The following is a 72,089-nucleotide window of genomic DNA, read 5'->3' on the forward strand; positions in this document are numbered from 1 at the left end:
TTGAATTCGTTTCTCGCTCATTCGAATCACATTTTGCCCAACTCAGATTGAGGGAGAAACCTTTCAAAGAAAATACAGTCTTAATATAAAAATGTATATTAAAAATATATCTTCCTTTCTCGAGGAAGATAAAAAATACGAACAAATCACATTTTATTTTTCACTCTAATTACGCTTCCAAAATAAATATAAGAAAATAAAATGAAATAACATCAGAATATACATATTACAATATTCTTCAAAAATCCGTTAATCGCAGTTTTTTTTTTTTTTGCTGGAAGCACACAGATGATTTCCATTTCAGTTTACTAACCGTATATACTCCAACAAAACGTCGCAAATAGGCTTCCGTCAAAGAAAAACTATTTTGATACCTCTATCAATTTCCATCTTCCGAAACTTCACTCATTTTCTCTCTAATAAGCACCACTTTTATGTTACTACATAGTGAAAATTGTTTTGAAAAGTTTAGTACTAAGTCCGTTTCTTAAAAAAGAAGGATGACGCGGCATTTCAATTGAAACCCAATTTGAAGTTAAAGACCCCATCATCCTTTTTTCAAAACTACTATTTCAGCCATCCATCAATAATTTAAAGTGTTAAATCCTAAATTACTATACTGATTCCTAATCTGTGGAAGCTAGACTCATTTTAACGAGGTACCTCAGGTTGTTTATTATTTAAACAAAAATTTTTTTTTTTTAAATATATTTTTTTAACTAGTGAAATGGATTATTCTAAAAACTTTATCAATTCATAGTGATAATAAATGTTACAACGTCGATGTTGACTCAATGAAAATTAAGCTTGAGTAGCTCTCGAAGAACTTCTTGTTATCTGGTTAGTTTCACATCTGCATACTTATTTTGAGAAAAATAATTATAACGTATAAAATGCCCCTATTTTTACAGAAGTTATCAAAAATTCACAAAACCGAGGAAAATAATTTGAACTGGTTTTTGATCTTGATCGGGAAAATTCATTTCTGCAATCAATTCCAATCCAACACTCAAATGCTACTTCCCACCTTGGAGACTGCTCAGTCTGCCTGATCCTGTGAGTATTTATTGATCAGTAATGTATCGATTTAAAACAGACATCATTGACGTTAACTCGAGCATCAATGCAATGAGCGAAGAACCAATTTGGGTATTAAATTTGATGATTTTATTTAATATTTGTAACCTGGGGGTATTGCCGGGTGCATCGATGCGATTTTGAATTTCCTAATGCTTCGTTGGGGCTTAAGTGGGAATCAAGGGATGCATTCATGCAGTTCGTTAATACCGGTTTATAGATTTATGGAACGATATTATCCTCTTAGTAAATGTACAGCTTATGTTTGCTATAGCAGAAAAGAGCGGTAGATTAAGCATCATTTCTCGATAAATATGGTTGGATGGAAGTTGAATGAAAACTGCAATATTTGAAATCTCTCTCTCTTTCTCAGGTACAGATACAAGGGAGGAGCGATCACCCCCATCCTTTTAGAGGCTCTTCATTAACAATTTTTCGAAAATGAAGTTCAGAAAACGCATTTTTAGACGATCTTCGATGGTGTTAGCGAAAGGAGGGATTAGGACTTTCCCCAGAGCTCTAAAAACGTTTCGGAATTGGAAGTCCTAAAATCGCAATTGTAAGCTATTTTTAATAACGCTGGGGGAAAAAATGGACTTCGAAACTCTCTACCGGAGTTTTTTCGAAATTGAAGCTTCAAAATCACAGCATAAAATTATCTTTGAATGTTAGGGGAAGAGGCGTGCAGCGGTCTTCCTTCGAAGATTTTTAAAAACTTTTTCCGGGAGGGGAGAGAGAGGGGGAAAAGAGTGCATTTTTTGGAAAAATACATTGTGTTTTTAAATCCTGGGGACGGTCCTTTGACTCCCCCCCCCCGATCCCCCAATTGACGAGCATGATTCCGTCGTTTTAATTCTCTCCTAATTCATTTCTATCTTCCACTCTGGGATCAACCACCTTGCTCATTTATATTTCTCACTTTATTTTTATATTTCAACTGTTACAGTTTTTATTCATTAAATTCCATTTATTTAACGGACTTGGGATTTAACATTGCATATTTTTATTCTTGTTGCAACTGCAACATTTCTGATCAAATTCACTTCTTTACAAATAACCCTTGATATGAAAATCCTTCCGTCGCTATGCTAATAAATAACAATACAATGAACTAGTATGTTGTGGCCATCACAAAACTTTCTTCTATATCTTTCTCATGAATCCTGATCACTCCCCATGCTTGACGAGAAAGCAATTTTCGCTGCAAAAATAAAATTATGCACACAAAAACTTGACGACCGTCCCAATTTCCGAATGGGGTAGTTTCCAAAATTTTAAAAGTAATTTTTTCTGAAAGAGCATGCTTAAAAACATAGGATCTGACCATTTTTTAAATAATTTGTTTAAGTTTAATATTTTTTAAAAATAACTTAAATCGGTGCGCTTTCATTGTTTACATTTCTTGCCGATGATATCACAAATGATGAAATAACATTATGTGTTGCCATTCACAGAGCAAAACATTTAATTCGCATCTTTACTCAGGTGTATTGGCAACGATACGGTTGATAGCAAGCGTAGAACGCAATTTTCATTCATTTCTTGATTATCATAACGTGGAAGCGCGGTACAAAGATGCGCTAAAGTGCATCGTTTGTGACGTCATCAAGATCACGCCTTGTTTGAAAAATCGGACATTTTAAAAAATTAATTAAAAAATAACTGTTGGGAAAATAAAAGAATTTTCTGGGTCCATTTCATTTTTTTTGCTTATTATATCAATTTCAGTGACTAAAAGTACTACTTTTGACTGAAGGAAGCAACCCCATTATCGCAAAAGCAAAGCAAAGAGCGAAAATTGAAAGTAATTTTAAAGTCCTTGCTTGAATTATTTACAAATATATTTAATAAACTGTTGCATTAATAAATCTATTTTTACTCGCACAAAAAGGAAAAAAAAAATCATCACATTTTGGAGTGATTGGTGCCAAAATTGAATCAACGCCTATTTACATATAGGTGCACATTTATTCCAAATTTCTTCCAGAACGAAGCATTACTTCTTGAGATGTAGTACACGCAATGAAAAATAAAGAACGTTCGATTGCACCACCCCCTTCTCAGTTATTAACGTCAAAATAGAATCATCTCTTGTACTCTCTAAGGACTACTTATCGATGCATTTTTTTTTTTTTTTTGATTCCGTTCATTATTTCTTGTGATATAGCAGTCACAAGTGACGACAAAAAATGTTCTGTAGCTCAGCGCTCGTTTGAGCTATTGACACCAAAATTAAATCAACACCTGCCCATGTTAAGGGCATTATATGGACTAAATTTTGTTTGATTCCGGAAGTTACTTCCTGGGGAATAGCAGGCACGCATAACTCAAGAAACATTCCATTGCTCCACCCCCCTTGCAGGAATTCGTACCAAAACCCAATGAGCACAAGTTCACATAGGGGCACATATGTGTACCGAATTTCGTTTGATTTCATTCGGTAGTTTTTGCTGTAGAGCGGCCACAAAAAACTAATCACACACACACACATACACACACACACACACGGATACGGACACACGCACACACAGACATTGCTATTATACAGCAAGGCAAATTGCACCGGCCCTGGTTTTTAGCCTCTGGTAAATGTAAACGAAAGAAAAAAAAAAGCATTAAAGATGGCTTTATGGATCTTTTATTTTTACGATGCTTTGAACAGAAAAAAAGGTCAGAAAAAATAAATAACAGATTAATACTGAAAAATTAAATCAGGAAAGTAGGGTTTTGAGATCGGGAAAATGTGTGTATGTCGGTCTATCTGTCCCATACCCCCCCCCCCTTTTTTTTGTTTGAAAGATTTCAATTAGGACACACATTCAAATATTTCTTTTTTATTTGAACAACTTTTCGTTCAATTTTCTTTCAAATTTGGCATCCCCTAAATTGTGGTACAATGGGCCCGGGCTCCAAATCACTATGCCTCAACTTGGCACTGATTTCATCTTTTTTTTTTTGGGGGGGGGGGGTATCAGACAATACTTTTTGTTCAAACATAAAATATCGAGATCGAAAAAATTCGAGCATAAATATCGATGGAAAAACATGAATCCTGTTACGCGGCTGGTTTAAACAATGAAGTTTAAAAAGCATTGCCATCGATAACGCATCTTTAATGTAATGCTACATCAGCGGTTCCCAAACTTTTTAGGCCACGGAATCCTTAGAGCTTTGCTTTTACCTCAAGGAACCCCATCATTGTTTATTAATTAAAGAGAAAATGTTAACCATCCGGGAGTCATATGATAATGATGAAAAATCATTCAAATGCTTTCTTCTACATAGAAGAAACTATTAATCAGGTGAAAATTTTCGTATTTTAGCAGATTAACTGTCTGTCTATTTGTGTTCGCATGCATTTGACCGATTTATTGGGAGCGTTGTAATTCAAACAAAAACTAAAGTACGAGGGAACCATAGCTAAAACGTATCTGAAGTACCCATTGGCTTTGACTATTTCCAATAGACTCCCGACTCACCCCAGTTAATTTTGTGATGATAGCTTTAAAATGAGGTTTCTGGAGGAAGAGCTAACCAATATTCCATCCATTTCTCTAACATGTACAAAAAGAGCTTAAAATTGAACTTTTACAGCATCAATGGCAAAATATTTCCAGGAAGGGGAGATTCCAAGCACCCTCACTGTCCCTTTAATGTCAGCAAACATTACCTAAAAATGTATTTTTAGGCTCGACAGCAGAGGAGCTAGAAGAGCCACCCTCGGAACATTAAATTTTGAAACATTTTCGAGGGAGATTCCTAAATCTATCCCCCTGACCTCGTCTCTAAAGATAGCTTAAAATTGAGTTTTTAAAACTTCATTTTAAGAAAATTTCTGGGGAGTTTGCTCAAAAAGTTTAGATGACCCCCCCCCAAATGATCGACTAGATCCGCCACTGTCAGCACCAACCCAAAATTTATTGAGTGAAATAAAATCAAACGAGTTTTCAAATGCAGATGATATGTGAAGTTCACTTAATGATTCATACTCTTTTATGAACAGTGTCAATTGGTAGACGGATTTTGTGCCGTCGATTCAAAATCGTTATGAGTGAACGGGAAGTATTCCACAAAGGTACCAAAAAATAGTTGCAATGCATTTTTTTCAATAGAGATATCTTTCTTGAACAACTTCACTTTAAGAGAGTTCATATTCTTCTTTGACGTAAGCGCACGTTCTGAGTTTTGTATTTTCTTTGGAAGAGAATACAAAATCTTAGCTTTCTTTTTGCTGTGTTAATTTGTCTCTTTCAACAAAAGAGCTTATTTTCTTCTTGAATGAAAATAAATTCATCAGTTAATTTGGTTCAGCTTACCAAAAATGTAATCAACAGATAGGCTGATTATGTCAACGGACGTCATGCAAAACATTGAAAATTGCTAAAGATATTATTGTCTTTTTCTCCAGCTGAAAAATTTTCAGTTCATCTGTAAGTTCAAACTCGAAATTTAAGTTTCAGGATATGGCATGACTTATAATTTCGACTACCATAAAAATAGCTTTCCAATCACGTGTGATTGACCATGTCAACTTGCGCGAGCTGCGAAAACGTCATCGGCATTCGCTGTGATGCAAAGTTCAGGTTTCAAATCTCTACTTAATGCTTTTGGTACATTTTTGGCTGTGGGATTATGTATCCCCATCTCCCCTATCGTATGGAAAATTAGTGATTTGTGATAATTACTCATTTCCAAGGGCGCCCATATGCAAAATTGTAAGGGGGGGGGGGGCTCAGATATTTTCCCCATGGGTTAGGAGGGTATTTTCCCCATGGAAACCGATTTCAGGACAGATTAGAGTCATTAAAATATTTCATTTTTTATAACTTATTCATTAACCTCTTAACTGCGTAGCCCGAGCTGAGCTCGGGGTGAGGTTTATGTGCCTTTAACTGTGTAGCCCGAGCCCCTTGAGTAGGGGCAGTGGACTTTCCTGCAGTACTCGAAGCAACTAACCGCGGATGTCTTAAGATAAATTCCGAAAAAGGAGCAACCGCGAGTAGGTGGAGAGTCAGTTGTCGATCTAATTTATTTCCGCTCACTGGACAGGCGCACGTGTTCGAGAGCTATGAGTAAGTTCATCCTAACGCTGCTTGAAATGGATGTGTACTCAGAAATTGTGTATTTTTAGATTGAAATTAGGTACTAAAAATGAATATTCTCGCAAAATGCTGAAAATGAAGTTTTTATTATAATTAATTTTTAAATACAAAGAGATCTGAATAAGAAATCTTAGGCTGAAATAAATATAAAAGTATAACTAGCGTGCTAGCATAAAATCGTTATTAATCTGTTCAAATATAAATAACCTGTCAATTACACTTTTTTAAAAATATCATAAATTTAATCTCTCTTATAAAATGAAAGTTCATGGCACTAGCGTCCCTAGGAATACTAAGTGACACTATTGTCCGATGGAATATGAACTTAAGATACATGACATAACCCACATTATTAGATTATTTTTTATTATTAATTCTTTTCGATTTTTTGCGTTAAATCCGGAATTGAGAGGAAAATTTTCTTGTCACACAACACGGTTCCGTAAAATTAAATTTTTAATATTTGCAAAAAAAGATCATATTTACAAGCGGTTTAAAATAATGAAATAAAAGCACCATTTTGGTTTTAAAAAAATGCAAAGTCCCCCCCCCCCCTCCAAAAAAAAATGCTGACATCTGTTTTGGAGTTACAAGCCCGTTTTTCAAAGCAAAAAGGTACGAGCTTATTGGTATAAAATGCATACTTTTCCATTAAATAAATTATTTTTTATGAAGTATGTAGTACCATCACGAAACTCTTATGCTTTATCAACTCTTGAAGAGGAAGTATGAAAGGTTTTTAGAGCAAATTCAATGTGTTCAGAGTACTCCCCTAAACATTCGAGGTAATCTACAATACTTATCACTTAAAATTAATCCTGAACTTGGACTGATATTTGCAATTCAAGTCTTCTGAAATATATTTATTTGCGAACTGTTACGACAAACCCCTCTCAAGATAAAATTCTAACTTGTTATACGGATATCTGTTTTGCGCTTTTCTTTTGTCTACAGAATGCCTTTCCGTCAAACTCTTAATAAATTTCCTAGTATGAAATAAATAAATATCTGAACTAAAAAGTAAATGGGGGAAAAAATCAACAACTTTGGAAACAGCACTAGTTTACCAGAAACTCCAGTCACATGTTTCGGGAAAGGGGGGGGGGCAAGGAAGACCTTTTTCATAGCAAAAAATTTTTAACTTAGGTATGGACTTTATTGGATGTTCTGATTACCTTATAACATCCAAAGCTCACATCTTCTTATATTACAAGTTTCTCATTGCAATCCTCCTCTTCACTGCAATACCCTTCTATCTGCACTTTTTTTTTTCTTTTTGCAAATTAGTGCTGTTTAAAACGATGTTAAACTTATTAATCACCAAGTGCTTCAAGTTTTTATTTAAAAATAGAAAAATTTTACGTATTGCACCTTTTATGCAAATGTTTTCAGAGGAAAATATTAATTATTTTAAAATGAAATTGCGAAACGCTTCTCATTCACCTGGTAAAGCTCGAAATGAAAAAACATCAGAGAAACATGATGCATTATTATATATGCAGGGTGTCTCAGTTAAATGTTTCAGAGCTCCTAGGAGGGGTGGGATGCATCCTGACGACTTGAAATTATATCGCATTGCGGGATTGGAAATTCTTTCTCTACCCGAGAAATTCGACATATGCCAGAAGTATTGTGCGACTTTTGCTGGCAAAAAAAGAGCACTAAATTTAGATTTAAAATAAATATCTAGTACGTTTTTCTCAAATTTTGAGTTGTGTCACTTTCCATGCAAGAGTGCGAGAGATAAAGATATAATTAAAGAGAACATAAGCAGCTGGTGCACAAAAAAATTGGAGATACATGAGCGGAGGGGAGTAGGTAGGCGGTGCCTGTACAGGTGACTTTTTCTAAAATTTAATTTTAACGTCATTATTGATTAACAGACCTTTTCTCAAAATGTCCGGGGCACGACCTCAAATATTGGGACTAATGGTCATATAGTACTTCTTTCAATTCGATGCTACATTTTTTAATTTTTATAAAATAATAGGAATCTTTTCTTTTGAAAGAAAAGGGGGCAGTTGTCCCCCATACTAGTCGATTATAAATATATGTAAACAGAGAGAGAATCTAGTTGGACGTTTTTATTTTATTACAAAGCGTCAGCTGAATCTAAACTTGTGTGGCGTTTTAGTTTGTGTAAACTAAAAGTAGTGCAAAAAAATCGTGGCATAACGTGAATCAATTAAATGTATCAATCTGCAATGATGTTGTTTAGGGGAACGAAGAGGAAGGGATGCTGCCCCCCGAAATATTTAAATTTCTATGGTAAAAATAATGCAAATTGTTACGTAAAATCGTTCAAAACCACCTTTACTTATGCTGTTGCTTTTTGTGGTCCCAAACCCCAAGTTGAGGCTAATAGTTTTCCTTCTAATCAATATGTTTTTCCTGTTTTTCCTTTTTTTTAAAAAATAAGATTTAAGAAGTAGCAGTTATCACATCGCGTCACTTTTACTATTATAGAGTGACAAGGTAGAAAATACAACACGTGTGTGTGAGCTGTTTGCACCCCAAAAAGATATCTATTCAGAAAGGCTTAGAATGCGATGCGAATAAAAGACTTCAGACACTCCCAAGAGAGATAGATGAATACGGAAACAGGTTCGCTGTCGTATCGGTGCATTCCATTAGCCCTCCTTTCTTTGCCACAAACACAATTGTGGAATGTGAAGTTTTATAATAGCAAGATTCACTAACAGCTGGTGAATTTGAATAGAAAATCTTAAGTCAAAAAAAATGTCAATAAATAAATAAATAAATAAAATAATAAGTTTAATCAATGATAAAAAAAATCATTAAATAATACAGTAAAATTTCATTGCAGCGAATACCTATGCAAAGAAATTTTCATTTCAACGAAATAAATATTCAATCCCATTTTTATTTCTAGTATACATTCAATACAAGATGACTGGTTTTCGAAGAAATTGATCAGAGAATATTCTTACTTTTCATTCTGAAGCTGAAAAAGTAAAATATAGTTCTGCTATAGGAAAAAATATTTAAAATCAGTGAAACATAGTAAAAGACTCTAGGTTTCACGAACAGACATTATGTTTATGAGACCTAAGGAATAGTATTTCTTCCTCGTCAAAAGTATCATCACTTCACCAGTAAAAACTCGACCTGTCTCTTCACCTCAAAACATCTTTAATGTAAAGTAAATTTCAAGTAAAGTTTATTTTAATATTTTTAGTGAAAGGTAAATGAGGTAATCCTGTATTGCGTTTTTTTTTCTGTTTTTTTTTTTTTTTCAATGTGTTTCAAATCAATATGTGCTGAAAAATTCTTTTTCTTTTTTTTTCCTTTAACACATTTAGTTCTCTTCCGGTAATACTTTCCATAAAATTAAAAAAAAATCTGTTCGGAGTATCCGAAGATTCAGACATACAAGGTTCTACTGCATATAGTAAACAATCTAGAATGTAAAATAAGAAATAACAACGTCAAAAAGCACGATTGCAGACTACTGCAGACACGTGTTTCGGCGTTATAAGGAACGCCTTTTTCAACGCAAAAGAAATGAGCTTATGGAGGAAAAGACATCCGAAAGCTCTTTTTTTTTGCATTGAAAAAGGCGTTTCCTTGTAACGCCGAAGCACGTGTCTGGAGTAATCTGTAATTTGTGCTTTTTTGACGTTGTGTCACTTCTTATTTTACTTTTTGACACAAAGGTATTTATTTAACTAATCTTGGATGTATTCAAAACGAAGCAATATTCCTACAATTCACGATATATTTTCAATAAATATGAACAAGAAAATTAAATGATGCTTTGATTATACACATAAATTGGATCGATATTAGGAGAAGAATACTTCTTATACGCTCTTTTCGTTATTCCCCTCCACCTTTTATTCTCATCCAAACAATTTAGTTTTTATCATGATCAAATTTTCACCGTCACTTGGGACGTTTAGCCATGAATATGAAAAATTAAGAAACAAGAACAAATTTTAATAGTTTGAAAGAAGAAAGGATAAAAATACAAAAATGTATGCTTTCCCCTCTTACTTACATATACACGTATAATATATATGCATTAGTTTAAACATATACTAACACAACCCAGATCTTTTTCGAGTACTAATTCTAATCACAGAAACTAGATTCTAATGCTCGTTCAAGCACGAATTCCCAAGTTGATGCTTCTACAATAGTTCAGGTTTTCTTTTGAAAGGGGGTTAATTCTTTGCTCTTGCTTTTCATGGGTGCAATGTCTGACTGATAAGGTGTATACTGGCTGCGCATGCGCACTTCACAGTAGCTACATTGTTGTATCTACAACGAGAAGGCCTTCATTCTTTGTTGAACATTCCATGCATTTAGAACATTTTTTTCTTAGCGAATACTTATATGCTTCATAATGTCAGACAAAGATTATTCGAGCAACGACAGCTCTGATTATAGTATTTATTCTAATGACCAAGAATCTTCTGATGAAAAAAAACAAGGCAGATGACAATTTAGCCAAATACACCCCCCCCCCCATCTCCGCCGAAGGAATACGTACTCCCACGACCCGATAACGATACTTGAGTCGCTAGTCACCATCTTTATTTGGGGGCCCTCTCCTCCCCTGCTTACATTGTTTATAAGTTTAGAACAGCGATTCTCTCTTGGTGGTTGGGTGGACCGGTACCAGTCCGAAGGAAAAGATTGCCGGTCCTCAGGGGTTTTTGCTCGTCCTCGATTTAAAATCTATATAAATAAAACATTCAATACATACGTATGTGTGTGTGTATGGCGCCCTATATAAATCCACAGTTTATGTCGGATATCGAACAGTTTGGCAGGGAGGTACTTGAGCACCCAAGAAAAAACGTAAAGGGGTTTTCGAACGCGAAAAAAAAAAAAAAAAAACCGTTTGAATTCTAATAATAAGATCCAAAAATTGCGTTTTTCCATAATATGAGGGCAAAAAATTGCTCACAAAAATTAGAATAAAATATCCACGGAAACCACTGATTTTTCTGCATCATTTGTTCCAATGTCCCAAGGTGATTAGAACGTGAGTTACAACTGTTTTTAACTAATTTCAATCTTAAAATGTAGGTAAGCCTTCAATTTAAAATTCGTTGCTGCTTACGGTCATTGTTGAAAAATGATTTTATAAAAATTAGTAGCGTGACGAAAATCATTGAGAAGATAGATCTGTTGCCGTTCTTTTTTTTTTTTTCTCTAATAGGAACAAAAAAGTTCTACCTTTTGTTTTGAGGCTTTTTCAATAATTGGGGGATTTAAAAATTTTCTATTTTGGTAACTTTTTCTCGCTTCGTCAGGAAATTTTGCAGATTTTTAATATTATTTAGCCTGATAGTTTGACATAACTTTTATTTTCGAGGTAGACCGATTGAAGCCCGGGTGACGCAGCTATGAAATAAACAAATTAAAAATTCTTTATTCAAAAACAAATGAAGAAATAAATGTAAAAGTCTAATAATATCGTATGTAGCGGTTTTTGCATGAATTTGGTGATTAATTTTCAAAATTGTCTGATTTTTCTCAAATGCTCACTTATTTATGGATAGTTGTTACAACAATTAGCTATCTACAACCTTTGCTATAAAATGTTTTGCAACAAATCTCTAATAGGTAGTAAAAAAAAAAAATTCGACTGCCCACTAACTTTTTCCACAACAATCCGCAAGTCAAAAATTTCCCTTTTTTTGGAGGAAAAAAAAAACAAAAAATAAAAAGAAAAGGAGAAAAAAAAAGGGGGGGGGGGATTCTCCCCCCCCTTAGATTAAATTTTTATTTTATTAAATTTTTAGCAGAATTTTCAGGTTCTGCAAGTCATTTTCTTTTTTTTATATAAAAAAATAATAATAAATAAGGCAAGAAAAAAAAACTGACCGGTCCGGGAGTTCTTTTAACAAGATGTTGCCGGCCCGCGGGTCAAAAAAGGTTGAAAGAAAAATCAATTTAGTGCTTAGGTATTATAGCAGTCACTGACGTAATCAGAATTACCATCTGGGAACTGGGCCGTAGCCTACGGCTACTGCTTTTGAAATGCTCCCAAGTGACTAAGATTTTGATTTAGCCAATGGCTAAATCCAGTGGCGCACATGGCAACCCCGCGGTGCGGGGGGGGGGGGGGCAAGGAGTATGAGGGCGTACGTTCAGAAAAATAAGCACTATGTTGAAATTCAAATCTTGCGGGGGGCGGGGGAGAGCATCAAAATCTATCTACCCCCTCTCCCCATATTTTAGTCGGATCCTGCATTTGATTTTGATTTCAGTTACAGTTGAGGTAAACCTAACCTGACAGCGTCGTGATGTTATCATTAGGATCTGCTCAGCCTTCAAAATGCTGCCAGGTTAGGTTTGCCCCATCTACAGTTACATTTTGTAAGCAAACTCTTCTTCAATTGTAAGTTTGTAGACGTCGGTTCCGAATGACAATATAACACATACGAAGCATTCAAGTTTATCGTTTAAAAAAAATACAATTGCTATTGAATTTTTTTCCAGCTTGAAATTAATAATATAGAACAGGATAAATTATAATTGTTTCATTTTGAATTTCATTGCTAGAAAACTTTGGTTTTAAGTTGGTTGGAACCATGGAAACACTAGCACACCCAAGTAAATGGGTGTGACTCAAGCCATACGTGATGAAAGTTAATGCCCCAGCTTTTGACTACCATATTAAAATTTATGCAGCAAAACTACAAACCGTTAGTTTGTAAAAAAATAACATTGCTTATCATAGTATAATCATGTAGCAAATACTAAGCTTCGCAGTTTTAATAAGCAATCTAATTATCCATAAAATATAAAGAACTTCATGTTAAAGTTTGTGGTAAGGGAAAGTTATTTCAACTTCCATCAATTTTTGTTTCTTTTTTAAAATCTTATTTTTTTAATTTTTAAATTAAATTGATTTAATTGCGCAGTTTTAAAAGTTTAACAGCAAATTTTAATAACTAAACTAGTTGACTAGCATTTACAAAATATATATTATGTTTGAACATAAGTAAATATGTCGGAATTTCGTAGTAAAATGCTTAGAGGTCCTTTTGAAGCTAGGAGAATTTCAAAATGGTTTCTAGAACAAACCTAAGAAAAGAGAAAGCCAAAATGAATACATTCCAGCTGTCATCGTCAACCTACCCCCTGCACCTCAGGGACAGCGTTCCCTCCCACTCTTTAGAAACCATCGCGAGGTGGATCCCTATAATGGCTAGATTGATCAAGCAGAAGCTCCTTTGTAAAACGAAAGGAGTAGCAACCCAGGAGGTCCCGGAACCAAAGGCATTGCTGGGAAGTGAACATTTCTCTTCCAAATGTTTACGCAGAAAATGACCTTTTTTGGCGAAGAAGTTCTCACAGTAAAGAGGTTAATGGCTGGAGAATAAATATTTTTACATTCTTGCAAAGAAAAAAATACTAACTAAATAGAAAAAATACTAAATACCAAACTAAATACCAAATAGAAAAAAATACTAATCTAACTTCAAGGGGGGGGGGGCTCAAGCCCCCCCCCCTTGCCCCCTATATGGGACCCCTTGCTCATATTTTCAAAAAACTTTCTCAATAGTTGTGACTGATGGAGACATTTGCAAAAATTAACTACTTCTGAAGCTTCATCAAGAACTTTCTTTAAATCGTATGGTATTTCATTTTTTTTTTAATACTGGCATAACGATGATACAATGACGCTTACTAGTTCAATTTAGAGCTGCATTTTTTACCCCTGAAAAATTTTCTTTTTTTCTGAAATTACTGTGGAAAATAATAAATTTATTCATCTTGTGGCTGAACCCTTCTCCTCCTTCGGCGGAACCCAAAGGTTCCGCGGAACACACTTTGGGAATCGCTGTTCTATATGCAACGTGCAGTAACAAGGATGACAGTTCACTAAAAAAGCAAGTAAGTAAAAAAAATATATTAAACGTTTAACTGTCTCTAAGATTTTGACTTCTTACCAACAACTATGATGAGCTAAGATTTTTAAAAACGGCGTTTTTATGTTTTTACTTGGAAATGTATAAATCATGAACAAAACGTTGTTTGAAAAAAAAAAAAAAAAAAAAAAATGCATTTCAAATGCGCACATTTTTTGTTCAAAAGTCTTTTCTTTTTTTGGAAAATTCTATACGCATGATTTAAAATAATGATTCTTTTTCCAATTGATCATGATGCAAGAAAGGGATAGCTCCATTTTTTTCAAACAAAAGCACTACAATGCAAAACAAATTATTTCCTATATGCATGGGGGTTCCCACCAAAAAGAGAGGGGGAGGGGGGGCTGGGAGCATGGCGCAGTCTGCGAATTTTTTTTTGTTTTTGTTTTGGGGGAGTTCCCATTCTGAAGGACTCTGTAGTAGTATGGGTAAGGGGGGGGGGAGGGAGGGCTGAGAGCCATTGATTGCTCTTGGGGGGATTGGGGATGGGCACACCTGCCTTTGGTCCTTAGGGGTATATATTAGGGTTATTCATTAAAATGTCAATGAAACTGGTTTCATAGAGACAAATTTCAACATCAAAAAAAAAAAAATATTGACAAGAAGTTTTTCAAACATTCTTTTTCTTGCGGTTTCTGCTGAAATTTTTAAAATGGAACAGCTGGTGCGTCATTGAGTTCTTGAATCTCGAAGCTTTTATTTTTTTGAAATCTTACAGTAAATTAGTAGCAGTTCAACGAGGGAGTAGAAAACTCCGATGAGGAAAACTTAAGTCGTGCTGCCATCTATTAGTCTTGTTGGCGTTAAAATATAAAGAGGTAATAAATAAACTGATAAATTTTTTACTTAACATTTTCGCTCATTACAAAACTTTGAGCAATTTTTGAATCCTTCTACTTTCTGAAATAATTTTATACATTTGTTTAAATTTATTTTTTTGGTCTCTCTCTTTTCGTAAGAACATATCATGTTTGGGAGTTCAAAATTAACGTAAATTCCTAATTGTTAGTCAAACAAAAACTACGTTTGGTAGGATTAAAAAAAAAAAAAGTTTGTCAATTCAGAAAACACCGTATATATTGAAATAGATAATAAAATATGCATTTTAGAAAAAGCGCCATTGACAAGCATTAAATTTTTTTAAAAAACCTGTAGAGTAAGTAAGTTTTTGTTTTTAAGATGAAATATTTTATCACTAATGAATTTGCGACTCTTACAAAGCTCATTCACATGAACAATAATGATAATAAAAAGCAACATTAGTACTATGTTGTAATATTGTGAAAGTCATTACAACATTTTATCCATCGTTTTTTAGAATTGATTAGAAAAACCCACAAAATTCAATCTACAAATTAAGTTGCATTCTGTCTTAAAATAAATTCTTGATAATTGCTTCGTTTAGCATATTATCATTCATAAGTCATACTCCCAAACATATTGTATGAATAGCAGTTATGTCGAATATATTGATAAATTTTCATTTTGTTCATAAAAATTGTGATCACTGAACAGAATACTTTTCATACATCAAATACACATGCAGCATTTTGCTTATACGGGGTGCTCACCCCCCTAAATATCGCGAAGCCCCTACCTAAAGCTAAAGCCCCACTAAAAATGAGAAAAATACCTTTCAACCCCCCTAAAAATTTAAATGGCGCAGTCTGCGCCATGACCCCTCCTAGGTGCGCACCCCTGGACTTATAATTTCATTAGTTTTCAAATAGTTTGAAGAAATGAGTTTAAATTAAAAATATATTTCTGAGATATGCAACTCCCACATGGTCTAGTGGTTAGGATACCTGGCTCTCACCCAGGAGGCCCGGGTTCGATTCCCGGTGTGGGAAGTCCCTTTTATTTCACTTGACTCGAATTTCGTTTAAAGAAACTGCAGTAAAATGAGATACAAAATCTGATAATAATTTATTAATTTGACGGGAAGTCCCTTTTATTTCACTTGACTCGAATTTCGTTTAAAGAAACTGCAGTAAAATGAGATACAAAAATCGTAATGTGTGATCTGATATTAATTTATTAATTTGTTGTTTTGACTAGGTAGAGTAGTAAGGACACAAGTTAACAGTTTCGAGAAACCTGTGCCTGCTGCGTAAAATGTGAAAAACTGGAAATTTTTTGGACTTATTAACCGACTTCAAAAAGGAGGCGGTTATCAGTTCATACCGTCTGTATGTTTTTTTTTTTTTTTTTTTTTGTTTGTCCACTCACAGCGTCTCACCTAGTGAACCGATTTTGATGATTCTTTTTTTAATGGATAGGGGATGGCTCAACTTAGGTCCCATTACTTTGCTTGACCATATTTGTCCTTTAAAAAAAAGTTATGGGTAAAAAACAACAAATTTCATGCAATTTCCCTATTAAATGATTAAACATAAAACCCATTGTTATAAAAGTTTGGTGCCACACGACAGTAACTTTAATAGTAATTGTAGTGATAATTTTGAATGAAAACTTCTCTGAAGCAAGCATCAAATTTTGCCCTGAAGCAATTTGAAGCAAGCATCAAATTGCTTCAGGGAAATATTTCGATAATCGGGAATCTGGCGCTGTCGTCTCATTTTTGGCATAAATAATTTGATTTTGATAATCCTGCTGATTTATAGTAAGCCTATGTGAATCATCGAAATCTTCCCTTCTTCAGTGCTATTGCGCCATAGTGGGGGTAAACCTAACCTGGAAGCGAGGTGATGCAGTGATTAGTATCTGCTTAGCCTTTACAATGCTACCATTTGGTTTGCCTCAACTACACAGTAGTATTTTTATCGTTATCATCTACGCCAATAACAGATGATCAGGGATAAGTAAGAAAATACAGGATTGCATAACAAGCAACTTGTATGCTGTGAAATGGAAACTAGTTAGGGAAAAAGTAATACTTAAATGGTTATAACTAAATTAACTTCACATGAATTCCAGAGAGGAACAAAGATAAGTTTTTAGTGCCAATCACCTAAAGTTTAACGCGAGTTTATAGTTTTTTTTTTTTTACTATAGAGCATTTTTATGAAAAAAAATAAGGCGAAGTTTGTGATGGTAACTTCTTACTATTTCTGAAATGCCTACATTTACACTAAAAAGAATGAAATAAAAAAAATTTTGAAAAAAAAAAAAAAATAGAACCGACTTCAAAATTGCTCTAAAAAGTGAAAAATAATTTTATTCTTTAAACACCATCGATAATACTTTTAAACATAATTTTTGAAGTTGGCGCAAAAACGATAGATAAAATCATTCACAGCCGTAACTCAACTATAATTATAAATTTAACCACGCCCAGTTTCTTCACTATCTCATACATTATGCATTGATGACAGCATATTTGAATATAAATCTTTCATTCGTAAATTTGGATGCTTTTCTGAAAAAAATATGAACGAAGCATGGTTACACTGGATTTTACGTTTTGTTTCGCGCCAACTTCAAAAATTATGTTTAAGAGCATTATCGATGGTGTTTAAAGAATAAAATTATTTTTCACTTTTTAGAGCAATTTTGAAGTCAGTTTTATTTTTTTTTTCATTTTTTTTTTCCAATTCTCACTAAAATCTTTTAAACTATGAAATTTTTGGCATCAAGAATTGCAAGAAGTTGCAACCTATTAAATGTTCATATTTTGGCTATTGCATATTTGTTAATTGACCCTCAAAACTAAAAAATTCACCATCGCCGAATTTTAAAACACCGTGGTTGATTTTTAATGAATTTTTAAAAATCCACGCGCAAAAGTGCGCTTTTCTGAAACGTCACAAGCCTACGTCACAGGGCGCGAATAGGCAACCTTCCGCCGAAGATCCCTTGTTTTCGCTAGGGACATTTTGAGCGCGCTGATATTTTTATTTTTTAGAAATTCAATAATCCTTTTGAACACACTATGGAGGCCGGATTCGTTAAAGCACAATCTAATTAATCTTCCTCAAATAATATCAATGGTGATATTCGAATATTTCCGAGAGGATGAGAGGTTTAATGTTCCAGAAACGCGAGGAGATAAGCCTTTTACGTTTCATCTTCGAAGTCGAATGCACGTTCTTCGATTTCTCCCATGACATGGGAACCGGTTCGCTAGCGTTTCTCTCCTATCGGACGTCACTTCCTATGCCATCTGACGTCACAGGCGCTTGAACTTTAAAAATTAATTTAAAAAAAACTGCTTATCGTATCGCAAAAATTTTTTCACCTATGATGTTCATACATGTTACTCTATCATATAAAAATAAAATTGAAAAATCGAAAACTTCCCTATTTAGGCTCTTTTGACGCATTGTATGGCAAACAGTTTTTGAGATATCGTACTTCAAAAATTTTCCGAAAAATATAAATCTTATGTTTTGATATATTTTAGGCTAAATTTCAGGCTAATTAAAAACAAACTTACAAAAGAAAAATACGTTAAAGATGATATAAGTAAATTGCATTGGTTTTCATCTAAACCAAACCGAAGTCAATGATCATTTCTTTCGCACTCGTTAAAAACTAAAAATCCGAAAAGTTGATTTTTGAAGAAATGAGACAAAACATTTCTCACGACCAGATTGAGGACACGAAAGAAGAAGGCAAGGTCATTCCATAGAAATGTCAACCTCGGCTTCAGATTTTTTTTTTTTTTTCATAAAGCCCTAATTGTGAACTATAATTTCATTCAGCAATATAATGCAGCTGGATTTATAAACTTGAACGTAAGACGTTCAAGTTTATAAATCCAGTAACAATTTGCAAAACTTCAACTTATTTTTTTTTCTTCCGGCTCTAAGCGTGCAAGATTGTAGAAAAAACTTTGCATACGCAAAGTAAAAAAAAAAAAAATTAGTTTTCTTACGTAATTTTTTACGTAAAATTTTTTGCAAATTTTTAAAAGAACTGTGTTTATTGTAAAAGATCAGATGTTGGTCCAATAAAATTGATTGTTCTTTTACATATATTATAAGTATTTCATTAAGTTTGATTATTTCACTCAACATATTTGCACTACCGTTAGTCACGGAAATGTACTATTTTCTGTTTAAAAACTAAACCAGATAATTGTACCAGTCAACACTCCTTACTTTCTTACATCTGTATCATATGTACTTAACAAGTGTAAAATATTTATTTTAGATACAGTAGATATAAAATAATTAGCGTGACTAACGTAGCATTTGACCTGCGACTAACATAACAGTTAGTAGTGACTAACGTAACATTTTAAAAATGACTGCTATTATTTAAAACTTGTATAATTTAATGTAAATTTTCATTAGCAATTTTGAATGAATAGACATTCTAAATTGGTTAAAAATATGAGGGTGAAAAATATCTCTAGTTATGTTACAATGTAGACCTGCTGTCAACGTAAAAAAGGCTTTTTAAAAGGTCTTCTTTAAAAAGAAATACTTCCAATTCAAAGAAGAATTATTATTATTTTTTTTTTGAAAAGAAGGGTGGGTAAAGCAAAATGAGTACTCTGCTTAATATGCATTCAACACAAGAATCCAAGCTAAAGAATTAATAAAATGGAAAAACAATCTTAACTAAGGAGAACGTTTACATATATTTAAAAAAATATATCTCCTCTAATTATTAAAATAAAGTAATGGCGGCTCGTTAGAAAACATTTGAAGATGTTATATGATACAGTGAACCTACATGCTGTTGTAACATATTACAGAAAATGCATGAATGATAACTTAGAAATTTACCTTAAGGAATTACTTTATCATTCATCTGTAAGTTTATGAATTTTCAATCCTTTTTTTTTTAAATAAATTTTAAATGTCATTGTTTTTAATTCCCCCAGTCCCAGATTCCAATTTAAAAGGAAAATACAGGGTGACAAGAAATAACTTATACGCACATAATACACAATAACTTTAATGCTAATGAAAATATTACGACTAAATTTTTGTGACACGTTTAAAGTTCTGTATTAATCTTAGAGGTATCTAGTTTGAAAATTTGAAAATATATTAGACGAAATAATGTGTTCATATTTATTTTGAAGTTTGGTCGTGATATTTTCATTAGAATTAAAGTTATGCTGCATTATGTGTGTCTAAGTTATGTCTTGTCCCCCTGTAAGTACACAAAAATATTTCCGTTTTTTAAAAGTACGTGAATGGACTTAGATAAGTATTTCACATTATAAATACCAATATCAAATCCCTAGTTCATTTTGGAAAACAACCTCAAAAGGGTACTTGAAATTGCTTTTCTAAGTACATTTTACTTCAATTAAAATTAGGCATACCGATGCTTACTAGTGCCAACTTAGGATTGTTTGCAGGAAAAAACGAAGAGGGTTGTTGATAGGTGTCAGTTAACCTTTATAGGGGCGAGGGGAGTGGAAAGCGATGGCCAAAAAGGTTGGGAACCACTGTTTTGAAAACATTGATATTTAAAAACGTCGATGTTTTCTGGTAGCTGCATTAGTACCATCGACGGTTTTTTGCAGTCAATGTCGCATCTCTAGTTCATAAGTCAACAACTATAAATACAAATGTGGCGACCAGCAACAGGCCAAGCTAGGCTGGTTCTAGTAAGTTTATTAGTCCCCAATGAAGATCAATGACCCTCTTAAAGCTATCCAACCCCTTGCTCATTACCGCGGCTTTCGGTAAGTTGTTTCAAGTGCCCACTACCCTACTCAAGTAGCAATTTTTGCTAATTTCCAGGTTAGCTTGAGACTTGAATAGTTTGAAACATTGACCCCTCGTCCTGCTTTCCGTGCAAAAATTTAACCCATTAGCGGCTTTTATTATGATAAATTTAACCAACTGAATCATGTCCCCTCTGACTCTCCTTGGCTCCAGGCTACAGATATTAAGCTTATTAAGTCTAGTATCATAATCTAAATCTGAAAATCCCTTTATTAGTCTAGTAACCATTTTTTGAACACTTTCCAACACAGAAATATCTTTAATGAGATAAGGAGACCAAAACTGAACAGCATACTCCAAATGAGGACTAAACTCCTATATGAAGGCAGAATAACCTTGTAGCTTTGGAAACAACTTGAAGCCAACATAATGAACAAGATAAGAATGCAATAAAATACATTCAAATTCTCTTTCTCTTTTATTACGAAACTCAAAACGTTTGTTGCATCAATGTACAGCGTTTACAGATCCAAAAATTTCCGTCTGAGAGTATTTTACGTTCAGGGCTTTACCGTGAACGTCACTGCCATGCCGAATCTCATGTGGTCGTCCACGTGACAGTGCAGGATCCACGTTCCAGGGTTGTCGTTCACCATTTCGACCGCTTCGAAGTATCCGGGAAAGAGATCGACGACGTCTCCTCGACGGACTGTGTCCGATCGAATGAGGAAGGTTTGTCCGTGGAAGTGCGCGGTGTGTAGATCTTCTTCGCTGCCCATTCCCAAGAGGTACCAGGCCGTCTTCGTGCCGTTCCGAGCAACCAGACCTTCCAGAGTACCGTAGATGCGACCGTTCACGGCTGCAGGAAAGAAAAAGGAGAATTGTTTGCTGAGGAATAATAATATTGCATCTCAACATTGGTACAATATTGTACTCCAATATTTCTGAAATGTTACAGCTCGGAATATGGATTTGGGAAAACCACAAAAATATTGTTATAAGAACCATATTCCTAAAAATAAATAAAATAAGTTTATGCTGAAAATATAAATGATAAAAAGCCATAATAAAAAAGCATTAAAGTTGCTAATAATGGCGTGTGCTGTTTCGGGGTTACAAAGAACCCCCCCCTTTTTTAACGTGAAAAGATGTGTGCTGATGGATCAAAAGAAAAAGGGGTTACAAGGAACACCCTTTTTAATGCAAAAAATATGAAATTATAGGTGAAAAGAAAAATCTTTTATCGAATGTTTTGTAATTCTTAATGTCATTTATTTTTATTATGAAAGAAGAGTTCCTTGAAGAACCTCGTCCCTAGAAATGCGTATATGGTATTATTTATTGGCTTTTGCGTTTTATTACTTTTGTGTTGTTGTTGCACATATCCCTTGGTCTAGATTAACTAAACCTTGTCAAAAATACCGTGTTGCAAAATTAAATTAAATACCTTATCCCCTTTACTCAATAGTTACCCAAAGATGCACCAATACAATACTAGATACAAGAAGGAGATTCGATGGCTGAATAGCGGCACACAGCGCAAGTTTTCACATTTCCATCAAAAGTTAAACTCCTTACGAGATCAGTCCTAAGTCTGGATAGAGTGAACTGTATTAGTCTTGGACCGGTGCACTGCAAGTACAGCCAAAAGCATTCGACGGCATACCAGGCATGTTCGGAGCGGGGTTTATCTTAGCCAAAAATAGGGAGTAGACCTCGGTTCGGTAAAAGGGTAAGTGGGGAGTTCACAAACCTTCTCTGCAAGCAGGTCAGCAACTTCATTTCCGTAAACCCCAACATTCGAAAGAATCCACTGTAAACATTTCGTATTGCTCTGTGTTAATGCAGCTAATATAAGAATGATATCTCGCCCCAACTTACCAAGGATATTAGACCAATTAATGTTGTTTTTTTAAAAATCCTTTTAACAATAAACATCATTTCTATTATTAACTAAAAGTGGTAGAAGTGTTACAATTGTAAGTAAGGCAGACCGACCAGTGAATGAACACTTCATTATTTTTTTGAAAAATTTAAGATTTAAAACATTTTTCCTCGATGAATTGGCAGTAGTAACTTATTTCTAAGCACTTCCAGAAAGAAAACTGCTAAGAAATGCTTTGTTTGTCCACTGGTTGGGGTGTTTATTGACTGTTTCACTTTTTTTCCATTTCAATTCACCAAAAAGCCTGACTGATTCCGAACGAAAAAGTTCTCAAAAATGTTTAGAAATAATTACATATGAGGCAGTGAGAACCAAAAGGATGTAAGTGGGCATTTTCAAGTTTTGAATAAAACGCTTTTAAAGATAACGTCCTAGATAGGCTTTCATTGAAACGTTTTCCTAAATCATGTTGGATAACAGAACCTACCACGGATACTAGTTCTACAGCTTGCCTCAAGACAGAGGAGAGGTTCACCTACCATTTGTACTGGTTATCTCCAAATTTTCAATTTTTCCACTTACATCCCTTTGCTTCTCAGTGCCTCATATGTCATCTAAAATGTTTTGATCATTATGTCTCAAATGCTACAATTTTTAACGATGCTATGAATTTCTGAAAATATTTATACGCTAGTCGGCATACCCTGAAATGATTTATACTTTTTTTTTTTCAAATTAGACATTAATATGTGTTAAAAGTTTAATGTCGCAATTCTTATTACAAATATTTTTACGAATATTAACGTTGTTTTAAAGTTATTTCTTGCTTTATCATACTTTTCAACATATAAGGTGAGCACACCAGTAGTAGCCACTTCAAGGTTTTTATTTGAAAAAACAGGATTCCAGGTTTCAGTAGTGCATCAAAAGTGCAGATGGTATTACCTCCTGCATGTTTGAATCCATTGGGGAACATGGAATCCTATTTTTTTTCAAATATAAACCTTGAAGTGTATAATATGAACCTACTGAAGCAATATTAAGCACTGGCTACTACTGGTGTGTTTACCTTCGTTATTGAAAAACATATTAGTGTCGTTATTACAGTCTAAGGATGACTTTTAGGATGACTGCAAGGACAATTTTAGAGTTTGAGCTTGTAGGGAATGAAAAACACATTTCTTCGAATATCTCAATAACTTATTTTTGTAGATACTTCTCACTCATAAAACTGATTTTTATCAAAGATTTTCTTCTTGCCTACATTTAGAACTCATTAGGTAGAGCTGCTTGGTAATCTTTTAATTATTATTATTATAATTTTACTTTCATGTTATTTAAAATGCAAATTTCGTTCGTATGGAAGTTTTCTTACACTAGAAAAATGGTAAATATTGCATAAATGCAATGAGATAAATGCTCTTACCGTGCATTCTGTTGCTCGATCTGAAGTCATTATTGGTTGGATCAACTGTGTTTGGTTGTCTTGTATATCGAAATATGTTTTCCTGAATGTACCAACTTTCATTTTCATCCATAATAGTGTACAAGACCACGAACTCGTGTTGCACATCAGTTCTTCGTCCTAAAAATCAAAATAATGAGTTTCATCGTTGATACTAGGTATCGGTAATAAGTTTTGTTATAATTAACTAAGATCTTTCCCTTGAGGAAAGCGTTCATGGAAGACTGGCAAGGGTCTTTTGATACCCTCGCCCTTTGTAACTTACATCCGTTCGTTTCTATATTATCTACCAGTAAGTACAGCATGAAATTTTATTATTTTATGGAAATATTAGTAAAATGGACTTAAATACGTTATTCGGACAAAGAATTTGAAATTAATAGATCCACAGCTTTTTTGTTTCCTTTTTTAGAAAAAGTAACATTCGTAAGTCATTCAAATCATTGCCATAAGAAGCATGTTTTTAAGTGCAATCCAGACATCTTTGATGATGCGGGCTAAGGGGATTGAGCACCAGTATAAGGTTTTCTCAATAGAATTTCGGCTATAGAAAACGTATGGTTATTTTTTCGTTTCAGAGTTCTACGCAATTATTTAACCATATCCATATTTTGAATAAAATTAAGTACAAACTTCGATGATTAAAAAAAATAAATGAATAAATAAAAGTTTTTAATTCTTACTCCAGCTAATATTATAAATGCGAAAGTGACTTCGTTCGTTTGTTTATTTGTTAGTTACTCCATAAATACTCGTTATTTCACATATTTATTTTTCTGGTCATAAACTTAACAAAAACTACATGCTAGTTTTAGCAAGGAGAAACTATCACAAACGAAAAGACTAACTTGCTTACCATCATCTGCTAGAATTCCTTTTTTGCAAATTACAAGAGGTCCAATCAATCCAGCATTCGTATCTTTGACTGGATCTACTGCTGAATAATAAGCCCAGGGTGTGCAGTTAAACCCATTGGGTCCAGGTCCAGATGTTTCTGGAACCAGCCACTCATAAACCATTTCATCACCAGGGTACACAGGGTCCTCATCAGATCCAAAGTGGCGATGATTCTTGTCCTGGTGATGCAAGATTCCATGAGGATGGAAAGAGTATGGTCTGGAGGCCATGTTTCTGAAAGTTACTCTCAGAAGGTCACCAACTTCAGCCTTGATCATGGGGCCCATTACAGCTAGATGCTTGGATTCTGGAGTTTCGCATTTTCTCGTTGTGAAGGTCGAATCTGTAAACTCTCTGAACAAAGCTTTCTTGTAGCGAGTACCAATACGATCATTCCCTCTTTCCACAAAAGGTTTGCTTTCTCTTATAAAAATAAATACATTTTAAAATTCGTAGGAAACATCAGTTGAGCATAAACTCAAAAAAGAGCAAAATAATTTGGTAAATATCACAATTAAAGCAAATATAACAACACTATTTTGTTGAATATACAACTGTGCCCGTCTAAATGGAACTCGTACTTAACGAATTTATTTTTATAGCATTATAGCCGCAATATCCCATATTTTTAGTTGCAAAAGTATAGTTCATAAAAAATGAGACACAATTTAGTTTTTTTTTGTCAATGCTACGAAGTGTCGCTACATTAAAACCAAGTTTCAGTATAGAAAGTTCTGGAAAAACGAAACAAGAAGGTAACTTTGTTTGAATTCTGCTATTGAGACTTGGAATCTTGTTCACCACCGTTTCACGATTCTTATCAAAAGTCGAAATGGATATGCACTGGGGGTTCTTAAAACTTCAAATATCGATGAACTTTGGAAAGAGATCATCTTGTTCTTTACGACTAATTTGTTAAAGAAGTAATTCTTCATCCATCAAAAATTTTTTTATGAGTGTTTATTACATTTTTAATGAATCTTTGACGGAAAAGATTCTTTAAGTGCTTATCTTAAATAATCATAAACATGGTCGTTAAAAGAAGGGTTTAAACATATTAGAGTTTTCATTTTGTGATAAATTATCCCATTTGAATTCAAGCACAAATTGTAAATTTAACAGTTTTAAATAATGACTTTGACAAACATATACATCATTACTTGAAATGGAACTGATGTGATATACCCCACCCTTGGCGACTTTTTCCTGTTGGCGCCAAGAAAGCGTCGCCAAGAAAACGATGTATGACGACATACGTCATACATCGTTCTTAGCGATGCTTTTTTAGCGCCAACAGGAAAAAATCAGATAAAAAAACTTGATCAAAGCACTTCAGAACACAATATATATAAAAACAACATAAAAGCACAACAAAAAATATCACGAATATATGCTTCAAAAATGAACAGGGCCGGGTTTTTTTGTAAACATATTAAAATACAATGAAATAAATTATTGTATTAATTACAAGTCGAAATTAATGCATTAATTTTTTTTCATCATTTCTCCGGGATACGAGCCCTCGGTCTCATAGTACTTTCGTAATGAGACCTCGGCTCGCCGGCCCTGCCTCGGTCTCATTACGAAAGTACTATGAGACCTCGGGCTCGCCAGGACCTCGCTTCGCTCGGTCCGTTATCCCTCCGACTGTTAATATACATTACAGTCGGAGTATGGTCACAATTATGTATATTTATGTATATTATGCATATTCATGTGTATGTACACCCAAGGTTGGCTCCTTCCGTTCAGTGTACAATAATGAGTTTTAAGTGTGAAATATGCACCATTATTGTGCAGATTTATTAATAAAATTCAGCATTTTTAAGAGTACAACCGAAAGAACTTTCAATTGTTAACTTAAAATTCAGTACCTAAAGGAGGCACGTTAATGTCTAAATAATTCGTGGCATCGATAAGGATTAACTTTTAGAACAAAATAACCAAACTATTTTTGTAAAATTAATTAACATACAGTAAAAATAAAGTTAAAAGCTACAAGAACCCCTCAAGGATTTGTAAAAAACAAAGAATTTCCGAAGTAAGAATTTTTATGTGAATTCTAAAATAAAGAACTTACCTTTTTATGGTATAAATCCTCACACTCAGTCCAAAACAAAACATCATCTGACAATGGCGCGTTATAGATACACACCACGTTGGAGTTAACTTTTAATTAACCTTCAAGTTTGAAGAAACTGGCATTTTCTAATGTTTTTACTTCAAAACACAACTACTGAATCTAAACTAACACAAAATAAGCATTCCTGTAAGGTATATTGCACAAAACAACACGTATCTCTCCTGCGTAAAACCAAGAACCCAAGTAAACAAGTTCGGACAAGTTTGCCTTCGTGTTGCCAACCACAGGTTAGTTTCACCTGGGATGCCATGCTTAAAAATTTATCGCCTCATTGGCGAGAAAAATATTTCAATTTTGTGCAAAAAATCGGATATCGCCAAATGGGGGGGGGGGGGGGTATATCACATCTGTACCCTTGAAATTTATTTTAAGACTTCAAAAAATGCAGTTGAACTTACTCGCTGTCCATCAAACTTCCCCCTAGAACCAAATGACGATCTGTGGGTGCATAGTTCCATTCCTCGTCTACAGCAGCAACAAAATACTCTCGAACTTTACCTCCCCTGACAGGAACTATCTTCTCTTTTGGACTGAGATAGCCCTGCTTTTCTTTACTGACAGTCGGAAGTTGATTTACATCCACCCTATTCGATATAGGTTCATAATATTCAACTTTACTAGTGATTTCGTTCGTGTTTTCCTGTGTGTGTCGTTTCTGTCGAATATTACTACATTCTTCCACTCTGTATAATGCTCTCATGCCTCCTGTCAGGTGACTGTTGGTTCGGCATTCTATAATCCAGTCTCCTATAATACAGAATAAATGTGTAAAATCAAAGCGAAAGAACGTACATGAATAGATTGACTGGAAATTGACAAAAAAATATAGTATATATGAAAAGGTTGCGTCAAAAAATGTACACATTTTCAACCACCGCAGAAAAATCATTTCGAGACCTTCAAGACAAACTTCTGGGAAAAGTGAGACAACCGCATATCTAAAAAAAATAGGTATACTAGCAAGGCTTTCTGCTTAGAAATGACTCCAACTGGACAAAATCCAAACAAGACAAGTAATGAGTCTATTTTCATTTGAAATCCCTCAAAAAGATGTGCATAACAAATACGAACTGCTGACTGTTTTTAGTAGAATTTACTCATAGGGATTAGCAAATCAAAAATTTTGCACATTTTCCAGACCTTACACTGTTTTTTTTCTTTCTTACCTGAGAGTACCTTTGATCACAAGAGTACCCATGTCATGCTTACTGCTTAAAAGCGATGTTTTTTTTTTTCAACTTCCTTGTAAAATTAATTTAATGTTACTTTTTATGAAGATACTTAAAATAAAAATATATCAAACTTTATTTCTGTTGTTTTATTACATTATCTTACTAATTAGTGTTCAGAATATAGCGTAAATAAGATAGTAATATAGCGTATAAGAAATCAAATAAATCGTAATCATTTATTGATTTTTGTTCTGAAGAAAGGAAAGTAATACATTTCTACGGTTTGCAGAAAGTCAGTGTATTCAGAGGGAAAAACGAAATAAAGCATTGTAAACATGTATCCTTGATTCTGTCAAAAGTGGAAAATTGTATGGAATTAACAGTAAAACGCAATACAAACCTTCATTTTCTGCCTTCATTGTCACTGAATATAACATGCTGGGTACCACAGTTACGGTGTCACGGTAAATTCCACGATGTAAAAAGTTGTTTCCATGGAAGTAAGCAGTGTGCAGATCTATAGATCTTCCAACACAAAGAATGTTCCATATGACTCTGTCGCCTTTACACATCTGCAGTCCTTCCAGGTTACCATACATACGACCATTGATAGCTGTAAAACATTGAACATTGTTTAATTTGTTATTAAAAAGTGCTTTAAAACATAAATCAAACAAAAAAGATATTAATATATATATATATATATATATATATATATATATATATATATATGTGTGTGTGTGTGTGTGTTTATATATATCTAATTTGAATTCTGACTCTTTGAATTCGAATTATGTTTTTCGCAATCACGAATTGCGACAGAGCCCCACTCATTGGAGGCTGTTGTGTTTCTAGAAACGGCTTATTTCCTCTCAAGCCTGCCCGTCCTCCTGGGCGGTTACGTGTGTGTAAGGACTCGTTTGTGTGTTGACGTGTGTGTATGTAGGAGTGTGTGTATGCAGGATATGGAAGCCACCGCCTAGGAGGAGGGGATTCCAGTTGACAGTGCTGCTAGTGGAGGCTAGGACAGAGGAGCAGCTCCGTCCTCCGGTGGACGGCGGTGCTGCAGAGGCCCCTGGTCCATTCTGAAAAAGGAACCGGACATCGAGGACGGTCAAATGAAAGCAATAAGCAATCGTGATTGCTCAAAAAAAAAATTTCAACGAAACTAATTCGACAGCAACAGTGAAATTGTATTTGTGATGAGAAAAAGCAAGCTCGAGATATTTGGTGCAAGTCTCAGCGAGTTTGGTTTTCGCGTTGTTGGGGAATTGATATATGGATGCTTCACTTGCCAAATCGATTAACTCCATAAAACAAAAAGTCGAGAAAAGTGATGAAGAAGGTAGTGTTATCCATAGGAGTGAATGGGCCCTTGTGTTACATTTTCTGCCATCGAAGGATCAGAAATGTACTGAACCAAAAGTTTAATATAAATTCACATTCTAAGCATTGATTAAGCACTTTTAAAGCAGAAAAGAGGATTTTTTTTAAAAGTGGAGTTAATCGATTTGGCAACTGAGGCATCTACAGTCTGACCACGGATTGTATGGAAAGACAAACATCCGTTTTTACAGCCGGAAATGGACGAATCTATGATTTTTTACCGATGTCAGCTTTTGCAGTAGCAGAGTCTCATTCAAATGAGCGGAATACGCGCATCAAATTTTTACTTTCCCCCCTAATTCACATAGATTCGTCTTATCTGGACGTTTGAAAATTACATGCAATCCGTGGTTGGACAGTATATCTCTCCAAAATGAACATTGCGTAATATTAAGTTTTCTAAATAAATTGTTCTTTGGGGAACGTCTATAAATGATGTCACTCTTTGAGGGGAGGGGAGTTGTAAAATTGTGACAGATTATGACAAGGAGGAGGGAGGCGTCAACAAGAAGTGTGACACTTCGTATTTTTTTGTAACAATTTATATGAAAAACAGCGTGGCATGGCACATAGGGGAGGGGAAGGTGGGGGGAAGGTGATGAGTGGCACTTTGTTATAAAGTGGGGGGGGGGGGGGGTAAATAAAGTGTGATATCATTTATGGACAACCATATATAAAATGAAGTAAAACTCCACCTATATAAACGTCCCAAAACGTTTAAATGCAAAAGTCCAATTTTTGGATTGAAAGACACACCCCAACTAAGGGTTAAGCTCACCAGTTAAGGGTTGAAAAATTATTTGATTATTGTCACCTTATAGGAAAACTTGTTAATGTTTCGCCTGTTTAAGCAGATTTTTACGACTTGAGGAAAATTGCTGCTCCATGGAAAATAAATAATTACGTTAAACTTAATTATTAACTTGTTTTAAACACTCAATTATGTCTTAATAAAGTTGTTAAATGCAGAAATACATACAGTATCTTCGATTAGCGAGATTGAATTGTCGGTCATAAAAATCCACTCCATAAGGATCTTCTGTATAAAATAGAACGTTTGTCGTCGATGTAATGGGCTATGTTCTCATCCACAGCAGAAAAGATAAGCGAGAATTCTCTATCTATATTTTTCTAGGGAAGAAAGGATACGTTCATTATTTTAAAGTATTACAGTTCAATAAATGAAATAATATCAATTTGTAAAAGCGTGTTTTTGTTAGCTGTAACATATGTGTTTCGGTTTTCTTTCCCATCATGATCCTTTTTTTTCAATGGACTTGTTACCATTTTTTTTTCTTTTCATTTTTTAAGAGAGGAAAATTTTTAGTTTCCTCATTTTTTATTTGTTTTAATAATTTTATTTGTCATGTATAACTTACCATAAACTCCTTTCCTGACTAATATCAGAGTTTTCGGATATTTACTCGCACTTACAAAAGTTTTGCTATTATCACACTATTTTAATTTCGTCAATATATTACTTCGTCATAAAGATCTCTTTTGCATCGTTATTCTCTTTATACAATCTATCATAATGAGTCATAAACCAAATTACTATCTTACCAAATTACGGCATAGCGTACCAAATTACGTCAGAAACTAAATTCGTTTAAATCGAGAGCAAGCGAGAGTTCGAATTGATTTTCCAACTTCAATTTAAAATTTCTGCAAGTCTTTCAAAAATGACGGTAGACACAAGAATGTATAAGAAACGATGTAGAGTTGGAGAGAAGATCGAGAAAAAATAATATTATTGAACTGAATTTTATTTTATAGATATAAAGTAAATACACTGCAAAAAAAAACTGTTGTTTTTACAGTACAATACTGGCAGCTGTGGTTCCAAAGAAAAACTGTAAAATGTACAGTTCTAAACTATAAAATTAGCAGTAATATACTGTTTTTAATGGAACTGCCCTGTAAAATTTACAGTATCAAACTGTAAAATTAGCAGTAATATACTGTTTTTTAATGGAACTTATGTGTAAAACTTACAGTATCCAACTGTAAAATTAGCAATAGTATACTGTTTTGTGAAGGACTTGGCCTGTAAACTTAGCAGAAATAATATGAAAAATTAGCAGTAAGATGATGTTTTTTAATGAAATTGCCCTGTAAAATTAACAGTATCAAACTGTAAATTTAGCAGTAATATGCTGTAGAATCAGCTGTAATGCGCTATAAAAGTAGCAGTAACAGTAGTATACGGTTTTATAAATGACTTGTACAGTAAAATTAACAGCAATAAACTATAAATTAAACAGCTATCAATTTTTTATGCAAAAGGTCTCTTTTCATAGCTGCTTTTACAGCTGAAGAACAATATAGAAAAGTAAAGCACTTGGTTCTGTATGTAGAAATCAGCCTACATACAAAATCTGTGTTCCTTTTCTAAAGTTTTTCAACACCAAAAATAATGTTTTAGGCTATGAAAAGCGACATGGAAAGAAATATAAAAGCCTTTTACGTAAAAATAATTAACTGCTGCTAAATATATGTTTTATTGATATTAATTTCATTGTACACGAAATAAATCAATGCCCATCTCTATATTTCATAAACACCTGTTAAAAGAAAAAAAGTGGCACTTTTTCATTTCGACAAAAAACATGTTTTTTGTCTGCCGTGTCTGGCATGTTTTTTATTGCTATTGCAAACTTAAAAATTTACAAAGAGTAGTAAATTGCAAAATATGGTCTGAAGCTTTATTTTAAGAAAAATTATTGCCTTTTCATAAATCAAAACTTTTCGATCTATGAAGGTAGTAAAAGCGAGAAGGTTTTTTTTTATATATTACTGAAAATACTGCATCGTATCTTCACTAAAAATATTTTTTTTTCAATTATGTGCAGCATAACGTGGGAAATGTTTTGCAGTATGCAATCCATTATACCTTTAAGTTTATTATAACTTTATACATGCAATTCTGTGCATTTTTTTTCACTTTTTTGGTAAAACAGTTTGTTTTCATGGTTTTCTTCTTGCTTTCATGTTATAAGTTGCACTTGGATCTGCCTTATTTGAGAAATACTACTTACAAACTAACTTTGTATGTCACATCATATGTGCAGTATTCAGCATTTAGACTGCACAGAATGGTTTTTATTGTAAAAAGTTTACATAGATGAAAACAATAAATATGATGGTTTAAAATTGAAGAGCTACTGAACAGAAACAATTTTTCACTCGGTATAGTAAAATCTGTCAGGTTTATGAGTACTAGTAATGGAAGTTAAAAACTGGTTTTACAACTCAAAAAATTATATAACTTTATATTACGTTATACTATTTTCACATGAGAAAAAACGAAACATTCACACCATTAAAAATTGTCAAATTATTTTATTTCGTATACATTACTTATAAATATAGATTAGTAGTTTTTACAGTAACATTGCAGAAATTCATTTAAAATCGATGCTAATTTTGCTAATTTTTTCAAGGTCAACGTTTTTGCATCACGAATTTGATTCTTCTCTTTGGCATCTTTGTTGACTTGGGTGCCATCATTAGGGATCATATTATGAAAGCGTCTGTCAAAATAAAAATTGTTAGAATCTCATAAAACTTGTGGACACCAAAAAACATGCATTGGAAAATCAAATTACGACTATCAAATTACTTAACTGACTCCTTCGATTTTAATAACATGTAAAAACAAAGAATCAGTGTTCCAAAATTTAATGGAAAATTACCAAAAAAAAAAAACCAACAACAACTGAATGAAAGAAATAGAAGATTTATTACTGCTTCCATAACCAAATATTGATTTCCTTGGGTTTTCTTCTCCAGGAAATCAAAATTTATTTTTTGGTTAAAATAATGCTGACTTAGTTTCAAAATTGCATTACGTGGTTACTAATTCTATTTTAGTTTATTCATCGTTTACTAATATTCTTGTTGAAGGATGTATGATTATCTTCATGACACCCCAAATGTCTGAACCTCAATTCACCTATATACAGGCCCGTCATTTGGGCAATCAATGGGGGGAGGGGGGCAATTGACCCCTCTGGATTTTCACAAAATAATGCAATTATGCATTTTTGCTTGTATTTTGATGCTTTTTTTCCTTTCAAATAAACTAAATTCATACCCTTTGCCCCCCCCCCCCCCCGCTGAAAAACTTTGAAAACATGGACGAGCCTTCATAATTCATCTTACTGCAGTTCGTTCACAGCGAAATACCATTGTTTTTTTATGATAAATTTATGATAAATTTTCCTTTGGACGTGACCTTGATTGCTAATCGTTTAAGTAATAGGATTTTTACTTTTATTGTTTGGAGATGAAATTATTTCCAAAACTACAATTTTAATTTTGTGTTCTGTATGTAAAGTTTCGTTCTAATGAACATAGACTAGTCAAATGTCAATCATATCGATCAATAATTCGCTCCTTATCGGTCATGAATTCTATCAACTCTTTCGTTCAGTCTTAATGTTAACATAAACAGTTAACACGGAAAGCTTTTTGCGCCAGGGTGGGAGGAGGGGGAAGTCCAAATTCGCATGTTTTAGAAGTTTTCAAAATGGCTTTCCCCCCTCCCTCCCCCCAAAAATCCCGGCTTAACCCGTGTCTTTTTCATTCATCAAATTTCTTCTTTTGCAGCATATGATGTCATTTTAGTCAATGACGTAGAACAGGGGTTCTCAAATTTTCAGGCTCTGCAGCCCCTTTGAAGATTGACATGAGGTCACCACCCTCTCCCTCCGTACATGCTTAATACAAGCAATCTAATTGGAAACTGGAGCTGATATGGATAGCTGAAAACAAGTAAATTAGGAAATATCTAGATAGTTTCACACATAAAATGTAACTTAACTGTTCAAAACTTTATTTTACAGCGCATTACTAGAACATATGAAATCCGAGATGAAAAGAAGTAAATACAATTTTTTGAGGTAATTCAGGATCCAAGTGAGGTTGGCGTAAACATTAGTCACTTTCACAACATTAATGAGAGGGTTGATTTTATTTTATCTGATATACCCTAATCCCTCCTCCCGTCGCCTTGATATCCTTTTGCACCCCCCCTTTAGGTTGAAAACCGCTGATGTAGAAGATAAATAATAATAATAAATAAAAAAAAAATTGCATGAAATGCATATTCAAACTGATGGCAGTTTAGAAGATAATATAAATATAAACGTTGTGAAAACATCCAGAATACAAAATTCTTTCGTAATTACTGGAATAATTAATTTTTTTAAGTACACTGCTGTGCTGTAAGTTTCGTATTCAATTTTGTTCAATTTAATTCACTTACACCTCATAAAAAAACGAAAATGAAACGACCGATTACTGGCTCATGCTTGGCCGAGCACTGGGATTCTGTGGCCGACTACTAGAGCATTTCTCGATTAACAATAGCTTGGTTTTTAAAATAAAAATATTTTTATTCCAGAAACAAGTTAGTGAATCATTATCAAAAAGTTACAGCCTGAAGGTTTACATTGTTTTTGTTGTTGTATTGATAGCTGAAATTTATAGGTGAACAAAATTCAACCACTAATCTCTTAAATGGCCGACTCCTGGAGCATTTACCCTATTTTATGATTTTCAGAATATTCTTTGATTTTTTTCTCTACTTCAGATTTACTCAGTGGTGAAATCGAACTGTATCCGTCCGTTTCTCGTTCCTGTTTTTTCCCCTTTCGCCCAGAATTTAGTTCATCGAAATTTAACATTCACCGTTTCTGTCACTTCCAGATTTTCAGGATCTCAAATTCTATAACCATTTGTATGAAACGCATAGCCTACCATGACTCCCTGTTTAGCTCTCAAATACAGTTTATTTTCTATTTTGGAAGTCTAATATACGAAATACTACCAAAAACCCTTAAGTGTTTAGGCTTTTTTCCCCCCAAATAGCTCAGAAGAGGTTTTGGTTTTTCCTTTTAAAACCGCTCTATTTCGTAAGAACTGCTGAGACAAACCAGATTCATTTATAAGTGTCCTAATTCCGTTCTTTAATGTCTAGTTATAGTATTCTATGACGCTACTTTGTTAACTGGAGGATTTGCTTTTTTCGATTCTTATGCCTTGGTCATTTAAATAAATTTCAAACCGGGGGTTCAGAAATTCCTTTCGGTTATCGGATCGGATTGCTTTTATTTTCTTATCCGCAAATCGCTCTGTTTCAGAAAAAATAAACCGAAGGTATCTTGAAAAATCGTCTATTATTGTGAAAATAATCCCCCCCCCCCTAAGGACTCAACTGCCAAGGAACCCATCGCATTTAAATGCAAAAGATCTTACCCAGCTTTGGCTTCAATCTCCGTTTACAGGTTTAAACGAAATTCTCCGATTTTTCGCTACTTTACGCGGATAAAAATCTGACATATTTTTACTTTTAATATGCAGTGAAAGACACTGAAGTACAGAATCACACTTTTCAGTATTTATAATATAGTTTTTGTCTTCATCATAAACACGTTGATGCCAAACTTCAAGTTTCAAAGAACTGGATGGGCTGTGGGTTGGGAGGGGCGATGGTTGGGAAATAGACACCGGCGCACATTAAACTAAGTAATCTTTTTTTTGCGCTAATAGTTTTAAAGTTAAAATGTAAGGAAATTGATGAGTTCAAGGTTAAAAGAGTTTCAAATAATTAAAGTTCTACTGTAGTTCTCGAGCATCTACTTTTCTAAATTAGAATGTCCTTCAAGGCGAATACAATATGACAAACAATGCATAATCTGCCAAATCAGAAATGAAAAACTGAAAAATTTGAAATATAGCCAGGCACGGCCCGAACTTTAATATTTTGGGGAGGCGTACAATATCAATTTGTCGAATGGAAGTTACATATTTACCGATTAATAAAATACTGGTGCATGCACGCATTAAGTACGCACAATTAAATACAATATCTAATGAAATTTGGACATTCGAGCATTCAAAAATTGCAACACTACAATTATGTCCCCAAATTTTCCGAATCGCCAGACAAAACTTGTCCAATATGGCAATTTTTGGGAGGTCATAGAGGCTCCTCGTGACCTCCCAGCGAGTGCCTTTGAATGTAGCTTCTAAAATTATTTTTATGTTCACAAGTTTCAATGGTATTATTGCATTTTTCCTGAAGTAAAACTTTAATTTCCTGCTGACGCAAATATAAAACTTTTAAAAGACAAGCGTTTCGTGTTTGTATCTTAAGATGCTTATTTTTAATCATTTTTTTTTGGAGTGCTTTATTGATGATTTTTTTCAATTATTATTATTATAGTTTTGATCGATAAGAATAAAAGCTGGCTCCATAGCTCAGAGAATTTTGAGTCGTTCAGACATCAGAATATTATATTTCCAGAGTGGCAAATTCTTCAGCAAAAAATATCAGTAAACTTGAGATTGTTTGCATGTCTCTCGGTCACGTTGTTATTTTATTTATTTATGTACATTTTATTCATCGAATTATGTACAGTATGTAAAAGTTACTGACGCTATAACGTAAAGTTTATCATTAAAATGGTTGAATGCAAATTGTTAAAGAATTTAAAACTGAGTATAAGGGAAAAAAAGATAACAGAAGTAAGAAGTCAATTGCGGTACGCTTAAAATTTACTAGAAAACATAAGGATTTAAATGTTAGGTACTGACATCCTAGATAACACAAAATATAATTGTAAACAAAGTCTAATGTTCTATTAACTATAAATACGATCAAGAAAGCTATTGATTTCTTTTAAAATCTAATTTGAGTATCAGAAAATGGTTAAAAACTATCATACGCACAGTAAAATGTTCAGAATCACAACAACTACTCGGATTTTTGCTATAAATCAATAGCTACAACTTAGCAACTAAAAGAAATTGCTGAGTCAAAATCAACGAATATTGGGATACGAATTATGATTTCAAAATAAACATTGTCTTTTTTTTACATACATTCTTGACAATAAAGAAAACTACAATTTGAGGAAAAGGGAATGAATAATATAACTAGTACTTACCTTTAACTTGAATTACGAATGAACATTCCTGCCTCAGCACACCGGAATTATCAACAAACATGGCTGTCGATACCTTGAATTCATCAGTTTCTCTTTGTAACTTTCCGTATAAAAAGAAACACTTTTTGCGCAACGTTTTGTGCAATCTAATACAGTTTTAGTTTTTCTCTGTTATTTAGCTGAGCAGAACTAAACTGTAGGAGATAACAGTATATTACTTATTACTATAAAAACACGATTTTTTTTGCAGTGTATCAATACTCTCTTCTATTCACATGCTTTGTAAAGCATGAACAGTAGGTATTTGTTATATGAATTAAACCATAGCCGCCTTTTAAACCATACTGAAGAGTTTAGATCATTTTGGGGCATGTCAGAAATGAATGCCTAAAAGTGGGAATAATCACTCAAAGAGATATTCATGTATGAAAAGTAAATAAATTTATAATCATTTAGACGCTTATAACAAAGCAAAATGAAGTACCAATTCATGGCAAGTGTTTTTATTCATGAAAAATTGGAATTTTGCATTGTTACCTGTCGGCCGTTTTCATCAAGGGTTCCATTTCTGCACACAAGCATTATTCCATTTAGACCGTCATAACCATCCCGTCTGAAGTCGATGTCAGAGAAATATCTCCAAGGCAAGCAATCTTGATCCAAGTCACTTGGACCGTATTGCTTCAAGAGCGTCCAGAATGTAACTGCAGTTTCATTTGTTTTAGTCGGACCTGAAACGAAAAGCAGTTTATACTGAAGCAAAAACCTGTACTGTTGAAAAAACATTAGCATAAGAAAAGTTTTGGAGTATTTATAATGTTTCATAATTTTATTGAGAAAAAAAATAACAATGTGGACTCGACATTACTTCCTTGTACGCAAATGACGATGTTTGGTGTGATTATATTTTGATTTTGAAAAGCGGTGTTTCTTTGTTTCAATTAATTCTTTTAACAGGCGATGTTAATTATATCTAGCGGCAGTTATTGTTTTTTAAAATTTCATTAACTAGCGATGTTGATTGTCTTGAGCGGTGAGGTTTGCTAATTTGATTTAATTAACAGGTACTATTGATTCTATTAAGCGGTAATGTCGGTTTCATTCGATTGCATTAACAAGGAATTATGATTAAGCAATGGTTTTTGCTAAAAATCCTATTATTTTGCTTCTTTTATTGTATCTCTTTTTCTTATGTTTGCTCTATGAATGCAATACTTCCATTACACCTGAGAGGAAAAATCAGATTCAATGTTTTACCAAAAATAAAAGTAACACTGAGTAAACTTAGCTAAAACAATATTCAGTGTTGCACAATTTATTCATCTGAAGATGTGAACACTTTTGCTAAGCGTGAGCAATTTATGAAAACCAACCTGAACATTTCAAAGATTATAGAGGCTTAGGTTGAAAACTGTAACATAAATAACATCAATAATACTTTAAATTTAAAAGTCTCCAGAATTACGTTTAAATATTAAGACATGAACCAATAGTCACAACTCACCATTTTTAAGATAATAGGCGCCGTGGGTATCAATTGAATAAGGATAGGAGGCAAAATTTCGGAATGTAATTTTGATCACATCTCCTACTTCGCCTCTTATTGTTGGTCCCATAATAGCCAAATGGATGTCGTCTGGTCCTCTATTTTTCTTGACAGTAAATGTTGCATCAGTATATTCGCGATAAACAGCTTTTCGATATGTACCACCTATGCGATGAGGCCCCTTTGTAAAAAATGGCGCTGAATAACTAAACAGAAAAAATATAAAAAATATGAGTGAAAAAGAAGCACATAATTAATTAGAGAAGCACAAAAAATGGCGTTGAGTAACTAAACAGAAAAAATGTAAAAAATGTGAGTGAAAGAGAAGCATATTAATTTTTCCAATTTATAAAAAAATTTTGAAAACAAAAATAATGAAACTAATATGTGTTCATTTTAATTTTTCTATTTACTATGTTATATGATTTTGTTTTAAATTGAACCCAGAAGGAAATTTTCTCATACTCAACAAGTAATCATCATTTAATCTTTTCTCGATTTCCTACGAAAATGCATCAAATACACACGTTATCAGATTCATCTTTCTTTTAATTAGATAGATAGCTTGTAGCATACCTGGAGTTATAGTATAATCTTAACCTATCCAAAAATGATGTAACCAATTGATAGATATATTAATTTCCTTTTATAAATATTTCAAAATCAAGAAACATTCCATTTTATGAATTTGTCTTTGTTATTAGCTGCTGAAGATGGGTAATGCGTAACAGAGTATTGAAGTGGTATTTTTATCAAAATGCAATGTGACTTTATATTACATAACTTTGATCATGTCTGAAAATCGAAGCAAGAGTACGAAATAGAGGAGTTAAAACCAGGATCTAGAGAGAACCGTTAGTTTATTCCATCAATGTTGTTTAATGTCCCCCTGTTTAAGCTATGTGATTAAAATAAGTTGACATGTTCTTCACAAAATTTAGCTTTTTCTTCTTAAAAAAAAAGTTTAAGTTGTCATTTTTTGAAGGAATGAAAATAAGAGTATTGCGTGCCCCCCTAAATATTGCGAATGGAACAAAAGAGTTGTCATATGCTATAATGATTTCCTCCCTTGATTTTTTAAAAACATTTTTGAATGAAAGTATGTATTACTAAGAAATATCGCATTTTTCTCGCGTTGTCTTACCTGTCGTCTGTCAAATTTGTTCCACTCAAGAAGTTGAATCCGCTGGGAGCATAATTCCATTCCACTTCCTCGGAGGCGATGAATATTTCTTTCAATTTGCCCTTCAGCACGTCTTTTTCGTCTGGTCTGGAATTATTGCATTGTTGTACTCGAAAAAATGCTTCCATGCCCGCTGTAAAGATAAAAAAATTATGTTTTGGAGGGCTTTGTGCTTGAATGTTTTTGCCCAGATTTTTATGCGAACTGAAAATATGCGTGTCATATTTTCAATAGGATAAAAGGATAGTTGAAGACCTCGGTGCAAGAAAGGGACAGCTTCACTTTTACAGGTTTTGTTTTTTACATTGAAATCCACGAAGAAAGATCTTATCTTCCATTCTGTATGAGAACGAAACAGCTCCAATCAGTACTCCGTAAGACATTAAAGGAAAGGAGCTGCAACGGACTACGTTAAACGTGGAGAGCGATACTGCTCCTCAATAACTCAGATGGATTATTTTGAAACTAAGTTGAATTTTGTTACTATAGTTGGTGCAAACCTAACCTGGCAGCAGCGTGAAGGCCACGCAGATCCTAAAGGCATCATTACAACGCTGCCAGGTTAGGTTTGCCTCAACTGTAGATTCTCATTGTTTACTTATTAGAACCAACCCGTCATTTAAACTTTTTCGCGGGAGGAGTGGGGGGGAAAAGGGTGTATACTCAATGAAAGCTTTATCGGGAAACAACAAAAATCATACCCATTTATATGCAAAAACAGTTATTTTTCAAACGCATAGGGGTGAGCATTTGACCCTGCTGACCCAAGTAAATGATGAACCTGACTGAATATAGCGGAAAAAACCCCCATAAAAAATCCTCAGTTTATAAACGTTTAACAGAAAATTAACCGATAACTTTACAGCCAGAAAACGTTTTCTCAGAGGGCTAAAATTCTACATAAGACGAATCTGTACTTACAGTGAGCATGAGATCCCACCTCGCATCGAATAGGCCAGACACCTGGCCTTCTGGCTACCATAAAACTTGTTGTAAACTTAGCTGGGAAAAGGTTTATGTCATCAGTTCTGTGAAGAAATATAATTATAAAGTCAAAAACATGATACAAAAAATGGTATTGAGAAAAACTTAAAAAATTGGCTCTGATATTCAAACGTTGTTTGAATGATTATTACACGACTTTGCTAAACTTTTCTAATTGAAATATGGCAATCACCGAGATCTAAACCATACAATGGGTGCAAAATTTGGAAAGTTCAATTCTAGGAGGTCTTATGTCAGTTTACTATCTTGATAAATAAAGATAATATGCTTTTGTGCGAAAACCAAACACTAAATACGAAAAGTTCCTTCACAAGGACATCAACTGGCTTATCCGAATATCAACTGTAACTTAGTGGCATTCGTTATCACTTGACTTAAAATTCAAACTATCCTAACTAACCTTTTTCATCAATTAAAACAAGTACAGTAGAACCTAGATGATCCGTACTAACTGGGACCGAAGGTACTCTGGATAAACCAAAATCCGGATAATCCGGGTAGTATGTAAAATATGCAAAACAAATCTTTGAATCTGTACTTCAGAGCCAGATTGACCTAAGTCCAAAAATTGCGGTTTTCCGTTTATTAGTGCATTGTGTGTAGATGCCTATTCCGCATCGAGCCATGTGAACGTAATGAAAAAAAAAAAAAAAAATCTTTTTCAATTTTTTACCAGCGTTGAAAGAACGCACATCCCATCCTTGGAATGCGCCAGAATTTTTTCCCCCTCTCTCCTGTAAAATTACCATAGTGTGACTTACGTCCTTCTTGCTCTGAGGTACAGAAATAAGCAGACGTACCTTTTATGTCGGCGAAAAACAATGTTTTGTGACGAATGCCGGACTGACGCTTCAAGTACGCCATGATGTTCGTTAAATTGCTATAATTTTCTTTCGCGTTCTATGAAGAAGTTGTATATTGAATCAAAATAAAAAGCAAATGTTTGGGGCACTTATAGTTCAGTTATCATAATTAAAATTGTTATTTGTATAAATATAAACCTTTTTTTAAAGCTCTTCAAATTGGGTCTGGATTAACCGGAGAACCGAATAAACGGGTGCCGGATAAACAAGGTTCTATTGTAAAGTAACGTAAAGTAACAACGTCTAAAAAGCAGATATATGTTTCAGCGTTTCAGGGAACGCCTTTTTCAATGCAAAACGTAGTAAGCTTATGGATGAAAAGACATCCGACAAAAAAGACATCCGATCATGAAAAGACATCCGATCTTTTGTCGGATGACTTTTCAACCATAAGCTCACTACGTTTTGCATTGAAAAAGGCGTTTCCTGAAACGCCGAAACATATGTCTGCAGTAATCTGTGAATTTGTGCTTTTTAGACGTTGTTACTTTACGTTACTTTACTGTTCAGCACAAAGATATTTATTTATCTTAGGGTTCTATTGTATTTCTAAATAAAAAAAAATTGTTTTACGTAAGTGAACAGCTATTAATTATTTCAAAAATGATAATAAGGACATTCTTTCAGATTTTCAAGATTAATATAACAAACATCAACAATCAACTTGTTGTATTCAAATACAGTGTTTCAATTAGAAGCGAATAAAGCCACAGATCTGGTTCGCAAAGGCATTTCACGAGCTGTCTGTAACTTACACACCTGGAAGCGACAACTTCTTACATAAAATTATTATTATTTGCAAGTATTCATTCACGATAAGTAATAAATCGGTTATTTACTTGTGCCCATTCCACTGTACCACGTGCCCTTCAAAACTAGCTGTATGCACATCGACGACATCTCCCATACCGACCAGGTGCCAGCTTATTCTGTCATTGGTGCAGAATTGTAGTCCAGGAAGATTTCCAAATGCATATCCGTTGATCGTGTGCATGAGATTGGAAGCCTATGACATACAACATGAATTTTTAATCTTGCCGTTATTATTTATGCATTTAATGGCTCTTAAATTTATTTCAATAAATTTATATCCCCTTCAGGTTGAATTCGCAACTCCTGAGCTCGAATACGCTACCTTGCGATGATTAACAATACTAAAGAAAAAGGTAAAGCATTCCATTCCACGTGTTTTCTTTGGGGTAAATTACAGGCTTCAGACAGTTTATGATGTAACGTAATTTCAGAAGAATAGAAAAGAAAGCGTCCCACAAACATGATGAAAAATTACTGTTATTCACTAAGCGTCAAAGCAAGTTATAAGTTACAGCATTCGATTGTTTTACCTTTTTCATCCGCCATTAGACAGTGGCTGCAGCGCCCCCTATAGTTTATTGGAGTTGCGAATAAAGGATATGCTTTTTGACATTTAGAGAGTGTAATTTGAAAAAACTTAATCAGATTTTTTAAAGTTGAACTAAAGCAGGCGTGCTATTCCCCGTAACAGTATAATGGTGTTGCAATTACTGCGTAAGTCCCCTAGAACGAGGACTCTCCCAAGACAAGAAAAATTACCCTTAAAAATATCCTCCAAAAACTCAATAGCAGATTGTGTGCATGACACTGCCCTCTCTTGTGGGCACCCCTGACTATGGGAACACTTTTTTATTTTTTGATTTAAATGAAATTGCTCTCTAGTGGCTAGTTAGGAATACAAAGGTAAAATGAAAAGTTGTCGAATGATTTAGACTTGGCTAAATATTCCAAAGCACTCAAATCTTATTAATGTGAACACACTAAAGGTTAATACCTTTATTAGCTAAATGTTTTGCTTTTATTTCTGAAAATGGAATATTTTTTTTAAAATAAAATAAAAGTGTATGACATACCTGCTATTAAGTTTTTCGTGAAAAGGAAGATTACTTATCCCAGTGACCAGAAATTAAATTCTCATTTAATCACCGGTTGCTGTTATAAAATATGCTTCAAGAGGCGTCTAAAAATGAGCGGTCTGTAAATGCCTGCTTTCTTTTCTAATGTTCACTAATGTTACCACACTGATTCATGCATCGTAATTATTCTCCTATTTCAATGAAAAAGATAATTTATTTACTCATCGCCGTGTGAAGAAATAATATTTTTTTATTTTTTGAATTATTTTATTCCTATGTCTCAGCAATTTTATCAATTTTTTTTTTGGAATCATGTTTAATATCTTACAAAGAGAAATTGAAAAATGAGAGTAAGTTTAAAAATAACAAAACTGTTAATAATTTAGGTCGAACGTTCGAAACAATAGCAATGGAACAAGAGCAAACAATTATTTATTTATTTTCGGCAAGAAAGAGTTATCAATCTTCAACGAAATAAAATTCGATATTTTGCCTGATGACTATTAAGATGCCTATTTGTTTTCGCGATATGCAAATTAAAAATGACGAATCACATTTCACTTGATCTTTTGACTGTTTTCAACAAATTTCTTTTTGATCGGTAAAGTAATAGCTAACACAGAAAATAATGAAAAAATTAAAATAAAATAAATCAAAAGTTGTTTTATTCTCAAAACGTGTTACGACAGTCGACCTGGCACAAAACAAAAAAAAAAAAAAAAAAGAATCAACAATGGAAACGAAAATAGTTCAACGTTAATAAATCCAAGTCAAAAAATAGTAAAATCAGCGTTTGGCTTTAATTTTTTATTACTATTTCATGTGTTATGTAATAAGTTATTACTGTTTCAATTTCAGTAGTTATTTTTTATATATTATTTTGCTCTAAAAACAACCCTGAGTTTGGAAATTAATATGGGAATAGCATGCTCAATTAATTTAGTCGAATGTGAAGTTTTTCTGTATATTTGTCATTCCCCAGAAGACGTAACCTCTGAACGCAAATATTTTTCAATTTCGAAACCTTTTTTTTTATTCTTATATGAAAGTGTTACCTACTAGAAGTAACCATAAACAATGGTCCAGCTAAGTTCCAATTATTTTACTCACAAATAAAAAAAAAAAAAATAAAAATGCCTTGTTCAAGGAAATAAATAAATAAAAAAAAATATATTTAAAAATCGAGACCAATTTAATATCAAATTAATAATTTTGTTAATTGTGCAAACAATCAGCTATTTTAAGGATTAGGTGGAACATAATATTAAGCTCTCTTAATTCAAGTACGGCTTAATTAGTAGTCTCAAATGTATGTTAAAAAATAGTATTTAGTAAATTTGAGGATATACTGGCAATTTATAATTTTGGTAGAATGCCTATTATTGATGTATTTCCCCTCCATCATTTATTTTCCCCTCAGAAATAAAGACATTGATAAGGTCTGTCACGGAGGTGAGATTTACGGATGTAAGGAATTTGCCATTAATATAGGCCTAACAGATACATTTTTCAGGGAATATTTTTTCTTTGTTTCTACAATCTGCACATGTTAAACATATGAAAACATGTTCACTTCTTTTTTTACATTAATTTAGATCCCTGAAATTCGAGTTTACGGAGGTGAGAAGTCAGAATAACCACACTAAGTTTTTAAAGCAAAATCTATCTCCTTGTTTTTCGAAAAAAGTCTCACAACTTCAACTATGGCTGAAAATAAACAAGGGAGCTAGCTCCCTTGCATCATGGAAAATAAAATTTGATGTCGTTACTGCCATGTGTTAATGAGGAAATGCCATTTTGTGTTTAGGTAACGGAGGTGAGAATTTATGTTGTGGAAAAATTTACTAAGTTGATTAGTACTATTAACTATTACTATTAACTTAAGTGGAATCTTGTCCAACTAAAATGCACTAAAACACAGTATTAAAAAATTTAATATACTTAAACAATTAGTATTTTAGACACTTGTGAAAGGAATAATAAATCAATAAGTATATACTTTTAATTCAACAAGTTATTAAGCAACATTAACAGTCACAGAAGGGTGGCATGGCACGGAGGTGAGAATTCACATGTTGTGAATTAAAAAATATACTAAAATAAAAATTATTATTAAAACATTGTTGGCAGGTTTAAATAGATATATTTTTGATGAAATTAGAAATAATTGTTAAATGAATTGTTCCTTAAAGTTTTTACTGTAAAAGGCGTGTGACAGAAAAGTTACACTTTTTGAAGAATGACCCATATATTATACGCATTACCACTAGTTACAAAGTATCAACCATCTAGATAGAGCGTCGTACTGAAAATGCGAAGGTCGTGGGTTCGATCATTAGAATTGTTGTTGTTTCTGAATAATTTCTTTTTCTCGGATTAATTTTGATCTAAATTTATAAGAATATGTAATCTACTCATTTCCGGATTTTGAACCACAATTGTGCTATTGCATTAAAATCAGCGAAGAAAACTTCTATGTTAGCATCTTAAATGTCAGCATATTTCTCAAGAGTTTTTTTTTTTTTTTTGGTCGGTGCTTCCTTCAATATTTCAGAAAATTACAAAAATAAGGCATCATTTAGTTTTATTTTTCACCGTCATCTGCAAAATATGAATGAAAAATTCACATTGTGGTTGTTTTTTAAAAAATTACCGATGAAAAAAAAATCTGATTTTTGAATTACCGTTGCGAAGCGCAAATGTTTCGCACGTGTCAGGTAGTACCATGTATTATGTTACTCAGCACTGATGGCGGTGGAATAGTTTAAAACATTAAATACGTAGGAAATGATGAGGACACTAAACGCGATAAGCAAACCAAAACTTCCATAATCTGCACCTTATCTGGGAGTAAGGAGCCGGAGTTATTTTTTTATTGTAACTAAACTACGACGCTTCAAGGAAAAAAAAAATCTTATTTCGCCAGCGCTTGATTAAAGCAACCCACGCTTATCTCGTTTTAAACTGATTTTGAGTTAGACTCCTCCAAGTCAGAGCGCCAACAGTCTTAAGTTGCACTATATACCAAGTTTCACTGTCTTAAGTCTAATAGAAAGAACTCTACATAAATCTAAACTGGATAAACTACATAAATCTAACTTAAATTACAACAGCCCTGTTGTACATCTGCTTTCAAAAAAAAAAAAAAAAAAAAAAATTACTTCAAAAAATCTTATACATAATTTATAAACTTCATTACTTGTTCTTTTCTGCTGGATAATCGAGAATTTTTTGACTTACTCGAAACTCCGCATCTTTCTTTATGGTTTTTTTCTCTTCTGATGTGAGTTCCGGAGCGTAGCGATCAATGTTTTCATCAATATAAGTGCTTTTATTTTCATCGAAGTTCATGAAAACAAGAACGATACGATGATCAATATTTTTACTTGAAAGTGTTCCTAAAATGCAAAATATTTATACCATAAAGTAAAACAACTTCACCAACGAAAGTCAATAGAAGAAGAATCATTTACGCTTTTATAAAAAAGAAATACTAGATGTAAACATTTAATGAATGAATCATAGTGCTACGTTTAAGACTTTCATTTCAGTAATAAATAGGGTGATGGCACCAGTAACAGACAAGGGTCCAGTAACAGACAGTCATAAGTTTGGATTTAAATAATAAGAATTTTAGGCGGGTTAAACTGATGTTGCTGTGGCCAATGAATATGGGGCAGTCATCTAGTGTCATCAGAGTGAATTTCATGAGTCAGTATGTATTTGCTCGGCAGTAGTGGAAGGTTATGAATAGCTACCTCGAGGTTAGGTGGTGTTTCATGCTGCAGCTAGCCGTTTACGCTAAGAAGGTGAGTGCTTTCAACCATCATTTTGCATTGCAAAATGTCGATATGATTGCATACTGGAGGTATTTTTAAACTTTGAACTATGCTCTTTTCGGTTTTCTCATCGTTTTTCATGTAAATCACTTCTAATGTGAGTTTTATCTATGTCTGTTACTCATCCCCAGAAAACTAGTTTTCTAGTAACCGACACCCATGTCTGTTATTGGTCCTTGAAGCCCTTTTCATTTTTTCCTATTTTTTTTTTTGCTTTAGAAGAGGTTATTCATTGATTTGATTGTGCCTACAGGTTCAGTATTGAAAATCGAACAACGTGACTAGTCTGAGACAGGGTGTCTGTTACTGGTTACAAAAGGGTGTCTGTTACTCATGCCATATTTTTTTGGAACCTCAGAATAGTGAATACACCTTTTTTTTTTCAATTCAGCATGCCCCCCCCCCGTTACAGTGAAGAACAGATGCAAACAGCCTTATTGGATGTAAATAGTAATGGTATGAGTGTTGCCGCTTCAACAAGGAAAAATAGAGTCCCACGAGTTACACTTTGAACAATGTGAAAGGTTTTTATCCTAGCATAAGCAGGATGGGTCCAGATCCAGTGCTTTCAAAGGACGAGGAGAAAATACTGGTACTCTGGATAGCCTCATCATCTAAAGCATGGTTTCCGATATTAGTAGACAAATTTTTAGATTATGTGCAGCTGCTCTTATGGGAATTGGGGATAAATAATTCTTTTACTGATTGAAGACCTGGGAAATCATGGTACAATGTTTTTCCTTAACGGAATCCTTCAATCTCTCATCGGATCAGTGAAAACCTCACATTGTCTAATTCAAAAGTAACCACGAAAACAGTCTCCAGGTTGCGTTTATATCCTACACACACACACACACACACACACACACACACACACACACACACACACACACACACACACACACACACACACACACACACACACATACATACATACACAAACGCATGCTTACACACATAAATGCCTACACACTGTTGCATAAGTATACATACACACATACCTACACACATACACGAACACCTACACACGCACACGAACACCTACACACACACGCCTACATACACACACTCTTACACACACACACTCGCTCGTGATTACGAAAAACATAACTTGAATTTAAAATGAGAATTTTTTTTTTTTTTTGTGAAGAAAATTTTCTAGTTCCGTTGGTACTTAATTAGTGTTCATTTGAATTTAAAGGCTTTTGTACTAGAAATAAAGAACGTTTGCAAATTTTTAAGAGAAAAATGGAATTTTGTCTATTATTCATCCTGTCTGTTACTCATCCTTTTAGCCTGTCTGTTAATGGGTATCATCAGATTTTTCGGTGTCTGTTACTGGGGTTCGGAGCTTTCTTCGAAATTCAGCAAATAAAAATAGAATTGACTAATTCAGAGGATCCAGAAGCAGCCAAACGTGAGATGAGATGTTGTTGCATGGCAGAAAAAGAGTTTTATAGATCTAAATACATTTAAAGGGTCAGAAAATTGAATTAACCTGAGAGCGATGTCTTAAGCATGTCTATTATTGGTGCCATTACATTACTGTTGTTAATATTTTTTCGGATTTAATTTTTTTTTGAAGCAAACTTTTAGTTTTCAACCAGATTTTTCATTGAGTTTAACTTTTGGAACTAAATCGACTAACGAGTTTTTAATGGAATATATCAATGAAAATTTAACATCAAATCGTCGTCTCAGAGCAACAATAAGATATCTAATCCCAAAAATAAAACTAAGATATCTAATCCCAGAAATAACACTAAGATATCTAATTCCAGAAATAATGCTGTTGCTCTGAGGCGACGATATTAACATCGTGACCTCATATTATGATTTAAGATTAACTTAACATAGGAGGATGAATTTTCGTAGTCAGTAAATTTAACTGATGAAAAAATAAATAGTGACATTTTTTAGCAAAACATTTTGTACAAACATGATCCTCACCCTATCCATTGAGGATCACTGATGGATATTGAGAATAGTATTTTGTTATGCAAAACCAGTTTCAGAAAATAAAATCAAGATGTTTCATTTTTCGATCGATGGCTCGGTTAAAATATTGTGAGCCATAGTCCGAATATCTTTTTCTGGGCCCTCTGTAGTCAATCCTTATAAGCAGAAACACTCACACGGAACCAGAAGTTCTGGCTTCTGGTGCATTGCGGTGTTTAACACTGCGTCAAAATACTTGTTGAGGGGCAGAGCGCCCTCAACTTAAGTAAGCAGAAGAGAAGGAAAGTAAATGAAGGACAAAAATCTTAATTTTATGTTTTTTCTGAAATAATAAATTAAAAAGTTAAACGATTGTGGGCAGAGCGCCCTCAACTTAAGTAAGCAGAAGAGAAGGGAAGTAAATGAAGGACAAAAATCTTAATTTTATTTTCTTTCTGAAATAATAAATTAAAAAGTTAAACGATTTTAGTCTTTTGGGACCACTAAAACTTGGAAGCCTTAGGCCACGGCCTAGCTGTCATGTTTAGTAATCAAAGCCTATTTTCATCATGAACTCATTTTTGAATATCACTAAGTATCAGATAACTGAAAGCACTTAAGATATATTAGATAAAAACTTATTAACTTAAGATATGTTGAATTATTCCATGCAATATTGTTGAAAAACATTCAGAGTTGCAAACTTTGACTTGAGTTTACAAGAAATCTTTTTTTACAACTATGTTGGTGTTTAAAAAATTCGTTTTAAAATATAAATGTAATTTGAGATATAGCAGGAAGATATTCTATAAGAATAACAATGTGTCTTATTCGCAGTTGTTTTTTAAGTAGAAAAGAAAACAAAAATCTTACCCTTTTTGCATACCAATAACGGACCAAGTAGTCCTGCATGCAGTTCTGTTTCGCCGTGTCTGTGTGAATGATACATCCACGTCAAGCAATCTGGATCCGACTCTGTTGGAGCATCATGTTCGTTCATTAGCCACCTGTATACATGACGACTGCCTGGTTGAACGCGATCATCCATTTTTTCATCATCACTTGTGTTGTCATCATATAATGCCCCTTAAGACCAAACAAGAAATTATGTATAACAAATATTCTGTGTAGATTTCTGTGAAAAAAGATTTGTACTTTTGCCTAAATTGTTTAGAAATAAAATAAAAATTATCCCGAAAAAAAGGGAAGTATTTGCAAAGAAAGCCTCTCATCGGTGAAACTATTGGCACTAGGCCTTCTTGTGGGGTTAGGATTTACATAAAAACATTAGAATAGTAGGGATGAAATCTAGTAATTAAGTAATTTGCAAATTTTACGAATTTTAGAACTGAAATTAAAATCATTATTCTTTTAAAAAACTGCTCACTCAAAACAAAAAATAAATAACTATTTGCATAGATAAAATCATCACTAAAATTAAGTTATGAATCATTTGAAGTGCATCAGTACATAAAGTAGGAAATCATGGGATTTTCTGAGTGTCCACATTAATTTGGCAAGGCAATCCACTTTATGTTTTTGACAGTTACAGTCATTTTTTGCTAAAAAATCTATTCATCTTGGTTTCATGTTCAAAGAATACTTAAAGATTTAAAAATTAAAGCAGCAATTTAAAATGATTTTCCACTCCTATAAATCGGTCAGATTAATCAGCACCATTCATAGCAGAAACATAACACAGTAGAACGTCACAAATCAGAACCAATGGGGACACAGGCAGTACGGATTTTCAAATTGTTCGGAGTTTCAAAAATAACCGAGAAAATACCGTGTAGGAAAATAGTAGGCCATTAGGTCAAATAAAATAATAGGGTCTGGTGGGGTAAAGTGGTCATAAAATCGTAGGTTTTCAACTTAGGTGGGTAATAAATACAATAAATTCTTTAAACACTTCAACTTTTTTTGTTGTTATTTTACATTGCATTATTAAAGAACACGGTACATAGAATTTCAGGGAAAAAACAATATTATTTTAAGTAGTTTTATAACACTTTCATTTCCCTATGTATTTATGACCACTTTACCCCATGATGTGGGGGAAAGTGGTCATAGCATGGGGTAAAGTGGTCACAGTTTAAAATAGATGCAAAACCGTTATAAATAACCGTAATATTTGTATATTTCGATTATAGTCGATTACAGTTACAAGTATATGCGGGTATACATAAACATTTCTACGTGATTGCTTACAGTATACGTGTCTAAACGAGTACATACGTGTCACGTGTATATACAAGTATATAGGGGAAACCCGGGCAACGTGAATACCTGAAGCTTTTCTTGATTATTGTCGTTTAGTTATAACTTTAGATATTGAAACAAATGTTTATAATCAGTCTTCATTTAATGAACTTGCGTACTGCAATAACAGTTGTCCTTAATATTAATTACACTATTAGACATAAGGGCAGTTTTCAACAATGGCATGAATATCCACTTTGCCCAACACCCCGGGTAAAGTGGATTCGTTACTAGGGCAAAATGAACAGCAACATTATTTGTCATGAAACTAAACATTAAAAATAAAATAACCATCGAAAATTAAAGAAACATATCCGAAAAACATTTTTTTGCTACAATGGTAATTATTGTAGTTATTGCAAACAAAGAAATTAAATTTAAAAATAAAATAAACGTCGAAAATAAAAGGAACATATTTAAAAACATTTTTTTGTTTGCAGTGCTAATTATTGTTGTTATTACACACAAAGAAACTAAACTTAAGAATAAAATAAGCATTGAAAATTAAAGGCTCATATTAAAAAGCATTTTTCTGCAATACTCAAATTATTGCAGTAATTATTGTAACAAGCAAAGAAATTAAAAAAAAAGTCAACATCCAAAATTTAGAAGCATATAAAAAAGAAAAAAAAACATTTTTCTTCTACAATACTAATTATTGCAGTTCTCACAAACAAAATCATTACCATATTCGAATGCTGATCACTCCTTATGACGCCACTGAGTACATTGTATCCTGTTTTCCATTGACTGATCATCTTCTTCAATGAACATTTTATCATAGAAAATGCACCTTACATCATCAAATTTCTTTACTTCCTTCTTCTTATCATTCTCTTATGCAGTCCTATGTTTTGTAGCATTGATTTTTGATTAGTCTTTTTGGTACTTGGTCTTTTTAATAGTCTTCTGAGAAGCTTTAGTAGAAACTTCATCTAGTTACCTCATGACAGTCTTTTTGGATTTTTCAAATTTTTGTCTTGGACTGTCCTTTAGTGGAGTACTTCTCTGGAGTGCAGATATCTGTAGTTTTTTTTACGTGTTGTTATTGGTTTAACAGACTGAGGAATAGGTAGTAAAACTGAATGAATGTAGTAGTTCGTAGAATATCCAGGTTTGGGTGAAGCGACGGGAACATCATTACCTTGAATTTATTCTGTTGTTTCAGATCCTATGGGAGTATAAGGACGGTCATCAATGGTAGTATTGTCTTGAGATCTTAATATTTAGGGACTTCCAGGTTCGGATGAAGTGACTTGTCATGACCGGGCAAAGTGAATATAGTATTCACTTTACCCAATCCGCTTTGCCCTTCAGGAACATTTTTGAGGTTACTAAAAATTACTAAAAAACCTGAGCACCTAAACTCGTCGTCTACGGATAGTTGAAAGCTACATGATCGTACATCAAATCATACTCATAACAAAGAACATGTCACAAATAGTATTAAAGTTATAAATGAGACACTAACCTCTGTAAACTAATATTATTTTCCCCAAAACATATTTTGTTCGCTCACTGGCGTCGCGTGAGGGGAACTCGTCCCGACGTGTTTGCCCCACACGGAGCGGCAACAGGCGACCGTTGCTATGAAAACGCGGCTGCCGGCCAACTAATTATTTGGGAGTTATATGCGAAATTCGCTTTGCCCGGGGTATCCACTTTAGCAGGGTTTCCCCTACGCGTATAAACGAACATCATATGCGTGTATGCACTTCTTTCTCGAGTATATACATGCATACCTGAGTATATGCGTGTATAGTAGACATATATACGCATATATAGGTATACATACATACATTTACGGGTATACACGAGTTATTTCGTGGATATATCCAGTTCGTGTTTGTACATGTCTACTCACGTACATACATATAGAAGCAACGAGTATATACGTATGTTTACGTGCAAACACGATTATGTACCAGTATAGACGTATATACGTACATTTACGTTTATATCAGTACATGTATGTATACACAGGTATATCCCCTAATATACATATATGCTTACAGAGTGAATCCAAGGTCTGGGGGCAAAAACCAAAGGGGTGTGTGAGAGGAGAGGATACGAAGCAAAGAATCATAATGAAATTATGGTCGCTGACGCGCTACATGCACACTGAGCCAGAAACTGATGGATGCAAAACAGGCCAAAAATTTGTTACACAAACATGATTTACTTGACCGGCTGGTGGCGTGATGGTTAGGCGCTCGCATTGCGGGTCTGTGGACCCAGGTTCTGAACTGGGGATGCCGGGCGGTGGATTTTCGACATGAAGAAAATCATCAGCGCACATGTCGTATGAATATGCGGCATGTAAAAGATCCCTAGGGCTTAAAACTTTTGAATGTTTGGCTTAGAACTCCCTAGGAAAAAATTAAATTCCTAGTGCAATGTCGCATCAAAGAGAGCGCAGGTGCCTCTACCTGGTGGAAACTGAGCGTCAAAAAACTACTGTGTCATATGCATCAGCGCCTTAATGGTGACACATAAAAACTGATGCATTTTAGGGAAACATGCTAGTTATGGTTATGACCCAGACGCCTCTTCAGGTGGGTCTCTTGTACAGCCCAATTGGAAAAAAAAAAAGAAAAAAAAAAAGATGATTTTAACCAACATTTTAGTTTTTAAGAAATATTTAGAGCAGATGTTAAAGTTACGACCTGTAGTAGCTCTAATCCACGCATCGCAACAAAGGCACAGCGACTGATAAAAGTTTTTCAAAAGTCTCATTATTGCAACAGGGAGTGCATTGTGATTACGACGCATGTATACAGCAACCGGCCTCAAAGTTCATCAATCACTTTAACACTTTCTTAAGATCTAAAATGTTGTGTAAAATTGTCTTAGTGTAATAAATTTGTGACCTGTTTTGCATCCCTCAGTTTCTGGCTTTGCGTGCATATAGCGCGTCAGCGTTGTGTTTGTGACCATATGTTTCTTATGATTTTTGTTTCTTCTACTCCCTTCTTACATCTTTTAAGAATTTGCCCAAGAGTTTAATCTTACCCTGTGTACGTGTATATCATATGTTTGTGCGTAAGTGTCTACTCGAGTTATGAGTACGTACGCATATATACGTGTCTACCTGAGAAAATAAGTGTTCGTATATATACGAGTATAAACGGATATATACGTGTATAGTCGAACGTATACCTTTATAGACAAAAAATACTTGCAGATACCCATATGCTACGCGTTTATTGGTGCATTTATGTGAATGCGTATGTATACGTGCCTACACGAGTATATGCGCATGCATACGCATATACTCGTATATTTAACCCTATTTACTGTAAAATCTATAAATATTAAGTAAAATTAATGTTTCATTTGTGTCTGCCTCTAAAGATTACGTGACGTTAGAAGGCCAATATTCGTTAAGCCTAACATTATGACCACTTTACCCCATCTTACTTAAATTGTTCTGAAAAATTAACCAAATTAGATTCAGTTAACTGCTAATGAGTAAGAGTTCTTGAGACATGTAGGAAGCTTCCTGTGCAGTCAATCTGTTCATAATTCTAACAAACAAAATTTTCTAAGAAAGTTAAAAGAGGTGTTCAGATTTTGAAATTTTTCATATTCACACAAAGTATTTTATTTTACCAAATAAAATTTTGCCAGATGTGAAATTTTGTATTCAAAATGTAGTTTCTAACTGCCCTATTCTAAAATAAAATTTTCACGTTCATTCGAACATTTATTTCCAAGCTATAGCCATTTATCTGACGAATGACCACTTTCCCCCACCAGACCCTAAACAATTTGTATGTAGGGGAAACCATGGTAAAGTGGATACTCCGGGCAGAGCGAATATTGCCTATAACTCCCAAATTATTCGTTGTCCGGCAGCCGCGTTGTCATAGCAAATGTCATTTGTTGCCACTCCATGTGCGGCAAACACGTCGGGTCGAGTTCGCGTCGCGCGGCGCCATTGAGCGGACAGAATATGTTTTTGGGAAAATAATATTAATTTGCAGAGGTATGTGTTTTGTTTATAACTTTAATACTATTTGTGGCAGGTTCTTTGTTATGAGTAGGATTGGATGCATGACTATGTAGCTTTCAACTATCCGTAGACGACGAGTTTAGACGCTCTGGTTTTTTTAGTAATTTGTGATAACCTCAAAAATGTACCTGAAGGGCAAAGTGGATACCATATTAACTAGTATTTAAATTTTGTGGTCTCAGGACAATCCTACCATTGAAGACTTATACTCCCATGGGGTCTGAAACCTCCCCTGGGTTGGGGGGGGAGGGACTCCCCTGGAATCCATGGCACTGATGCTCCCGCCGCTTCATCCAAACCTGGATATTCTAAAAATACCGTAGTCTTTAAATTTTACTACCAATTCCTCAGCCTGCTAAACCAATAAGAACAAGCTACGAACATCTATACTCCTGACAAAAACTCCATTAAAGGAAAATCAGAAGCAAAAATTTGATAAAGCAAGAAAGACTGTCATGAAGTCACTAGATGATGTTTCGACTAAAGCTTCTCAAAAAACTTTTAAAATAACTACTACCAAAAAGACTAAGTCAAATATCTCTGCCACAACACATAAAACTGCAAAATAGAATAATACGAAGATAGAAGGAAAGAAATTTGAAAAAGTGAATTTTCTGTGATGAAATGTACCTTGAAAAAGATGATCAGTCAACGGAAAACCATACAATGTCGTATTTGTACTCAGTGGTGTCACGAACAGTGTTGTTCAGATGTGTCAGCAATGGTGATGAATTTTGTTTCACTGTAAAAAAATTCCGAAACGTTACTGGTTATTTCCGTGGAACGTTTCGTGATTTCAGAGGTTTTCACCTATTTCCCCAAAAAATCAAGTATCTTCGCAAAAAAGTTTCCTGAATTCCTAAAAGATGCACGAATGCAGACCTTGCACTGGTGTGAAAAATATTTTTTGCTACCAGATTAAATATTGACGGAGCGTGTTTATTAAGTGTATCGGCTTCAGATTGTTTATTGCCCTTCCGGATTGACTAAGCTTCCAATGGGAGAAAATAAGTCACTGGATAGTTACAGCTTTGCGAGGCAGGAATTGCAGGCAAGAAATATGCTTGGTTCTTGCTTGCAATTTTCGCGTAGCTTGGCCGTGGTTGCTGTAATATTTCTGGAGCTTTCTTGGTAAATCAGGAAGGTTCTAATCAAATAAATTAAACCTATTTAATTTTTCTAGATGGTTCACGACTGATTTTAATAGGGGAGATTTCTTAATATTTCAGAAAGGTTACTGACTTTTATCAGAAAACGTTCCTGGTTTTTGTAGGATATGTTACTGACTGAAATTGGGCACATCAGCTGCCTATTATTTTCCAGGAACGTTTCTGAATCGTTTTTAGTGTTGTGGTAACTGCAATAATTAGTAATGTAGCAGAAAAATGTTTTTTTTTTTTTTTTTTTTTTTTTAAATTTTTAATATGCTTTGATAATTTTGGATGTTGATTTTTCTTAGTTTAATTTCTTTGTTTGTTATAATAATTACTGCAAAAATTAATATTGTTGCAAAAATGCTTCTTAATGTGTTCCTTTAATTTTCGATGTTTATTTTATTTTTAAGTTCAATTTCCTTATTTGTGATAATTACAATAATTAGCTTGTAGCAAAAAAAAAAAAAAAAAAGTTTTTTAATATGTCCCTTTAACTTCCAAAGTTTATTTCATTTTTAAATTCAATTTCTTTGTTTGTAACAACTACAATAATTAGCATTGTAGCAAAAAGTGTTTTTTGAATATGTTCCTTTAACTTTCGATGGTTATTTTATTTTTAATGTTTAATTTTATGACAAATAATGCTGTTGTTCGCATTGCCCTAGTACTGAATCCACTTTACCCGGGGTGTTGGGCAAAGTGGATAATCTTGCCATTTTTGAAAGCTGGCCTTATAGCTAAAATTTTAATTAATATTAAGGACAACCGTTACTGCATTACGCAAGTTCATTAAATGAAGAGTGATTAAAAACATTTGTTTCAATTTCTCCAGTTATAACTAAACGACAATAATCGAGAAAAACTTCAGGTATTCACGTTGCCCAGGTTTCCCCTACATAACATACAATATAATGCATAGCAATACCACATAGAATCACATATTTTAACAAAATTTAACAAAAATTAACTCTTATTGCGTGCTGAATATAAAGAGAAAATTTATTCAAACTTCATAAGGGTGCGTTCGGATTTTCGTCGTTCTAATTCTCGACGTTCTACTGTATTTACCTTCATGAATCTTTTGATATCGAACTCCATGAGGATGTATGGACACAGGGTGCGAAGCCATGTTGTAGAAAATGATGTTCAGTATGTCGCCAACTTCACCCCGAAGGACGGGTCCCAGGATACCCATCCATGGTTCCCTCGGTTTCTGAATTTTAAAAGTGTCATCTGTAAACTCTCTCAGAACAGCTTTCCGATAAACTTGGCCAAGTTTCAGCGGGTCTTTGCTCTTTGTTAAATATAAATCTAAATACCTGCGGAATACAAATACTATTACATTATTTTTGACAGCACACGCAAATACATTAAGAAGTTTATTTCAGTAAACCATCATTAATGATTCACAATTAACTTCAATCGTTGTCACAATAAACCTTAATACTTTGCCGCATTTTGTACAATTTTTTGCGTCTGTTCTCTTGCTTCTGATCATTTCAGGGAAAAAAATTCAATTTTCGAAGGATTTAGTAGTTGTTATTGAAATGAAGTCTATTTTACAAACACATTCTGAAGTAATTTTCATAGTAAGAGTAATAATATTTATGTTAATAATAATTATTATTAGGGGTAAGTGGTGTACCTCGGACATATGTGTACCTTGAACCTAGACTGATTATAGCTCTGCTTATTAAAATATTTGAATAGCCTTATGTGTAGTTAAAGTATTTGCCACTAGACGTCTCATTGCATACCTTTCTATTTTGTTGAAAGCTCATCTGATGGAAGTATTATTAAAAAAAGAAATATACCATTCAAAAGTAAGTTTTTCCAGATACTTTAATATATTTTTTATTATGAAATAAATATTGTTTATTATGAAATAAAGGTCATGCATTATACAGTATTTTTCTAGCTATAACACCATGTTCTAGAAACGAAGGTAGGCCTAACTGTGACATGATGGTCAGCTATTTTATTTTTTATAACCAAGTAGTGTACCTCGAACCCAATACAAGTGGTGTACCTTGGACTGTCCAAGGTACACACTTCTGCATAGTTATTACAACTGTGGGGACTCCAGGTCAGTGAACTCCGGAACTCCTCTGACAGCTCCTCCTCTGTTTTACAGCTCCAGTTGATCAGCGCAATCAGTAGCGAACACGCGCGCTACTCAACTCTGCTCAGGAGAGTTAACTCACGTGCGCTCCATCGAAGCGAGGTTGTTCCTGGAGAGCTTGCGACCAGGTGTTACGCCCGACAGCGAACCTTTCAAATGTTACCTTTTACTGTTTAAAAGTTTTAATGTTTTTGTAGCCTTTTGCTCAGTTTTTAATGTTCATGTAGATCTTTTACAAAAATAAATAGTTTTAAAGGATAAGCATTCCAGCGTCCTTAGTGGTGACCCGGTGAACTGTAAATACGCAACCATATCAATGTGGAGTTAGAGTTGGTGCTGCTACGAGACTTTAGTTATGCCTGCTGTTGTTTCGAGCTACCTTAGCGATTGTTTTCCATTTTCTGGTGCAAATGGATACTTTCAAGACTGACGCTAAATGTCGGATTTCTACTTCGCAGCTGGAATAGAGGTGAGTTTTCTATTTCTGTGACCGAGAGAGATAACCCCCTTTCCACCCCCCCCCACCCCCAATTTTGTCTTGCATTTTTTCGGAATATGTCTGTAAACGAACAGCAAGCCGCGGAAGTTAGTCGAATAGCGTTAAGATTACCACCGTTTTGGCGGGGAAATATTGAACTTTGGTTCACTCAGGTCGAGGCATCCTTCGTCTTGTCTGGTATAACGAGCGATTGCACCCAATTTTTCAGTCTTGTTGCCCACATTGACGCGGAAACACTGAGTCATGTGAGTGATATCATTTTGCACCCGCCGGCTACAGAAAAATACCAAGCCCTGAAGCAGCGGCTTATAGAAGAATTCGCTGATTCAGAAGGAAAACGCGTAAAAAAATTATTGAGTGAATTGCAGTTAGGGGACCACAGACCCTCTAGTTTGCTCAGGCAAATGCGGGACCTGGCTGGGGATAAATTAAGTGATGACTTCTTAAAGAATTTGTGGTTGCAGAGATTGCCAACTAATGTTCAATCAGTTTTGCTGGCATCAAATGAAAAGTTGCCACAGCTCGCGATATTGGCTGATAAGGTGCACGAGGTGACTTGCGAAGCTCCCCAGATCTTTGGGACTGAACAAGCAGTTGCCGCTGTGTCACCTGTGACTCTTAGCAGCTTGCAACACCAGATTTCGCAGTTGACATTGCAAATTGAGAAATTATCTGAAGAGAGGGGTCGCTCGCCTTTTAGAAAACGGTCTAATTCCCGCTGTAGGAATGATAGCAGAAACAGGCAACCGACTCGGGGCAATTCAAATTTCTGTTTCTACCACAATCGTTTCGGGGAAAAAGCAAACAAATGCAGGCAACCGTGTACGTTCGAAAAAAAAAACTAGTGAATGCTACCACTCACGATGGGAGTGGTAGCAAGATGTGTTTGGTAAACACCACAAATCGACTCTGTGTTTATGATCAGAGTTCGAATACCAAGTTCCTCATAGATACGGGCAGTGATGTTTCGTGCATTCCCGTCAAGGGTAATCAGCAAAATTGTCCAAATGCTTTTGAATTGTTTGCTGCAAATCATTCAAGGATAAAAACATATGGTAGAAAACTGCTGCAATTAAGTTTGGGTCTCAGACGTGCATTCAAATGGCACTTTATTATAGCTGATGTTTCTATGCCCATCATCGGAGCAGATTTTTTGACACATTTTAATTTATTGATCGACCTAAAACGCAAACGATTAATTGACGGTATTACCAAATTGGGTTCCCGCGGTAGTCTTGACTTTAGCCAACAGACAGCAGTTAAAGTAATAGTAGAAAATTCTATTTATCATGCTATTTTAAGTAAATATCCAGATATAACTACGCCTAACCCAAAATTTAAATGTGTTAAACATTCCACAGAACATCACATAGAAACAGTCGGTCCACCCGTGCATAGTCGCCCTAGGCGATTGCACCCTAAGCTGTTAGATACAGTTAAAAAAGAATTCGAGTTCATGATTGAAAAAGGTATTTGTCGACCTTCGAAAAGCCCTTGGTCGTCTCCTTTGCATGTTGTCAACAAAACTTCAGGCGGAATACGTCCCGTTGGGGATTATCGAAGGCTAAATGCAAAAACTGTCCCAGACAGGTATCCTATTCCACATTTGCAGGATTTTTCTTCTTCATTGTATGGAAAGAAAATTTTCTCTAAACTTGACATTTTTCGTGCTTATCATGCAATTCCAGTTCATGAAGAGGACATCGAAAAAACGGCAATAACTACTCCGTTTGGCCTTTTTGAGTTCCCTTTCTTAAACTTCGGGCTTTGTAACGCAGCTCAGTCTTTCCAGCGCTTTATTAACGAGGTTTTGAGAGACTTGGATTTTTGTTTTGCATACCTTGATGACATCCTGGTATTTTCAAAAACAGAGGACGAGCACGTAGGACATCTGGATCAAATTTTTCAAAGCCTTAATGATTACGGAATTCAGTTAAATACTTCAAAATGTGTCCTAGGGGTACCTGAGTTGTCATTTTTGGGTCATATAATTTCATGCCAAGGAATAAAACCTTTACCAGAGAAAGTGCAATTAGTTTTGGATTATAAGGAACCAAAAACTGTAAAAGAACTGCGCGCATTTTTGGGTCTAATAAATTTTTATCGTAGATTTATTCCCAAGGCAGTTAAAAAGCAGGCTATTTTAAATGAATACCTTAAGAATACCCCCAAAAACACAAATAAAGAAATACAGCTCTCCGACGAAGCCAGAATTGCCTTCAATGAGTGTAAACAACAGTTAGCTGAAGTAACCTTGTTGGCTCATCCATCAAATAATGCTGAACTTGTTTTATGTATGGATGCCTCAGATTTCGCGATAGGAGGTTCTCTTAACCAAGTAATCGATGGTGGTCTTCAGCCTCTTGGGTTCTTTTCTCGAAAACTTTCCGACACAGAAAACCGCTATAGTACATACGATCGGGAATTGTTGGCCATTTTTGCGGGGATAAAACATTTTCGGTACATGCTAGAGGGAAGACAGTTTTGTGTATATACTGATCATAAGCCTCTTACTTTTGCATTTCGCCAAAAATCTGAAAAATCCTCACCTAGGCAAAATAGGCAACTAGATTACATTGCACAATTCACAACAGATATCCGTTTTGTTAAGGGGTCTGAAAATATTGCTGCTGACACTCTCTCTCGGTTATCAGTTTTAGATACTCCCTCTAATGTCGAGTCCTCTACTGAGCTTGAAAAGGCATGCATGTTTCCTGCCTCGAGTGTCAACCAGATAGATCTTCCTTCGTCGACGGACTTTGTTGCTATCGCAGCAGAACAGAAGTTGGATACAGAACTACAGAAACTTCTTGTTTGTACGGCGCCAGAAAACAGCCTCAACCTACAGCCCATGCAGCTTGGCCAGGGCACAACTCTATATTGTGATGTGCGAGATGCAAGTATCCGTCCATACGTCCCAGTGAAGTTCCGCAGGAAAGTTTTCCTGAACTTTCACCGCTTGTCACACCCAGGCATTAAAGCTTCGCGTAAACTACTGCAGAAGCGTTTCGTTTGGCCCGGGATGCACAAGGACATAGCGGAATGGACTCGTGCTTGTATTCAGTGCCAGAGGTCTAAGGTGCACCGACATACAGTTAGCCCTCTGAAAAGCTTCAATCTGCCTTCACAACGGTTTAGCCACGTCCACGTCGACCTCGTTGGACCACTCACTCCTTCGAATGGATATCGTTATTTGTTAACTTGTGTTGACCGCTATACCCGTTGGCCAGAAGCCGTACCTCTGGTTGACATTTCTGCAGACACAGTAGCACGACAGTTTTACAGAACGTGGATCTGTCGGTTTGGAGTTCCAGATTTCGTCACTACTGATCAAGGTAGACAGTTCGAGTCCGAGCTCTTTACGTCTCTTACAAAGTTCCTGGGAATCTACAAAATTCGGACATCACCCTACCATCCGTCTTCTAATGGACTGGTGGAAAGGTTCCACCGTTCCCTCAAGCAGTCGTTACGCTGTCACACCTCGACTCATTGGGATGAGGTTCTTCCTACAGTGCTTTTGGGGCTCCGAACAGCTTACAAAGCTGACCTTTCTGCAACCGCTGCCGAAATGGTGTACGGCTCATCCTTGCGTCTTCCAGGAGAGTTTTTCCAGCCCATGGACACCAGCATAGTCCTCGACCCTACCAAGTTTGTGCACAAGCTGAGAGACTGTATGTCATCCTTAAAGCCAGTGCCTACTAGTGCCCACTGCAAACGCAGTCCTTTTGTGCAGAAGGACTTGTTAACGTCGACTCATGTGTTCCTTCGCATTGACTCTCTACGAAAGTCTTGGGAGCCAACTTATTCCGGTCCTCATGAAGTGCTCGCTAGACAGGAAAAGACTTTTCGCATTAAAATCAACAACAAAGAGACAGTTGTGAGTATAGATCGGCTAAAACCTGCTTTTCTTTGGGTTACGGATACTGGATCAACCCCATCACCTCCAATACAACCTGAAAAATTGACTCCGGCATCCTTGGAACTACCTACTAGTGCTCCATCGAAAACCACAGAGGAGTTTTACACCACGCGATCAGGGCGTCGTGTTCGATTCCATAAGTATTCATAAAAGCGTTTCGTTGTCACTGGAGGGGGAGTACTGTGGGGACTCCAGGTCAGTGAACTCCGGAACTCCTCTGACAGCTCCTCCTCTGTTTTACAGCTCCAGTTGATCAGCGCAATCAGTAGCGAACACGCGCGCTACTCAACTCTGCTCAGGAGAGTTAACTCACGTGCGCTCCATCGAAGCGAGGTTGTTCCTGGAGAGCTTGCGACCAGGTGTTACGCCCGACAGCGAACCTTTCAAATGTTACCTTTTACTGTTTAAAAGTTTTAATGTTTTTGTAGCCTTTTGCTCAGTTTTTAATGTTCATGTAGATCTTTTACAAAAATAAATAGTTTTAAAGGATAAGCATTCCAGCGTCCTTACAACTCCTAAAATTAGATGTTCTCCAGTTTGTTGGAATAGTTGGACAAGCATTCCCACTGGCCTTCATATTGTCAAATATAATCAATGGCTTTAAGGTCACTGGCTTACATATACTAAATGAAAATATTTCTCAAGATTTTGATTTAATCTTATCAAATGGTCATTGATCTCTCAATGCAAAAGTAACAAGAAAATAACACACAAAATGATTTCGCTGGAGTGTCAACATCAGAAGCTAGTATTTCTTTGTCAAGCCTTGTCACTCCTGAAGAAATAAGGCCATATCCAAAGGCACTAACGAGAAAACAATTTCATAGGAGGAGACCTAAAAGAAAGTCTTGTATTTTGAACGACAAACCCGAGAAAGAGAGTTTTGAAATAGAAAAGTAAAGCAAACTAAGACAGTTAAACCCCCTACCAAGCCAGGTAAAAGAAAACTTTATTATTCCTCAGAGTCTGAACCTGAGAATATCAAAGATTTATATGAGGATACCGATATTTCAGATCATCATTTTAATGAGCTAGAAGATCCAGATAACGTCAATATTCAGATTGGTGTTTTTGTTTTGGTGAAATACTCTGGCAAGAAAACTATCAGATATTTTCTTGGCAGAGATTATTTCTATTGCTGATGATGTATATGAAGTGTAATATCTGAAAAAAGATCCAAACTGTCAGAAGTTCACCTGAGAAGATCCTACTCTTTATGAAGTTGACAAAAAGGATAACATATTCAAGCTACCACACCCAATACTAACTGGTGGATCTGAAAGGCAGCTCGAGAAGTTAACATTTGGAATTGACTTATCCGATTACAATCTTAGTTAGAAATAAGTGTAGCTTAAAACAATAATCTTTAGTATGGTTTTCGGAAGCTAGAGCGTCTTGTCATTTTTATTAAAAAAGTGAACCGCAATAAGATAATAAGATCTAAATTCTTACTTATCTTTGAAACAAATAAAAAATTTCTAAAATTATGTGTGGTTTACTGATTGATAAATAGTGATGTTCTTACTGAAAATCATGTTTTCTTTACTTGTTAATCATTGGTCCAAGGTACCACCGGTGGTGTACCTCGGTACTAATTGCATTCTTTTTTTTAAAATGAAATTGAAATAAGTTAAATAATTTTTTTAGAAATTTATATTTTGTGTAAAAAATCATAAAGTTTTAACTAAAGGCATTTGTATTTGGCAAATAATTATGAAATTAAAAATTGAAAAGTGAAAATAGGTCCGAGGTACCCCACCTTCCCCTACTGTTGTTTTTTGTTTTCCAATTGATTATTATTATTATTATTATTATTATTATTATTATTATTATTATTATTATTATTATTATTATTATTATTATTATTATTATTATTATTATTATTATTACTGTTATTATTATCATTATTCCCCGGACAGTTTATAAAGTTTACTTGTTTCCTAAAAAATGCCAATTTTCCTCCTACATTCGTGTAATCACAAAGTTCTATTTTTTGGCCGATATATATATATATATATTTTTTTTTTTTGTTGCTCTTTTTTATTATTATTTAACTTCAGCTAAGTTTTTTTTATAGTTTAAAAAGCTATAAAACAAAACCTACGTGAGCCAATTGCGTATATTTATTCTATACGTAAAGCCAATTTTTTAAAACTTTAAAATAAAAAACAATTAACATAGAGTGCATTATACGATCATTTGTTTTTGTTAGCCATCACAATTTGAATGTTAACCAAGAAAATGCAGTTGTATGTATTAGCGAAAAACCAGTGAACTCTCACATGTTTAAATGTCCTTTTAAGAATATTGAAAACGCAAATAAAATTTGTATTGGAAGGTAATTTAAATAAATTTAAAATACACACACACACACACAAAAAAAAAAGGACACGCATGTTCATAATTAATCATGAATGCCAGAATTAGCGAAAAAAAAAAATCGCAGTTAAGTATTGCTAACTATTTTGATAGGAGATACTTAAAGAGCAGAAAATGCAAAATTGAAATTTACTCACAATCTGAAAAATATAATAAAAGGTTGAGTTTATTATTTTTAACTTCCGATTGTTTAAGAAACGAGCTGATGTGTGTGCATCACATGACTTCCTTTTACTCCAATTAAATGTCATTTCCCCGTTACTGACAATTTTAATGTGATTCAATAGTTTACTCTCTAAATATCACCAACAGTGGCCAAATTGAAATCAGATTTAAAAAAAAAATTGCCAAATTTGTCGTCAAGTTGGCAACAAAACTTGGCGACAAAAAGACTGGCGATATATCGCCAAGTATCCGACAAATTATATCACCACTTGAGTTTACATCGAAATTAACAACGATTTCCCCCCCCCAAAAAAGGGGCAAAAGACCCCTTTAGGAACATCCGAATGCAGCAAAAAGAGAAGGTGCACAACTAGACCGCACTAAGAGTCTACGTACCAAATTTCAACTTTCTAGGACATACCGTTTTTCAGTTATGCGAGATACATACACACATACACACATACACACATACGCACATACATACGTACATACGGACGTCACGAGAAAATTCGCTGTAATTAACTCGGGAATTATCATTATGGATATTTCGCGTGTCTATACGTTCTTAGGCACTTATCCACGTGTGGTCGAGTCGAAAAAACAACTTAATTTTCATTCGGGGGTGAGTAAAATGGAAATTAAGGTCGATTTTTGAGTGAAAATTTTTTTGCTAATATAATACTTCCTTTTTTGTAAAAGGAAGTGAAAATATAAAATGACCGGATTTTACGTAAAACTAACTTTTGCTTTTAGTTACAATCTTCCTTCTTTCAAAGGAAATAGGTAATTTTAAAGCACAAGGGGAAAAAGTAGGTAGTTTCCCGTAGGGGAAAGGGGGACGCATGTGACCACGGGGCACATGCTTGGCAAAACGTTTAGAACAAGGAGCTCCTGTGGCAACTGCTTCTTTGCTTTAGCAGGTGATGATGTAATTATTTTATCACTGTCTTCTTCACGTGAAAACATATTTTAAGTTAACAAATAAGTTTAAAGTTAAATTTAACTATTGCAAACATTTTATAACCATTTAAGTAAATTTAAAACAATGTTCATTTTTTTTTTTAAATTTGATTAAGAATTCTTTTTTTTTTGCAAGTAAGTCTTAAAGTAGATGATAAGACACTTGCGCAGCATCTAGGGACACATGTGAACCCAGTCGTGGGCAGGTAAAGGGCACTAACTGCAATGTTTTCATTTTTTTTTTTTTTTTTTTTTGCATTTTTGTCATCTTTTGCATGTTAGCTTTATTGTAAAGGGTGTTTTTCTTTAGAGGTGTAGAACTTTAAGTCCGGAACACTGTTTGATCTGTGGGCCATTTTGATAGTTGTCACTTGTTTAGGGTTTAGTTTGGTTTGCCATTTCATCATGAATAGACAACAGGACGGAGCAACACGCCACACAGCGCGTTTCACGATTGATTTACTGAAAGAAACTGTCGGTGAACAAATAATTTCGCTTAATGGACCCGTGAATTGGCCTGCGAGATCATGCGATTTAACTTCACTGGACTATTTTTTGTGGGGCTGTGTGAAGTCTCAGGTCTACACCGATAAGCCATAGACGATTGACGCCTTGGAAGAGAACATTTGCCACATATCACTCACATACGGCTCCCATTGCTGCAAAAAGTGATAGAAAACTGGACTTCCCGATTAGACGTTCTCTAAGCCAGCCGAAGTGGCCATATACCAGAAATCACATTTAAATAAAAATGACAAAGAATCATCTTTCGAATAAAGCCAAATTCATAGCGATTTATATCATTTAACGGTGTTTTATGTGAACCTAAAGTTCTATACCTCTGAAAAAAACACCCTTTACAAGCTATTTGGTTTCCGCTGAAAAAAATGTCTAATGCCAACATTTTCCTATTGTTAGTATTGAATCTAACTCAAGTTTCTTTAAATATCTCGAAAACTCATTTCTGCATATTTACCTGCCTACGGCAGAGACAGTTCCCATATCCTCTTCGTAATATAATATTTGTGTAGGATCTTACAAGTGTTAAAAAAAAATTGTAAATATTTATAATTATTTTTTTTCTAGAATTAGTTTGTTTTTGTTATTTATTAGTATTATTATTAAATATTTACTTATTTATTATTATTATTATTATAAATTTTTGAGAATTGTTTGTAACTTTTGAACAAGAGTGCAGTGTTATATAATACTTACATTTCATTAAAAGACTAAATATTTTCATTTACTAAAAAAATTAAGTTTAAAAACAATTTTAGAATTCATTACCATATTCAATATGAAGCAAGAGGATATAGTGTGATAATCTTTACACAATAAAGAATTCTTTCTATTATGTGGTCTTATAAGTTTTTTCCCTGTCTATCCAGTGATTAGAACACGCTACACGAAACTTTAAAATTGCGTTGTGAGCACAGTTACATAGTTCGCCAAATATTTTCGTAATGACTCACTTTCTGTAGTTTAATCTGGCACAATGAAGGTTACACAGCTTTCAACGTAAATGGTATACATGCATATGTTTCATATGAAATAATTTTTCGTTGAAATATGATGCTTCTCCTGAATTTTTCAATCGTGTTCATATGTGCCCCAGGCTTGTTTACATGTCCCCTCCCCCCTATAGAGCTGTATGTCAACAATTTAAGACATTTAAAAAAAATTATAAAGTAAAGAAATATTTTTTTCTTAAATCTGAAAAAAAAAAAAAAATCCACGTCTCAAAGAAAACACAATTCAATCATGGGGATGTCTTTACTCTTAGAAATTGATAATTTTTTTTTTTAAATCGGGAAATAATAATATTAACCAAGTGTCAACATGTGCGCCCCTTCTCCTATATATTTAAGGGAGCCGTTTTTAACTGCACCCAAACTACTGAAATTGTTAGAATGTATTTTTAATAAAAAGAAAAAACAAACTCCTTTGTTTTTTTCTCCTTTTTCATCTGCTTATCAGCCCGAGAAATATTTTAAACGAGTGTTTGAGCACTATCGTACCCATGAAGTGGAAACTGCTGGTTCCCCGTGACTTTTTGTATTTATGACCGGAGGCTTGGATGCAAAGGGCCTAGAAAGCATGTTTGGTCTATAGGTCTCCAGTATCTAAATCGGTCCCTGATTGCACATGTTATATTAGTGTTAGAGGCATAATGTTGAAATTGGTTGATTTTTTCAAAATGATATTTTTATGCTACAACAACAATAATAACCATGTAATAATAAAATTATAATAATAAGAAAAACAGCTTCAATAACAGTAATAATAGTAATAATACTAATACTAATAATAATAATTATAATAATAATAATCACAAATCTGGATAACTACAGTGCAGTTCTCATAAGTTAAGCAATATTAAAAATGTTTACCTCTTTCGGAGTAATAGGTAAAGGTAATTGGCGCTGAGTTGCGTTCGGTTGCTTTCGTAATTGTTTTGAAACTCAAATCAGTGAAAATAACACGTCCCTTTTTTCACTGAGCTCCCCCAAAAGTGGTAAACATAGTCAAGGTCATAGATCAACTAACCAGAATCGCATTACAGCACTAAGCGCTGTAGGCACTTTTGAAGTATACCATCAGAAAAACAAATTTGTAATCAAAGAAGCAATATCTTCATTCTTTCTACGCAGTAAAACTTACAGTCTTGTAGTACTAAATTTTTTTCTTACCATAGCGCAAGAATGAAAAAAAAGGGTTAAAAGTAAGTTAAAGCGTTTTTTTTTCCGACGTGCTTGATTCATCTATTGAGATAGAGCAGGAGCTGGAGGGAGGGATTCTTCAGAAAAATAATTGAATCCTATGCAACAGCAGTTCCCCACCTTTTTCGCCTCGCGAACCCCTTCCAAAATCCGAAAGAAGTTGGCGAACCCCTTTTACAGTAAGTAATAAGTAACAGACAAAGCACACAAACACAATAAGAATTGGGATGATGTTTTTATGTATAACAAGAACGAAAACATATTTGCAAAATATAAAATATAAACATCACGACAAACTAAAATGATAGCTAGAAAATGAATACAAAACAAATTAACAAAAATAAGCTGAGTGATTATAATTTATTGAGGTTCAGTCAACTTAAAAAAAAAAAAAAACGGTTAAACTGGGATATTAGTGAACTGGGGTGAAACTTATATATATATATATATATATAGTTTAACTCAAATATTTGACAAGTTTCAGTCGAAGATAAGATTTGGCATTTAATTTAATTTTGTGTTGATCTCTGATGTTGAAAATCCTTCTTACATAGAATAATTGTCCAAAAGTAATAAATTATAAAATAAATCTTTCTGGCACGACATGCGTTTACAGTAGGGAATTTACCATGTCGCATTTCTCGTGATCGCGAGGACCCACATGTCCATGGGACACCGATGGTTATCCGAAAAGAAGCATGAAAAGTTATTTAGTTCTGTTCATATTTAATGGGTCCTGAAAGGTATTGCGACGTCCCCAAAACCTGTAAATCCGCCACTGTACATTAATTTATAACGCTAAATCAAACGTCGATCAAAGATAAGGAGTAAGATTTAAAAATACCTTTCCGAGAACTGTCTCAGATTAATTAAATGATCTTTTTTTGTTCCCGTAAAAAAGTCTTTGGTAGAAAAACACATTTTAACCTGCCGATTTTAAAATAAAAAAAATAAGCCCAAATACAAAAAAAGGAAGAAAAAAGTTGATAAGTAGCTAATTATAGCATCTTCTCTTACATCGTTTTCTAATTTTGTCTCAGGCACTCCATATAACGTTATTTGTTTATGATTTGAAAATTGTCTCATATTAATTAAATGATCTTTTTTCTTCCCGTAGAAAGGTTTTGGTAGAAAAATACATTTTAACCTGCCGATTTTAAAATAAAAAATAAGGCCAAATACAAAAAAAAAAAAAAGAAAAAAAAAGTTGATAAGTAGCTAATTATAGCACCCTCTCTGCATTATAGCATCTATCTTTTGTCTCAGGCACTCCAGGTAACGTTATTTATTTATGATTTGAAAATATTTCCGAAAATATTTTAAAAAATATTTTAGATTGGATTCTGATTTGAACAAAGCGAAATTAGATTGTTTTGAGAAGAAATTATGATTTTCGAAAAACAACCTGAAATCGTTGCAATTCTGTTAGTTTTCCTTTAATATTTAAATAATTGTGAACTATTTCCAAAGTAATGTGATTTTTGTACTGAATTACTTTCATGTGTTCAATAAATATCAGTTCCTTATCATTTTTTAAAGTTTTTCTTCCATACACGTTTTTGAGTAGATAAAATATTTCGCCACTTTTTTATTTATTGCAGGGATGGGAACAGTTGCGTCGGATACCTGACAAGTGCTACTATGTATCACTACATGTATTTCTATGCAAACTGTAGTGGCTGTTTGAGCTGAAATATTCCTTTTTTTTTAATACAAAGAGCAAACCTAATGTTGCACAACATTAAACTTACTACCTGACTTTTCTAAAGATACTTGCAGTAATAATAATTATGCTCATTTACAATCATTTAACGTCGAAAAACTTAAATATATGTTTTCGTTTTGAAGTTATACCTACATAACCAAAGTGTGGGGCCCGAGTTTGACCTTCTGCCCCACATGCCTAGAAAGGGACATCCTCCCCCATTCTGCTAACTGTTGCATCTCATAAAATAGAAAATTAGAAGTAAACACATTTTGGCGGGAAAGTTCATCGCTTGTTTTGAGTAAGCGACACTTGGAATTCAGAAGGGCATTTTCCTC

The 72,089-nt window shown here is 34.1% G+C and overlaps 2 protein-coding genes and 1 non-coding gene across 3 annotated transcripts; 1 reads left to right on the top strand and 2 right to left on the bottom strand.

Moving 5' to 3' along the window:
- Positions 1–15,870: 15,870 nt before the first annotated feature.
- Trnae-cuc (transfer RNA glutamic acid (anticodon CUC)) lies at positions 15,871–15,942 on the top strand. The gene has a single exon. It is a non-coding gene; the product is annotated as a tRNA-Glu (tRNA).
- A 5,303-nt stretch (positions 15,943–21,245) lies between these two features.
- On the bottom strand, positions 21,246–41,299 carry LOC129222036 (ferroxidase HEPHL1-like). The gene is given in 11 exon segments (XM_054856456.1): positions 21,246–21,544; positions 23,997–24,155; positions 24,892–25,355; positions 27,474–27,822; positions 28,648–28,860; positions 30,613–30,691; positions 30,693–30,764; positions 38,126–38,319; positions 39,093–39,340; positions 40,279–40,450; positions 41,239–41,299. Coding segments are annotated over 11 exon segments (2,310 nt in total).
- A 32-nt stretch (positions 41,300–41,331) lies between these two features.
- LOC129216184 (hephaestin-like) lies at positions 41,332–58,411 on the bottom strand. Its single transcript, XM_054850368.1, has 5 exons — positions 58,351–58,411; positions 50,725–50,937; positions 47,315–47,472; positions 42,123–42,222; positions 41,332–41,345 (listed from the first exon to the last, which is right to left on the bottom strand). The coding sequence occupies exons 1-5, from the start codon at positions 58,409–58,411 to the stop codon at positions 41,332–41,334; spliced, it is 546 nt and encodes a 181-aa protein (XP_054706343.1).
- Between the last annotated feature and the right edge of the window lie 13,678 nt (positions 58,412–72,089).

The sequence above is a fragment of the Uloborus diversus genome, chromosome 1 (genome assembly GCF_026930045.1).
Source record: "Uloborus diversus isolate 005 chromosome 1, Udiv.v.3.1, whole genome shotgun sequence".
Classification (NCBI taxonomy): Eukaryota; Metazoa; Arthropoda; class Arachnida; order Araneae; family Uloboridae; genus Uloborus; species Uloborus diversus.

Coding starts and splice junctions, on each gene's coding strand:
- LOC129216184 (XM_054850368.1), bottom strand. CDS start 58,411: ATGGCTTCGCACCCTGTGTCCATACATCCTCATGGAGTTCGATATCAA. Junction 47,473..50,724: donor GTTATTGGTATGCAAAAAGG/GTAAGATTTTTG, acceptor TTTGCATTTTAG/GAACACTTTCAAGTAAAAAT. Junction 42,223..47,314: donor AGAAAGATGCGGAGTTTCGA/GTAAGTCAAAAA, acceptor ACTTCTTCATAG/AACGCGAAAGAAAATTATAG.